This window comes from Scleropages formosus, chromosome 17 (genome assembly GCF_900964775.1).
Source record: "Scleropages formosus chromosome 17, fSclFor1.1, whole genome shotgun sequence".
Lineage (NCBI taxonomy): Eukaryota > Metazoa > Chordata > Actinopteri > Osteoglossiformes > Osteoglossidae > Scleropages > Scleropages formosus.
This window is the reverse complement of record NC_041822.1, coordinates 23,084,680-23,140,103: the sequence shown is the minus strand read 5'-3', so window position 1 is coordinate 23,140,103 and position 55,424 is coordinate 23,084,680. Positions and strand designations below refer to the sequence as shown.

Sequence of the window (55,424 nt, the reverse complement as noted above, 5' to 3'; positions counted from 1 at the left end):
CTCCGCAATGACGGCCGCTCCCGGCTCTCTGCGAAGAGATAGCAGAGCGAGCACCAGACCCTGTCCTCGGGGGCGATGTGCACCCCGCTGCGGGTGCGGAAGGGCCGTGGGGCGCAGGAACCTGGGGAGGTCCGCGAGGGGAGGGGAGGGGGATGAGACAGTGGGCAAATGGGACACACATTCCTCATGGGGGCTCCAAGCACAAATCAACAAGCTCTTTGTGGCTCCTCTTTGGAAAGGGAGCAGCACGCAGGTACACAGGATTAAATATTTCCTTCATATGTCACTTGTATTCATTTCCTGACTGTGTTTGACACCAGGTTAAAGACAAAGTGGACCAGTAAAGTCAGTATAGCATGGTAATTCAGGTGGGGATGGGAAATGCGAGGAGATGGGACCGGAGCAGAACTGCGACGTTACCCAGGACGAAGTAGGCCGTGGCGCTGAGGAAGATGGTGCCGGGGCCCACGTCCTCCAGGGTGCAGGCGTTGGGACACACACAGGGGTGGTCCACCCACATCTCCAGGGGCACATCACCCCCGAGGCTGTGGGACACCGAGACGGAGAGATTTGGGCTGCACTGGAAGTGAACTCTAGCCTGAGTCCGGCTGCTGGAGGGGCCTGGGGGGGATGGGGGTGTTCATTGATTTGTTGATGAATGATCAGCCTGATCAGCCTGCGGCGGCTTTGCCTGTCCTACATACTGTCATCACTACTGCTTTGTCTTCTCTGACTCACACAGGTCGCGACACCCACAGACTGGTCTTATCACCACGTAACCCTTTTTCAGGACAAGTAACTAATATTTCTTCGAAAGACACAAATTAATATATACACTACTACCCATCCTAGATGTAGGACTTGCGGTTTCACCTACCAGGGTAAGAGACGGTCAGGGTCTTTATGTTGCTGTTGTATTTGAACACGTTGTCTTCATGCCTCCCGTAGTTAATATGTCGACTGATATACCTAAAAGTGCGATCTCTGGAAATGAACAGTTCTTTAGAAAAAGTGGCCGAATTAGTGAAATGCAGAGCAGTACATTATGTAGGGAAAAAGTAAAAAGTAAAAACACTGTACATCAACACAGAAAAAGGATGTTAAATAAAGTGCTGAACCAGTAAATATCAGCTGTATAACATACTGTGTACATACTATGTATTTACACCAAACTGCAGTAGCCACAACTACCTGCAATAACCTCCCGAGACCCTGCAAAATAAAGGTATTTGCATATGTTTCTATGATTTCTAAGGAGATTGCCAAGCTCCATCCCCAAACATATCTGACCATTTAAAAGCACAGAAAGTCCTCTGCAGGGTGCATTCGGCTCAAGGCAGGTAAAGTTAAAAAATAAATGTCCTCTAGAGAGGACAACTAGGGAGACAGTATTTTATCCTCAGGTTTCATGACTTATAAGTTTCGTACTCAGAACGATCGACGCACCTTACGGTCATGCAGGCCGCCACATGGATGCAGTCGGTGCTGGGAAAATCGTCAGGTTCGGAGAAAGGGACACACGGGTTGAAGGACAGCAGCGCCTCGGCGTCGTGCCCGTCTCCAGATGGTATGAGCGTTAACCGCTCCAGGTAGCCCTGCGAGTCTCCCAGCGCCGCCAGGCTGATGACCCCCGAACCGTCAGCCAGGATGCACTTGCAGTGGTTCACCTTTATACAGCCTGCCTTGCTCTGCACCTGCAGCGGGGGGCAGAGAAGTGGAGGCCAGAAAGTCCGGCAAAGGTGCGGTTCCACCCACAGCGTGGAACAGAAGGAGGCAAACTGCCCAGAACTTCATTTGAGCTCCAGCTGGTCCTGACGCTACGAAGGCTGTGGTGCTTTTACGAAGACGGCGCACAGTTAACAGCCGCCTGTGACGGCGTGCAGAAACCAGAGCGCTACATTCCCGAGCGCTTAGTCCACTCGGCTCTCCGCCACTCCGGAGCCCAGCGCGTGCACCTAGTACTCACTGACACCTAAACACACCCTTATGGACAAAAAAAGACTCTCCAACTGTTTTATGACAGGGTTGTTATCTCCAGTTTGAATTCAATTACAGCACCAATATTTCACACTTGTTTTGCTCAGAAAAATTCTATAAAGTTACACAAAGCTTTAAATATAAATTTGTATTTATCTGACACCTTTCTTCAAAGCATCTTATCACATTGAAGTATTTACAATTGTTTACCCATTTATACAGCTGGGGCATTTCACAAGGACAGCTGAGGGTAAGTACCTTGCTGAGGGGTACTAAAGCTAGAGGTGGGAACTAAACCTGTGACCTTCAGGTCTCTGAGTAGAAGCTCTACCCACTACACCACCACCTCCTGGGAAGGTGGGAGAGAAGTGTTTGCTGTGGGCCTTCCAGTGGATTACAAGGCAGAGTTGAAGCACATCAAACATTCCCTCACAGATGCTACCGCGGTACAGTATTTACTTTTTACTGTTGACTTTTTTACTATTTACTTAAGTATGACTAATAGGAGCTTGGGAATAAGAGGAGCCACAACTTATGTAAAGTCTCACCAACCTGATCTCCAGACAGATCTTTTGGGATGTTGACCGTGAGCTTTTTTTTCATCACAGCTATGCCGGCAGCAGGTGGCGTAGTGGTCAGAGTGACCGCTTTTGGCTGGGAAAGGGAGCTGGGGAGGAGGGCGATTTTGTCTGCAAAAGTCGTTTGATTGTTGATCTTTATTGATTTTTATAGCTTTTATTAGCTGATATTTAATAGTAATGTTTGATTTTAATAGTCAGTCGTAGTTTTCCAGATTTGTGCTGTGTGTTTTGACTGTTTTTATGCATGAATGGTTAAATATTTATTAAAGTTAATTTTAAGAAATGGAATAGAAAGATTTTTGAAATGCAAAAGCAGAGTCTGGCGGATTTCATACTGCAGGGTTGTTGATAGTGTGATTTTTTTAATGTTTGATGTCTTGTGGTTTTGTATTCTGTCAGATGAAATGGAGACTTTTAGTTTTATATTTCGTTTATGTGCCGTTTTTACTGATGAATTAATGGAGTTGAATGTTTGAGTTTTGGGCGCCTGTTGCCCTTGATGTGTTTTAAATATTTTATTAATGCTTACAGTGTACAGTGTGACAAGTCACTCTGGAGAACACTTTATTCAGCTTAATGACATAATTTTCCGCATTTACTTTTCTGGTGGTGCACAGAAGGAGCGCGCGCTCGGTAAAAAGCGCTTAAAACGCGACCGCGAACTAATTGGTGTGTCGCTGTCGGGCGGCTGCGATTCTCTTTCTGCGCGGCAGGGGGCGACAAAACACCGTCTTTGCTGGTTCCGAACACCTACTTTGTTTGTGTAATTTATTTACATGTATTTATTTTGCAGACACTTTTCTCCAAAGCGACTTCCAATGAACTCTATGTAGTGTTACCAGCCCACACAGCTTATTCACCATGGTGACTTACACTGCTAGATGAGTAGGGATCGAACCCACGTCCTCTCGCACCACCCAGGCGCTGTGAGACGCAGCTCAGTTGTATTTTATCTTACTTTTGTTATTTTGTCATTTTATTTTTTTGTTTTCTCATTTTATTCCGTTATTTTTGTTAACGGTATCCTTTAGGCTTATTATTTTTTCCCTTTTAAACTCATACTTTATTATTTCCGTTGGTTCTGGTTAATAAATGCAATCACTGCAAAAAAAAAAAAGAAATGAAAAAGAAAAAGAAAAACGAATACGATTTTTACTTTGTTTCTAAAACATGCAAACTTCTACAGTTTTTACACGAGAATAAAATCAGATGGAAAGTTCTGGTTTCATCGCGAAGGTTAAGAAAGTATCATTTCGTATTTGTAAACATGCACGATAAATGAGCAATATCACATAATTGTAACCTAACGAGTGTGAAGGAACCTCATATAGAAATATACTCCCCCAATAGTAGCTGTTATTTTATTCTTACATAACTCTTGTGGTTAATATAAAAATTAATCTTGAATTACTGGTGCGCCACTTGAAAGGGTTGTTTCACCTCTTGTTGTGTAAGTATTGATCTTGAGAGAGATTATTATCTTTATATTATATAATTACCTCTCTCATCATAATTATAATTATTACTGAGCAGTGGCTAAATTGTAAAGGGACTATCCATCGATTCATTTTAATTTTAATTAATTTAATGTAGGGGGTGCGGTGGCGCAGTGGGTTGGGCCACAGTCCTGCTGTCTGGTGGGTCTGGGGTTCGAGTCCCGCTTGGGGTGCCTTGCGACGGACTGGCATCCCGTCCTGGGTGTGTCCCCTTCCCCCTCCGGCCTTACGCCCTGTGTTGCCGGGTAGGCTCCGGTTCCCCGTGACCCCGTATGGGACAAGCGGTTCTGAAAATGTGTGTGTGTGTGTGTAATTTAATGTAATTGCCCTGGTGCGGGGTTTGCGTGTTACATCACGAATTTGTTTTTAATATGCATTGAAAGAAGTTTTTTTTCAATTCGATTGATCACTTTTGTAAGTGTTTGTTATGGATTTTACAGGCGGGGTCTGAGTAAAAAAAAGAAAGATTTTTTTCTTTACAAATCCAGTATAATAGGCTCTTCGGGTGACCCACCTAACCCCCCCCCACTCCCCCCCAACCCACCCAGCGCATCACCGTTCTTCCCCACAGATGGGGGGGGGGGGGGGTCTCTGCCTGTGCGCGCGCTGCGGGGTCACCGGGGTCGAATTTGTCCCGTCATCCAGCGAGCGGCCGACAGACTGCGATTCCACTGGCGCTGCGATCCTGCGAGCAGCTCCGCGGACCGGGACTTAGGACCGGACCTGGACCTCTGAGCTGGACCCCCCCCCCCCCTCCCCCCCGACCAGTGTATGTGAGTGACCGAGATGGATGAGCCCGAGGTAGGTCCACACACTCACTGGCACCCATCGCACACGCGCGAGGCGTCAGGACCAGGGCTGGATGGTGTGTGTAGGGGGTGCGAGGACACCCCAGGGGGTCCCTGAGCTGCTTGTCACAGTCACATAGTGGGAGGATAAGGTGGGTAACAATGTAGCAATATTACAGTGTTTCATTGCAGCACCAGTAACACTGTTGCCTTACCTTGTTTTATGACTGCTCGAGTATGCTAATAATAATAATAATAATAATAATAATAATAATAATAATCCAGTTCTCTGGATTTTTCAGCTTTTCATATGTGAAGGTTTTGAGCATACAATAATAATGTGAAATCCAAAGACCTGTATTATTATTATTATTATTATTATTAGTAGTAGTAGTATCAGCAGTAATAATAACACAAATTTTATTTTGCTGATTCTTTTCTCTGAAGAAACTTACAATATTATTTGCCCATTTAGAAAGCTGGGTAATTTAATCTAATGAGTACGTTAGACTTGGGTCCTTTGAATGTAAGGCACAAGATTTAATGACTATGCCGCCTGCTACCCCTTAATCATTGTTATTATTATTATTATTGTTGTTGCTACATAAGCTAAACAGATTTTTAAAGTTTTGTTACATTTTAAATGGTGTTACAAAAGGTCCGCCTCATGGTGTAGTACTTAAAGCTTTTACTTTACATTCTGAAGGTTCCCTCTTCAAATCTCTCTCCTGATTATCCTTCCTTGGGCGAAGGTACTTTCCCAGGACTTACACAGTAAAAATACCTCACTGTGTGAAGAGAGAAATAATTGTAAAGTTGATTATCTAACACTCCAGGTCCCCTAGGACATTAACATCAGATCAATAAAGGATAATAATCATAATAATAATAATGATAATAATAAGAACTAAAGTGAAACTATTTCTTCTCTTGTGTGTGTAGGTGTGTGAACACCTGGTGGTTTTGGCAAAGAGTGAGGAAAAAGAAACGTTCGTAAACCGGTTGCTCCTTTCCCAAATGGCGTTATCTGTCACCGAGGCTCTCGACAGGCTGTCAAAAAGGGGCCATCGACAAACAGAGCTGTGGAGATGGAAAGTTTGGCCCGAGGGGAGCAGCAGGCAGGCGTTTCGCAGCCTATTGTCTGCAGAGTTGGGTTCGGCGCTCCCAACGCACGGGTTTAACCACTCAGCTCTCTGTCTGCTTGTTGTTGAGCCCTTGCAGGCCAGGGAAGGAATGCTTTTTGTGGGCTGATTTGTGCCCCATCATTCTTGCGTGAGCAGCTGGAAGACTCGGGTCACAGCCCTGCGATCGCACGACGTGGTAACAGAGTATTTATTTTGCTTCGTAAAGCATTTACTACATATATGCAGTGTGGACCGTCGCTATCGGAGGGAGGACTAAATCCTCAAACAGTACCGCACGCTGCTTTCTCCATCCATCCCCTGTTCTCCATTCCTCGGTGGCACAGTGAGTAGGGCTGTTGTTTCACAGCACCTGGGTGGTGCGAGAGTACGTGGGTTTAATCCCCGCTCAGCCTGTGTGGAGTTTGCATGTTCTCCCTGTGTTTGTGTGGGCTTCCTCTGGGTGCTCTGGTTTCCTCCCACACTCCAAAGACATGCTGTTCAGGTTCCCCCATAGTGTGTGAGTGACAGAGAGTGTGTGTGTGTTCCACTGATGTATGGATGAGTGACCCATTGTAAGTAGTGTATCTAGCAGTGGAAGTCTTTGGGTGCTCTGGTTTCCTCCCACACTCAAAAGACATGCTGTTCAGGTTCCCCCATAGTGTGTGAGTGACAGAGAGAGTGTGTGTGTTCCACTGATGTATGGATGAATGACCCATTGTAAGCAGTGTATCTAGCAGTGTAAGTCACCATGGTGAATAAGGTGTGTGGGCTGATAACACTAGATAGAGTTCATTGGAAGCTGCTTTGGAGAACAGTGTCTGATAAATAAATGTATCTGTCTGCTCCAATGTGGGTTACACTGACCATACATGTGTTGTAAGCCTCAGTCACCTCAAACTCCACATGCACTAAAACATGGTACTGTAACTTGTTACCCCTCTCCTGTTGTGCATCTAATTAGGTAACTAACTCTATGTGCTTCCTAACCAGACCTTCACCGTCACTATGAACAATTTAATGTCATTTTACTAGTGGTTAGATACCATTTATATGGTTATTCAGGTATCACTGTTTATTTAGTCCAGTGTTGGACACCACTGATTTAACCGGGTGCAATAAACTAGATATATGGGTTTTATTGCAACCACTAGTTGCTACCGCGTAACTTCGATGTCCTAAATGGGTGGTTGCCTAGCTACATAACTATTAAACTATGCAAGACTGAGTGGGCAACCCAGGTTCATGGAATACGACCTAAATGCATATCATAGTGGTCTGATAGTGGTCAGTTTTACATTTGCATGTATTCATTTAGCAGACACTTTTCTCCAAAGCAACGTATATCTCATCGAAAATACAAAGTGTTCATTATATTAGGAGAAAGAGACATAGATGCACACGTGTGATTCTTAAGTCCAGTTAGTTTGCTTCCATCCACCATATGAACCAATGTTCATCACACGAGTAGCTGCATAAAACTTTATCAGAATATCGACGATTCCTGATCACCTTCCTAGCTAATTTTTTTTGAGATGCATATAAACATTTACGTTACATTACAAAAAAACCCTATGAAAAAGGAAATAGAAAAACTTTACCCTGCCTGGGACCTACCCCTAGAGCCAGGCCTGGGGGTAGTGTTCGTAGGTGAGCGCCTGGTGGCCGGGCTTTGACTTTGATTGTTGTGTGTGCTTATGCACCGAACAGCAGTTCAGAGCATTCGGCCTTCTTGGAGAGGGTGGGTTGGGTTCTGGACAGGGCTCCACCTACAGACTCCGTAGTCCTGCTGAGGGACTTTAATGCTCACGTCGGCAATGACTGGGAAATCTGGCGGGGGGTGACTGGGAAGAACGGCCTGCCCGATCTGAACCCGAGTGGTGAAATGTTATTGGACTTCTGTGCTAGTCATGGTTTGTCCATAACGAACACCATGTTCGAGCACAAGGATGCTCATAAGTGTACTTGGTACCAGAGCTCCTTGGGCCAAAGGTCAATGATTGACTTTGTAGTCGTTTCATCTGACTTGAAGCCACATGTTCTGGACACTCGGGTGAAGAGAGGTCCTGAGCTGTCAAGTGATCACCATCTGGTGGTGAGTTGGATCAGATGGCGGGGAAAACTGATGGACAGACCCGGTAGGCCCAGACGTTTAATGAGGGTGTGCTGGGAACGACTGTCGGAGGACCTTGTCTGGAATGATTTCAACTCACATCTCCGGGAGACCTTCTCCCATGTCCTGGAGGAGGTAGGGGACATGGAGTCTGAATGGATCCTGTTCAAAACCTCCATTGTGGAAGCAGCCAGGCACAGCTGTGGCCAAAAGCTTGTTGGTGCCAGCCAGGGCGGCAACCCGAGAACCCGCCGGTGGACACCGGTGGTGAGGGAAGCCGTCAAGCTGAAGAAGGAGGCCTTTAGGGCCTGGTTGGCTCTGGGGACTCCTGACTCAGCAGACAGGTACCGGCAGGTGAAAAAAGCAGCAGCGGCTGCGGTTGCAGAAGCAAAATCCCGGGCATGGGAGGAGTTTGGAGAGGCCATGGGAAACGACTATCGGTCGGCTTCAAAGAGGTTCTGGAGAACCATCCGGCAGCTCAGAAGGGGTCGGAGGAGTTTCGCTCAGGTTGTGTTTAGCAGGAGTGGAGAAACTCTGACCTCTGATGAGGACAATGTTGGGAGGTGGAAGGAGTACTTTTAAGAACTCTTAAACCCAAGTGATATGCCTCCCTTACAGGAGTCAGGGCCAGAGGCTTTCGGGCTGTCAGAGTCCATTTCCCTGGTGGAAGTCACTGAGGTAGTTGGTAAGCTCCACGGTGGCAAAGCACCGGGGGTGGATGAGATCCGCCCGGAACTGCTTAAGGCCTTGGATGTTGCAGGGCTGTCACGGTTGACACGCCCCTGCAATGTTGCATGGACCTTCGGGACAATGCCTTTGGATTGGCAAACTGGGGTGGTGGTCCCTATTTTTAAGAAAGGGGACCGGAGAGCGTGTACCAACTATTGGGGTATCACACTTCTCAGCCTCCCCGGGAAAGTCTATGCTGGGGTGATGGGGAAGAGGCTCCGGCCGATAGTTGAACCTCAGATTGAAGAGGAACAATGCGGATTCCGCCCTGGCCGTGGAACGGTGGACCAGCTTTTTACCCTCTCACAGATAATTGAAGGGGCATGGGAGTTCGCTAATCCGGTCTACATGTGTTTTGTGGACTTGGAGAAAGCCTATGACCTACATTTTGTAGGACATAACCAGGGTCTTAAATTCACAGAAATTTACACACACTGGTCATTAAATTCACAAACCAGGGTCTTATTAATTCACACTCATTATAGCCTAGGGTCCAGTGAAAAGTACAGCCATGATGAATAATTTCTTAAAAAATTACAACTACTGACATTTCTGCAGAAGGAGCAGGGGCTCAGACCTTTTGTAGGATATAACCAGGGTCTTAAATTTGATCCGGGCGGCTTCAATATGAAAAAAACATATTAAGGTTGTATTTTTATGCATTTTTAATGCAAAGGACGATATTTATCCCATTTATAGTGGATATTTTGCTGGAACCATTGCCGATAGCTTCCTTAGTCAAGTGTAACGTAACGTAGCCCCCCCCCCCACTCCACCACCACCCCAGGCAAATGGACACATGGAGATGTTCGGGGAGATGCAGAGATGGTGTTTCCGTGCAGGTGGAGGGCCCAGGGGGGCACCGCGGCCCACACACGCTGAAGCGGCGGCGCTGGGGGGGTCTTCGGCAGCAGTGGAAACTACTGGGACTGTTTGAGATCGACCCTCAGCACGAGTTCTACAGCCTCACCTGCATGATGAGGGAGGGCCTGTCGACCGCCATCCAGAGCACCATCGACCAGCCGCTTCCGGTGAGTGAGCGTAACGTTGCCTTCTCCCTTTCTGGACAGTCACTTATAAATACATTATAACCAAACAAATGTGTTATTATAAATACATAACTGACTCATTAAATATTTCTCAAAACAATTAGCTGAGCTGTCAAAGGATTTTGCAAGTTACTGTTGGTGTGTGATGATTGTATTGGTATGTATAAACATACGCAGAGGGGTGCAGTGACTCAGTGGGTTGGACTGGGTCCTGCTCTCGGGTGGGTCTAGGGTTCGAGTCCCGCTTGGGGTGCCTTGCGATGGACTGGCATCCCGTCCTGGGTGTGTCCCTTCCACCTCCAGCCTTTGGCCTTGTGTTGCCGGGTTAGGCTCTGGCTCCCCACGCCCCCATATGGGACAAGTGGTTTCCCCTGATGATGATGCGTGTGTGTAATGATCTTGGCAGTGAGCATTATCCGTTTATTTCCGAGGACACGTCAGTGGGAAATATATAATGATTCACTGATCTCTGTGAATTTCACCATAAACACACACAATGCTTTGCAAAAGTGTTCACACCCTCTGTATGTTTTCACGTGCTGCCAAAGTACAGCGAAACAGTCATTGTGTAGTTTATGTTTTCATTAAAGTCATATCCTTACGAAGCTAGATAGAAACTTTATCTTTCAGCTAAAGCACTGATCTCAAACACAGCACCAGACCAACACTTTCGTGGAACAGAAAAGGGCGTGAACACTTTTTCAGTCCACAACTGTTGACCGATGAGCTGGTGCAAACTGGTCAAGATGACCGGACAAACATCACTCCAAACCACCGGACACCCTCCTCAAACAGCCCTGAAGGTGTCATAACCAAAAGCAGCTCAATAAAATATCAGGCGGTGGGCTCGGAATATTTATGCCAGCAGCATATTTCAGTTTTTGGCTTTTCAGTCTGGAGAGAAATAATTTTGCCTTTAAATATTTAGTCTGAGCACATGTTTCGCTATAAGAGCAACAGCTGATTCAGCAATATTTGAAAACGTTTGCAGGAGGCTGCATGTGTCCATCTGACTCTGAGTTACTGAATTGGTTTTTTTTCCGACTCACATCATGATGGAGGGGAAGAAAAAAAGACACATCTGCTGCGAGCCCTTGATTTTTTGGAAGCCGACTTGCTGCCGATACCATCATTTTCCAAGCGCGAGCGTTCATACCCAGCTGTGTGTGTTCGTGTGTGTCCGTGAGTCATCACGTGGTGGAGAAGCACGGGGGAGGGGGGGCAGGTTTCATTCACGTCTCCCTGCGTCACTCTGAGCCCATCTGTAATTCAGAGCGGCGCTGGAGACACACTAATTACCCAGTGAGAGGAAGTGTGTTCTGGGTATAAGCTGCACCAAGGGCCTGTGGCTGCACCGAAGGTGGTGCTGATGGTGGGGGGAGGGGGGTGCAAAATAATTGCTGGGAACACGGAGGCTCCTCTTAGAGATGATGCTCATTCCATTGAGTCAGGATGACACCGATATCAATGCCCTCTTTATTATTATACACCATTTACACCAGCTTTTACCCTGTACATCCTCTCGTAATAATTTTACGGGAGTACGGTAAATATTACATTACCCTCCAGTATAAATGTGCATATCATTGCAAGCAGAATATTGCGCAAATGTAACTTTCCAAGTTGCTTTAGTGAAATTGACTATTATTATCATGAGTAAATAATGATAAGTAGTAATGATGAGGTGGATTTAACAAAGTATTTTGTCACTTGACTGAACTGACTGAATTAAAATTCTATAGAAAATTATATAAAATATGTGTGCGATGGACTGGCCCACATATTCCCCCACAGCCTGGGACCCGGACGGGGAGAGGAGAGTGAGCAGAGCTCCGTGTGTCACCGAGTGTCGATGGGAAAGAGAATCGAGAGCTCACCCGCCCCCCCCCCCGACACAAGCCCCAAAACTTTAACGAACTCCCATCTGAGTTATAGTTTCTCTGCTCACTGACTTGCTTGATGTTTGTATTGACCATGCTCTGATGTAGGGGGGGAGGGTGCTCCCTCGTGACCCCTCCGTCCCCCCGCCCCCGCATTGTGAGCCGTGCTGCTGACTCAGCGTGCGGGTCAATGGGCATTCCGTGGGGCCTTGCCAAGCCTGCGTCACACTGGTCCCAGCCCCCACCGCCCAGCAACAGCTGACAGGTCACCTTCACACACACTGTGTCCACCCGCCCCAACTCACACACCGCTCCACATCCAACACTTCACTTTACTAAAGAGGTGAACAAAGAGTCATGTTCACATCTCACTTCCTCACTGCTACCCGCATTCATAGCAGTGGTGTAACACCTTCTCAGGTACCGGGAAGACCAAAGAATATGAGCAATAGTAAAAAACGGAGTTACACACAAATATTGGGTGGGGGGGGCACATTAGTCTTTTTTGAATATTTATAGACACCCTCCCCCTTGTTATCCCTATGATTCAGGGCAGCCTTTTAAATATTCCATTTTCCATCAGTCAGGACTTAAAGAAGAATTGTTGTGTCATTTCTGTGACTTCAGAGAAATGAATAAAATGAATACTGATTGTTAAAGAAACTATGAAAAATGTTTTTAAGCCCAAATACGAATGCAGTAAATAGGAGGGTTACAAAAAATCCTCTGCATTTCTGTTCATTGTATATAATATATGGCGATATTTCAAATGGCCTTTATGTAATTGTGAAAAAAATGAACTGTCTGCAAACAACTGTTTCTCCTAGAATGAGCTGTGTGAAGAAGATTTCAGAATGGACATCACCCAGATACACAAGGTGCAGTCAGTTTAATCACTTCTTTCTTTTCTAATGTCTTTGATTTAAGCAAAAATGTTTTGATTTCAGTGTCAGTTATCCCTAATTCAGTGGATCAAATTTCATTTTGTCTATCGTTATGCATTTTTATAAACAATTTCTCATGAGCTACTTTACAGCAGTTGCTGGGGTCATTCAGGGGTCCAGGGAACTGAAGGACAGGAGCTGTCTTCCTTCCTCGCCTTTGTGCTTTTGCCCCGAAAAATAAAGCCACGAAATCGAATTAAAACGTAATTTTTCTAAGAACTTTGTCAGTGGTTAATACACCGGCTCCTCCTGTCACCAGTTTATGTATTTATTTGTAATTGGATTTTCTTCACACCTACAGTATTTTCTGCAATTTTTGTTCACTGCAGGACAAACATGACCTGTGTTTACAAAACCAGCCAATAGGTGGCAGTAAAGTGCATTTAACTCACTGCCAATGAGGGACGACCTCCAACATAACGTAACCAAAATTTTATTATGTTGATTTTTTTTGCGTTTTCCATTCGGTTCAGTTAGATTAAGTGTATTTCTGGCGTTAGTTTCTATTATATGTCAGTTTGTGGAAAAATATTCCACATTCTTGAAATTAGCATGTTTTGGTGAATTTTGGCATGAGGTCCCAAGCATTGAATTTTCTAGTACCTTCTGGAATCTCATACTTTCTAGAATGTTCTAGTGCCTTCTACAATCTTCCAATGGCTGTGAAGTACCAAACTAAAACTGACACTCTACAAGAACTAGTGGTATTTCTGTAATTCGTACATTTTAAATAATCCTAATCAACGCAAAAATCCACATAACTAAAAACTTTCAAAATTTTTGTTGCGTCATGTATCTCTTGGAGTGTCAGCTTTTATTAAACCCATCATCGATTGTGACTTATTGGAAATAGTGAGTTTGGGGTGATGAACTTCCAATCTCTACTGCGTTTGCAAGCTGAGGAGCCAGTGAATGTTGCTTTATCGGCGTTCGCTGTTACGCTTTACGTTTTGTGCATTATTTTGGACTGATTAAGATGCGAGGGGGTGCGGTGGTGCAGTGGGTTGGACCGCAGTCCTGCTCTCCGGTGGGTCTGGGGTTCGAGTCCCGTTTGGGGTGCCTTGTGACGGACTGGCGTCCCATCCTGGGTGTGTCCCCTTCCCCCTCCGGCCTTACGCCCTGTGTTGCCGGGTTAGGCTCCGGTTCCCCGTGACCCCGTACGGGACAAGCGGTTCTGAAAGTGTGTGTGTGTGTGTGTGTGTGTGTGTGTGTGTGTGTGTGATTAAGATGCTCCTGTATGAAAATCCACGGTAATCATGAGTGATGTCCATGGCTGTGGCCCCTAAGGGCTTCCGGATGCAGACATTCGCGGGACCCGTGTTCGCCTGGCTGCGTCGCTCCCTTGGCATGGAGGAGAAGGAGTACCAGCACTCGCTGGCCTCCCAGGGTGGCTATCTACAATTCATCAGCAACTCCAAGAGCAAGGCCAACTTCTTCCTCACGTGAGTGTGGAACCACCCACCCATCCTGGTACAGAGACCGCTGGGTCGCCGCACACCCTGGCCCCTTTCCTCCCACCGTGTTTCTTCACACCGCATGTTTGCTCTGTTAGTAGTGCTTCACCAACATTGTTTAGGTAGAACTCAAAATGTTGGTCAACCACTGTTGGTCAACAGTCAGTAGATGCATCAGATGGAGCTGAAGACCAAGGAAAGCTCAATTCTGACAGTGATTTTAGTCTTGTGTCCATGTCCTCTGCCTTCCCTCTTGCTCCCTTTCCCGAGGAACGACAAGAGGTTCTTCCTGAAGACGCAGAACAAACGGGAAGTGAGGTTCCTTCTGGCCAACCTGAGGGTCTACACGAAGCACCTGGAGAGCTATCCCCATTCCTTGCTTGTCAAGTTCCTGGGTGAGAGAGTCTGGCAGTGTGACCCCCTTGACCTAACAATTTCAAAACTGCAAGACAAAAGCAAAGTCATAATCTGCCAAAGCGTTGCTGCATCATCTGTATATGTTCACTTTGTAGAAATAATTGCGAAACGTATGACATACGGGACATATGTATGATTTGCTCTGATTTATTTTCTATTCTTTTTTAGGGGTCCACAGGATTAAAATTCCCCATGAAAGGGAGGTAATGGAGGATTTATTGAACAGAAAGGCAAACATCATAGTTACGTTACTTTAAAGAAGGACGACTAATCTGTTGGCGTTTTTTTTCCAGAAATACTTCATTGTAATGCAGAGCGTGTTTTATCCTGACGAGAGGATTAATGCAAGGTAGGGTGTTTGGTCAGTGACCTCACTGTTGACCTTTTGAGGAGTTTGGCTCAATGGTTCCCAGGTCTGAGCCCTTAATTTTTGGGCCTGTTTTCAAGGTATGACATCAAGGGCTGTGAGGTGAGCAGGTGGACCGACCCGGCCCCTGAGAAGAGCCAGCTCATCGTGGTCCTCAAGGACATGAACTTTGAGGGAAAGTTCATCACTCTGGGTAGGAGTTCTTTGACCGCTTGAACATCCGCTATGGCTCCGTTCCGATTAACTGGGTGACTGGGGGAAAAAGCTGTACCATCAAAAGAAGATGCTCAGCTCTCAAAGATGTTTACTACTATGTTGGCGCGTATTAAAAGGATCAGTTGTGATCAATTTTCGTTCTTCAGGGTGCTGACGAAATCCTTCTCAAATGCAACGATGTTAAGACCCGGGCGAAACAATGTGATGATACGTTTCAGCGTTTTGCATAATTCCAGGATGAGGATTCATATGTAACCAAATAAACTGCAGCTCATGATAACAAAGATCTCCACGTTCTTCATGGTCTTCACATGGTCATCCTTCTCCATTTGCTTTCTACAGACCACCAGCGCTCCTGGCTGCTCCGGCAGGTTGAGATCGACACAAGCTTCCTGCGGAGGCTCAACGTGCTGGATTACAGCCTGCTGCTGGCCCATCAGCCCTTACACCATGACGAGCGAGGCCGAACTCACTCCTTCGCTACCCTCATCATGCGTGCCAAGAAGTATGTCTGCGTTTGTCAGCTCGCTCAGAACTGCAGCCTCCCATTCAAATGTGTTTGTAGTTGGCGTTACTAATCAAGAACTTCCTGGTGATGCAGCAGGTGGTGCTGGTGCCCAACAGCTCCAGGCAAAAAAGTAAGGGGTACCGATGTAATATGAATGCTGATGGAGACCAAAGGTGTTCCCTCTCGAGTGCGTAAAGACAGCGGAGGTTGGTGACACCATGAGCTCCCCGATCTCGTTTTCTTGCTGGTCTAGGTCAGTGTACGCAGGCTCTGCCCCCACGGATTCAGACCCGCCCACCTTTCCCGGAACAGCGCTGGAGGATGGCGCCGCCCTGCTGGCAGAAGAGACGAATGCCCTTTCCACAGAAGGAGAAGAACCCATACCCCTAGAGGAGCTCCACAGCCGCCCCCCGGGGGGCACCGTAGACTTGGACCTGCAGGAGTTCAAGGCCCAGAACCGCCGCCTGCTGCCCAACTTCAAGAACCCGCTGCACGTCATTGACGGACCAGAGCTGCGCTACTTTGTGGGCATCATCGACATCTTCACCGTCTATGGCTTCAGGAAGAGGGTGGAGCACGTGTGGAAGAGACTGCGCTACCCAGGAAAGACTTTCTCCACCGTGAGCCCGTCGGCGTACGCCCGGAGGCTCTGCCGGTGGGTGGAGAACCACACCAAGTAGCCAGGGGACACGGCGAGGAGCACGAGAACTTCGTCTCGAGTACCGCGTTGCGACCAGCGCTAAGGGATCAATGTTCAGCCTGCCTGTTTTAGGTCTTTTTATGATCCTATTTTTAGAAAGTAAAGCATTTCACTACGTTTTGAAAACAGGAACAGTATTGCCCACCATTTCACTGTTTTATTATTAACAAACTGTCTGAAGAAAAAAAAAATGTAATACTTTACTTCACATAGCTATTTAATCCCAAAAAAAATTATTATTGCATAGTGATTGAATTTCCAGTATTAAATTAGTTTATATTCATATTTAAACTTCGACAACCGATTCTTGAACTTGTGCAGAAATACAGTTAATGAAGAATAATGAATCATAACCAGTTTTAATGGTTACGTTCACAGTTTCCCTCCTGTATCTGTTGTAATTACGTTATTAATATAACTGGACATGTTACACTTGAAATGTCACATATGGCTATTTTTCAATAATATATTCCCTGTATTGCTGCAAAATAAAGAGGAATTCCTGTTGACCAACCAGATATCGACTTTCCTTCCTTTAGGTTGTATCGCTTTTTCAAAGCTTCTGGAACAGCCTGCACGCACTTCATTTGAAAGCTTATATAACAGTGCTTACAGAATCGGATTTTTAGACACACAATAAAAAAGACTGAGTGTGTTTTTAAAATGATGGGAAAACAAGACTCTACTGCACACCAACTTCCCCGTCTTATTAGGTTAGGGTTATATATTGTAAAAGTATATCATTTATATAAAAGTACTGTATACTTCATATATAATTATTGTAAAATTCAGGACAAAATACGTGGAAATAGGGACTTGACCCCACACCCGTCTAAAGACATGCTGAAGGCAAGGTCACAGTATCGAACCCAAGTGCGGTGTTAGCGATGGGCGAAGGCCGTGTTCTGGGGTTTTCTCATACAGGGTGATGCCTCGTTGCCTTTTAAAAACCACCCTTGGGTTCGATAATTCAATTGGGACTGGATCCAAATCTTCCACAACACCTAGTGGATGAGTGGAAACTGAAAACAGAAAGGGAGACATCTGTACTTGAGCAGTTTTCTTTTTAGGTAATATTAAAGTTGTGATAATTTCCCTCAGATTCATAGTTTTCCAGTCACACCCCCCCCAGTCTAGAACCTTCCGATCTGCCGGCGTGCCCTGCTTTCACACACCTTCTTTTCCTTTTCTGCTGCCACACTTCCCTACCGAGCCCTTTATAATGGATTTCAGTAATAACAGTAGTTTCGTATGCGCATTCTTGCACAGTGGGGTACCGGGGAATGGGACTCAAACTAGCAACCTTCGGTTTAGAAGAGGGCTATATAGGCTACATGGTGACATCATATGTAGTGTGTTGCTTGGTAGAGAGACTGCTGGTGGTTTCTAAGGTAAAAACACTATTTTAAAATGCAGGAGTGTGTGAATCCCTCTAGGGAAACTGCTGATAAAAAGTGTCGGTGAACAGAAAACTTACAACAAATATAGTAGTTTATGGTCAGGGAGACCATAATGGAATAATTATAATTGAAAGAAACCAAACCTTACTGTTCCCTCCAAGGTAAAGCGCGCACGCACACACACACTGGCTGAAGCTGCTTGTCCTGTATGTGGTCGCAACAAGCCGGACCTGGCAACACAGGGCGCAAGGCTGGAGGGGGAGGGGACACATTCAGGACGGGACGCGAGTCCGTCACAAGTGGGACTCGAACCCCAGGCCCACCGCCACTGCACCCCCCCCCGTTCAGTAAAGCGGTACCTTGTTTTAAGAATTACTGTAAGGCTGTGCCAAAATTGCATACATATACCTTACAGAGGGGAAAAAAAAAAAAAAAAAAAAAAAAAAAAAAAAAAAAAAAAATAATATATATATATATATATATATATACACACACACACACACACACACACCCCACTACCTCATACTACTGTATTGATACCTGATAGATAAAGTTAAATACATAAGTTACATTTGTTTTTTTCTCAAAATACACCATATTTGGTCCATATTGTGTCCAAAGATCATTAGTAAAATATCGAAGAAACATCAGTTTCCTTAAATCCCAGTTGAAACACACACACACACTTTCAGAACCACTTGTCCCTTACGGGGTCACGGGGAACCGGAGCCTACCCGGCAACACAGGGCGTAAGACCGGAGGGGGAAGGGGACACACCCCGGACGGGACGCCAGTCCGCCGCAAGGCACCCCAAGTGGGACTTGAACCCCAGACCCACCGGAGAGCAGGACTATGGTCCAACCCACTGCGCCACTGCACCCCCTTCCCAGTTGAAACAATGTGACATAAACTTGTCCAGTGAGATACTTTAATTTACAAGCAGAAAATATCAATATTTAATCTTCAGTCACAGCGTTTCATACCTCCTTGGCCTTACACATCCCACTGCAAGCTAAACAGCAAGTTTAGCTCATTTCATCAATTTTAAAGATACTCTGCACGGGCTACATGACCGCAGGGCCAAACTAGTGCACAGCTGGGAAAGTGGCGGTTAGAGCTGCTGCCTTTGCACCTGAAGGGTATTGGTTCCAATCCCACCCACCCAGCAGCTGACAGCTGTGTAGTAAGTAGTACTACCTTAACAGCTACACTAAAATTACCCAACCAGCTGTAAAAATGGGTGAATAATTCCAAATTGCTCATCATTATGAGTCCCTCTAGAGAAAAGCGTCAGCGAAAAGAAAAATGCAACTAACGTCGGAAACAAAGCTAATATGCTGCTTCTCTCCCATTACCAGGGCCAAACATACAGTAGAGAGGGCGTTCGATACACTCCCCTTTAAATCCAGGTTGATTAATCAAGTTCGAAAGGCCCCCGCATCCTTTACACACAATTAATACATTTCGGAACAACTCCCCTTTAAACGCAGACTGATTAAGCAACATCGAACGCACTACTCCCCTTTAAACCAAGGATGATTAATCGACCTCCGAAAGACGGCGCGGGTTGTGCACTTTACGTAGCCCCGCTGGAAGCGCCCGTGTCACTGACGGTCAGCTGGCGGAGGCGCTCGGCACCCGAAGTACTCGAAGTACTCGAAGCACCCGAGCGACCCGAGCAGCACGCCGATGCCGCGGGGATCCAGCCCGGACTTGCTGCCAGGATGGATTTCAGCGTGAAGAAGCTCGCCTCGGACGCCGGAGTGTTTTTCACCCGCGCCGTGCAGGTAGGTCCGTAGGACGGACGGACGGACGGACAGACAGACGCGGGGGCGGTCGCCGCTCCGGAGCCGCGCAGCAGGACGCGGCGGAGTCGTGACGACGGTGATGACTTCTGTGAATCATGAGTGATGAGTGATGATGAATGGGGGCGGTGCTGCGAGGGCCCCACGTACAGAGTTAGTTCGGTAACCGACTATGTGAGCGAGCGAGTGAGCAGCAGCTCTTAGTCTTTTCTGTTACTCTGTATCCGCACTTCTTCACTGATCGTCTTCTTGTTGTGACAGGAAACATTGTAGCCGCGTCGCGTCCTTCGCTCAGTCGAGTGAGTCTTCGCCGCTATTTTCCAACTTGTTTCTTTATAATCACTCAAACTATATCGTTTATCTTGTCATCCACACACTGACTCAGTGAACTGCAAGCGAGCAAGATGGTGGTGTGTGTGTGTGTGTGTGTGTGTGTGTGTGTGTGTGTGTGTGTGTGGCGTTACTCGAGCTCTGTTGACATACATTCCACTGCACTGGGGAAAAAAAAAACCTCCAAGCTGGTTTTTATTTGCCCTTAAGGCTTTTACAGGAGACGTTAAGCGCTTAATATCATCATCATCATGTATATCAGATATGTCATGATCAGTGGAAAATTTCCGCGCGTGTTTTCCTCGCAAACGTGTCTTATGCGCGTTCATATAATAATATGTTTCTGAAGGTGCGACGGTGACTGAAGTCGGATGGAATTTGATGGATGGAACGATATTTAAAACAGTTCGCGCAAAGACAGACGGCGAAATTCCTTCGTTTTTCAGCGCACATAATCATGATCAGGTTTTTCCTGAAACGCTCGACTGACTGACGGACGATCGCAGCCCTTTCAGGGACTGGAAAACATGTCCATGTGGTTTTCTTGCGTTTCGGTCTTTAAGACATTATTTACATTTATTTATTCAGTAGACACTTTTCTCCAAAGCCACTTCCAATGAACTCTATGTAGTGTTATGAGTCCACACACCTTAGTCATCGCAGTGACTTGCACTGCTAGATACTCCTTCCACTGGGTCACTCATCCATGCGTCAGTGAAACACACACACACTTTGGGTGAACCTGAACAATGTGACTTTGGACTGTGAGAGGCAACCAGAGCACCCGGAGAACATGCAAACTCCACACAGACTGAGCAGGGATCGAACCCACATTCTCTCACGCCACCCAGGTGCCGTGAGACGGCAGCGCTGCTCGCTGTGCCACCGTGCCGGTTCCGTTCCTGGTTCGGAGTCCTTGACCCCTGGTAACCTTGTGTCAGACTCTCCTGAGGTTTTGCAAAGACAGTTTGCGGTGATCTTTGTCTTTCTGACTTTACATGAGCTCAGTCCTATGGACACAGCTTTACCCTGGTTCTGGATGTACTCTGATTTTTGTCACTGTAGTGAAGTGACGTTGCTACAGTTGATGTACACTGTCACAAGGCCCTCCAGCGGCTGACGGAAAACTTGATCTGCTGTTTTACACGAGGACATGCGCAACGAGGACATCGCCATTCAGTGTTGTCTGTTCATGGGGGACACACAGAAATTCTGTATGGCCCTTTATGAAAGGTGCTAATTGACAGACCCTGCTCGCTGCGATTGGACCCGCCCGCAGCACACCTGTCCTTAGGCCATGCGCTCTGTGACTGGCTCTCCATCACCGTGGCCCTAAGAGATAAGATGAAATGACTGAGTTGGTGAGCGAGAAAAATCTGGAGAAGCCCTTTGCCTTCTGTGATGCGATCTGTAACTGGACCCAGGAACTGCCCCGAGGCATCAGATCAACCGCTGCGGTAAAAACTGGGGAAAAGAACTGAACGGGTGGCGATAGCTTGAAAATGGAAACAAAGCGTAATGAAAAGTCGGGATGTTTCCGGAAAGAGCCGGGCAGACGGGTTCAATGTGCCTGACTTGCGTGTGACTTTCCATTGTAGCACCGTGAAAATCGTCATTTAATTAAACTGGACTGCAGTTTCCTATTGATCCTAATTCCCCCCCCCCCCCCCCCCCCCCCCCCCCCCTTTTTTTTTTTTAAAAATTGCACAAAAGGCTTACATGAAAACCAGCAGACTCATGATGCCTTTCGATCACAGTGTGGGTTAAAAACGTGAGAAACGATCGCCAATATGCCTGCACCATTTGATCCAGGACCTCCTTGAGATCCTACTCTACGGCAGCTGTGCCAAACTCCCGAAAATGGAGCGTTTCTCTTTCCCGTGTGGATTTTCGACAAGCCGGATCAATGACGGCGGTGCCTTGTCGCTCCAGTCCAGCTGCCTGAGAATTTTACGCACAATGCACAATGGAGCCGTTTCCACCGGGCAGGCGGGCGGGATAGTGTGGGAGTTCAGTGTCGCACATCCCGTACATGTCAAGCAACTATTTGCGTGTTGTAATTTTTCTTCCCCCCCCAGGATTTCTACATGAATTCAACTCATGAAGTATGGGCACCCTTCATGAAAGCATAAAGCAAGTCATATTTTGGGCTCAACCATGTGGAAAAGCTATATAATTTTGTTTTACCACAGTCATTTTTTTTAAGCAGGAAATGTTTTGAGAACATCCCCCCCCTTCCTTGCTGTAAAGCATGTTTCATAATTATTAACCTCTATCGTTAATACTTGGTGAAGCCCATCTGGAGAGGATAGCAGCGCTCTTCCTGTTGCTGTGAAGGTTGAGGCACGCCTTGCGGAGGGGTCTCGGGCAACACTTCCATGCAAGCTGTTTCCAGATCGTGTGTGTGTGTGTGTGTGTGTGTGTGTGTGAGTGTGAGAGAGTGACCCTCTCTGATTCACACTGCTGGCTTTGGACAGGGTTCAAGTGCGGAAACTGAGACGGCCATTGCAAAACTGTGTTTTGTGTTGTATTTATTATTCTATATTAGTATTAGGCACAGTGGTGCAGCGGGTTTGACCGGGTCCTGCTCTCCGGTGGGTCTGGGGTTTGAGTCCCGCTTGGGGTGCCTTGCGACGGACTGGCGTCCCATCCTGGATGTGTCCCCTCGCCCTCCAGCCTTGCGCTGCCGGGTTTGGCTCCGGTTCACCGTGACCCTGCTTAGAGAGAGAGAGAGAGAGAACACTCTCAAAAAATGTGACAAAGTCCCGTTATACAACATATTCATACACACGGTTTACATCCTTATGGGTCATATAATACAGTATAAGGGGGTTTTAGAGTCACGACAAAGTCGACTTGCGACTGGGTCATTGGAATAGAGCCTCGTCATAAATAAAGGCCCATCTGTGTTTAATATTCTGCTCACGTGTTTTGTTGCGGCAGCTGGAGGCCACTGTAGCCCCCGGTGATGGAGAGGGAAGAGAAGTAATGGAAGGGGGGGCACTGTACACTGCAGTTCTGTGTTCATCTGTGTGCCCTGCTCTCTCAGTAGGGGGCTTTCCTGCTCTGTCCGTCCGTATCCTTGCTGGGTTGGAGCCCTCGGTCTCTCGGCCCGAGGTCATTGTGAAATGACGTCTTTCCCAGGGCTGCAGGTGAGATGTTGCCAAATGGAAAGGAAAACAAACATGTGCTGTCAGTCCAACCCTGTCAGCAAACTTGACCTGTGCCTTTTTTGTAGCTTCTTGTTTTTTTTTTTTAGTTGGTTTCCCAGAAGTTAAATGATGAATAATTTGGCAATGTCGCACTAGTCCCGTGATGCTGCGCTGTTTCTAAGTTGACTCCGACAAAAAGTGGAAGAATTCTTCTTATACATGTTCAGCGGTAAGGGAACTACTCGCAGGTTGAGGACCAGTAGGGTGGGGGATGTACAGTAATACCCAGAAGCTCCCTGGTGTTTGGAGAAGGATCACTTCCCTTCCTGTGCCCGGTCCAGTCTTGGCAGGACATGTGGGAAGAGATTGCTGGCAGACGCTGTTTGTTTTCAGACCTCGGTTGTCATTCCGTTGCCCACATGGTGCTTCTGCAGATGACTTTGTGATGAAACTGGGCCAGGTGGCTGGTGCAGGGTGTCAGAAACCACTCGGGTGCTGTGTTGGGACCTACGGGGAGAAACGGAACCGTTTCTGAACATAGATTTGTCCGGTGAAGGTGAAGCAGTAGGATTTTCCTCGATGGACCTGCGGACACCATGTAGAGCAGAACTAGGAATGGTTAAAGTGAAGTCGGAATCGGTGGAGTTGAGAGGCCTGGGCTTTGATCTCATCGGTTGTCTCCATAATGTTCAAGCTGAGTGCTTTCAGTCCTCGGGTAATAAAATTACCACGCCTCTAACAACATTACTGTGTTTCTGCTGCTCGTGAACCCAAGGGACACTGCTGTTCTTCACAGTGTGCTTGATGGCTTCTTTCTTGTCCTGCCACTTTAGGGGTGGTTTTGAGAGAACCTGACCAGCTTCCAAAATGCTGAGTAAGAGTGACTCTACAAGCAGCCAGTTACGGCAGAGACCTCAACAAGTTCCCCGTAAGACTCGGGTTGGCCCACGTTCACCTCCATCGTGGAGATGAGTCTTAAAGGGCACATATTGTAATCGCTGTCTTAAGTGGACTTTATGACCATATCTATTGTGAGGCTGAGACTGAGACTTCAACACGTCTTCTCCGAGTGACTTGGCTTGTGCACGTCTCCGTTGCACTCGCAACATGGTGGCGCGGTGGGTAACGCGGGTTCGAGTCCAGCATGTGCAATTTGTATCTTCTCCAGATGTTTGCAGTCCTAAGACGCGTAGAAGGACGGAACGTTCAACCACTCCTTTACCATGAAAACCATGCGAGTGGCTGTCCTATGTGGTTGTCATCACCTTGACGACCATTATCCTACCTTTTCTCCGTTGTTGATGAGGCAGAGACTCCAGCTGACTTTTGCCCGCCTCCATCATGCTTTCCATCGATGGAACACCTGCTCTTTAATTACCGGTGTCCTTTTGCACGTGCACTTCAAGGTGTCTGTATCCCTTTCCCGAAAAGCACAGCCTTGCTAGCGCTATTACCCCAAGGAGGCACACTTTCACAGCTACAGTGTGGTACCACAGACACCAACAAGTGCTTGGCAGCACTTCATAAATCATTCTGGACAAAAGTGGCAGTACACATGTACGGAACACATGAAGATCCCCCTGTGGAGCGCAACTCATTACCATGTATGGAACATCATGCACATTCACACCTGGTTACCATTACAGCTTAACGCAGACACCTAGTTTATTTTAGTAAACTCCTAGTTGCCATGACTCCTCTGTTTAAGCATCTGACAGCGAGAAGGGAGCGAGTCGGAGAAGGATCAGACACCAAGACCCTCCAGATTTCCTTCTCAACCTCTCCTCATCCAGCCAGGGAGTTGATAAAGGATAAAGACCATTGAATCCAGACACCTGGGGGTCTGGTTAGTCTCCGAAGCCCACTCAAGGGTACTGTAGCTGGATACATGTGGGATCTCTGGTCACAGGAACAGATCCTTAACCACTACAGTTCAGGCAGCCTGTAGGATCTAAAATACAGAATGCTGGGATGTTGTCATGTTCAGGTTTTCTGCAGGTGGTTATGGAGACTACTTTGAGCATTTAACCATCCCTGTACACCTAGTAACGTGGTTGTTATGAGAAGCTGCGATTATGTTTAGGTGCCAGTTAATTACATGGGTGCTGTGCAGGACCTGCCATCATGTGTTATTTAGGAACTGCAGAGCAGTGATTGAATGTGTGTTGGAGGGGTGGAGCCACGGAAAGTGTACGGTACATATTTATCGGAGGGCGAGTGCTCCGGTGGAGAAGATCGCCGTCAGTTTTGGCGTTTCTTCCTGCAGAACTGTTGCCATCCATCGCTTAATGAAGCGAAAAGAATAAAGGGCCTGTTAATTTTAATTATGAATTTAATTGGGCGTATCATCTTAGACTTGTTTTTCATCATGCATGAATGAATGTGTGTGTGTGTGTGTGTGTGTGTGTGTGGGGAAGGTATAAAGTATGGTAAATTGGAAAAACTGGAAGAGGAGCTCTCTGCAGGTATATTATTTTAATGGATCTTTACAAGTTTCACACTGATCTACATGTCACTGGTCTACTAATTATTGCATTAGATGGATGCTGTTTTTGAGTTGCCATGGTAACCATGGAGCAGTGGTTACCCCCTGGGGTTGGAACCAAGAGGGCCTGGTTTGAAACCTATGCATTCACTCTTGGGGGCAACAGGTGGCATTGTGGTTTGAGCCCTCACTTTGCACTTGGGAAACAAGTTGGGTTCAAATCCCTACTCCTGCTGTGGGAATCATGGTCAAAGTACTTACTCTGAACTGATGGAGTAAAAATGTCCCAGCTGTGCCACAGGGGCAGATATGTGACTTAGTATGCAAACCTATTGCTGGAAGTTGCCGTGGACGAAGAGGATGTTTAAATAATGATTACTAATCATCTTCCGTTTACTTGTTTTTCAGAATGATGTAACTGAGGGCAGGAAGTTCTCTCTCTCTCTCTCTCTCTCTCTCTCTCTCTCTCTCTCTCTCTCTCTCTCTCTCTCTCTCTCTCCAGAAATACGTTGGTGTGACGGATTTTTGTGTGCACTTTTTTGGACTATTCTTCCTGCTGATGCTGTTGACCAACGTTAAAACAACTGCGGCGATCGATGCTGTTTGCCCAGAATTCAGATCGATGATTTTGTCCTGAGATCTGGATGTAACTGTGTAATACAATTATGTAATAATAATTATACGATTATATCTGGAGGCAGTTGGAGCAGAAGCTTGTTTTTGTGACATGCAAATGAAAGTCACATTCTCGATGTCTCTTGTACTGACCCGTGTCACGATGCTGGGCTGATGGACCGTTGCTACATTCTGTGTGTCGTGAATGTGGTTCCCTTTAGCACGTGGAAAGTGCCCTCCCGTGGGTGAGCTGCACAGAAACTTTTTGGGTGCGAAAAAGATCTGCTCCATTGACCCCACATGCTAGACTTTCCTTTAGCTGAATCGTGTACCAAAGGTTGTCGTTTTTCACCTTGACTTGCCGTGAGAGCTCGGTAAGGGCTCATATTTAACCGTGTTGGTTGCATTACATTTACATTTATTTGTTTATCAGACACTTTTTTTCTCCAAAGCAACTTCCAACGAACTCTATGTAGTGTTATGAGCTCACACACCTTATTCACTGTGGTGATTTACACTGCTAGATGCACTACTTACACTGGGTCACTCATCCATACATCAGTGGAACACACACTCTCTCTCTGTCACTCACACACTACGGGGGAACCTGAACAGCATGTCTTTGGAGTGTGGGAGGAAACCAGAGCACCCAGAGGAAACCCATGCAGGCACGGGGAGAGCATGAAAACTCTAAACAGACTGAGTGGGGGTCGAACCCATTTCCTCTCCCACCACCCAGGTGCTGTGAGACAGCAGCGCTACTCGCTGTGCCACCGTGCACAGTGCTGCAACGTGTTCTCTATTCTCCATGTGATGAACGTAGATGTTCTATCTGGAACTGTTGTGAACACAGTATGGCTGCAGCCTTGCGGTAACGAAGACCTGTAGGATTTCCATCTCCTTTGTTTACCCTTCGGACCTGAAACCCGACACGGACGGCTACCGTTGCTGCACGTTTTGACGCAGGTGGATACCGTTGAAATGGGGAAACGGGAGCTCGCTGCACGCATGCCTCAAGGTGTCTGCTTTCTGTGTGTTTCTTGTGCAAAATAACTGCTGTTCTTCACCTTGTTTGGTAAACAGCATCCAAGGACTGACTCTCCTTGAGCTGGTCAGCATTTTCCACCTATAAGGACCATTTTGTATATTTATTTTACGGCGTTACATCCATCACACTAGCTTTGCATCTATGTTCCATTATATAAAAAAAATCCCTTGATTTAATAAATTAATCCATTCCTGAAAAGAGTCCAGATACCAAAATATCAGATTCTGAAAACCTGTTTCATATTATTTTAAAAATAAGGCATTCCCAGCCTGTCTGGGGAAAAAAAACCTCAAAACAATTTACCCAAATATCATTGAAACACTGTAAAATGCTGTAATTGGTAATTAGGAGCTGCTGATTACCTAATTATCAGTCACTTGATGATGAGATTACTGGATATATTTTTAAGTGGTATGTTTAAGAAACAAATTTTCTTATTCTCAATAGATGGCTACAAACTTTCAGTAATTATGGTTAAGTGCAAAAAGCAATTTACAGTACATTTTACAGTTTATTTTAATCAACTGTTCTCACTGAGTAGAGGGGGAAAAAAAAAACAGTTAGGGGTGAATTGTGGAGGAGGGACGAGGCTTGGCAGTCATTCTTGCACTGCCGCTGCACAAAAGTGTGGAAACGAAGTGAACGTCAGACAGGAAAGCAATGGGAAGCAGCTGATGATGTTACTCTAGTGCCAACTACATGACTGCATTGGAGTCAGAAGATCTGAAAGCTGTCTTGATGTCAGTGAGCCTTGCTGTTAGTTATTGTGTTCAGTTGATGTACTGTGACGTTTGACTCCTTCAGGGCATGAGAATTTCAGTAACCTGGAGAAAGTGTTCATGTGGCACATAACAAAATTTAGCCCCACTTTCCGTATCTTGTTTCGTTTGGTCAAAGTTCAATGTTTTACCGTCACTGTAGTTCACGGAGGAGAAGTTGGGACAGGCAGAGAAGACGGAGTTGGATGCCCACTTCGAGAACCTCCTCGCTCGCGCCGACACCACGAAGAACTGGACGGAGAAGATCTTCCGACAGACCGAAGTCCTTCTGCAGCCCAATCCGAGTGAGCACCCTATTTTACCTTCTGTACCACCCGCTCACTTGAGGTTCACCTTCGTAACCCCCTACAATCTTTGGGCCTGGATACAGAATCCCGGTCTCTGCTGGTCCCACTTCATATGCTGTGAGGGTCTTATCCCACCTGCTTTCTGATGGGTAATGTCAGTCATCAGTAATCTTATTCTACAGCAGCTCTACATTCATACCAGTCTTTCCTTTCACTTTCAGTCTTCAATGTCTTGTCGTCTTCAGCAGTGCAAACCGGATTTAATTCCCCCCCCCCCCCCCCCCCCCCCCCCCCCCCGGGTAGGAATCGATCTCATTGCCTGTCAATGAGGTCTTACGTCGTACAGGTCCGCAACCCCTTATCCAGAACCCTTGGGACCAGGTTGTGTTTCAGAATTCAGACTTTAGAAAGATAATACAGCGTTTATACCGTGTCTTACTGTATGTTACGCAACACCTGCAGTGGGTTCTGCCGCAGCAGTCCGTCATGAAACCTATTAATATTTCTGCAGCAAAGCGTATGAATTGAATTATTTACAACACTTTACATTTGTAATTCCTATCAAGTTAGTTCCTGTTAAAAGTGGCTAATAAGTGAAAAAGGGAGTTTGCTATTCATTAATATATACTATACTTTATAGTTATTGTGCTATTCGTTATCATTCTCCATTAGTATTAACATGAGTAATGTGTGAAATTAGTGAAAAATATAATAAAGCCCTATTATACAGTGTAATAATCATGCAGGTTTATTGTTTATGAATCATTATGATTAATGTAATACTGTAAAAAGAGGGCTTTCGACTTACGGCAAAGTCAGTGCAATGGCACCCTCTCATAAGGGGGGGGGCACTGGTATTTTAGTTCTTCTTTAAGCTGTATTTTACCTTTGTTGCAGTGGGTCAGTTGGGCATTAAATCGGTTGCAAACACTTGCTGCTATGAAATTCACAGCCTTGTGCAGCTAAGGAGGACCTTCCTCCAACACTGCAGTGGAAGCGCTACGCTCTGTGGAATACCAGATGCGATTGCAGTACGACGATGGGGGGTACTGATGCGGGAGGGGGTCAGCAGAAAGGAAACGTGTTCCAGGATGGCCATTTGCGATTCGCCTTAATGTGACTGTATCTGCTGATTTACTCTTTGGCTTATTAATTTATTACCTTTTTGTTGATCCTTGTTTTTCTCGTACATGTGACATCAGGAAAAAAGCCCCAGTACAGACAGTCCCCGGGTTACAAACGTTTGACTTGCATACAACCCCTAGTTACAAACCCCCTCCCCGTAAAGCCCATTATATTAAAAATTTGCATTAAATACAATGGTTTGTAATAACGAGCAGGCGCTACTTTGCGACGCACATGACAACATTGTGCGTCTACAGCGGTTTATCAGCTCATGAGCCCAAGGGAGGACAAAGACTTCCTCCTTTTCAGTCAGACCATGTTGCTGTTAAGTGTCTCATGTTACTGTATTTGGCTTTAATTTTTTTGCTTTTACCCTCATTACCATGGCACCAAAGTGTAAATGTGATGCATCAAAGAAAAGGAAAAAGATCATGATTGAAACTAAAATGGAAATTATAAAGTGATTGGAAAAAAATTAAATGCCAACAAACACTGGGGAAGCAACATTTAAATTTTTTTCTATCTACACATACTTATTGTATTATTATTATTATTATTATTATTATTATTATTATTATTATTATTATTATTACTACTGTATTATTGTATTAAAGATGTTTTAGTGTATCCGAAAGTGTTTCTTTAACGTTTTCTATGCATAGAAAGATATACTATATACCAAGACAAACCTTTGACTGATGTTGGACACAAACTGTTCTGATTTATGTGCAAATCCAATTTAACAGACTTAGGAACGAAAGTTGTTTGTAATCTGGGGACTGGCTTTCTCATTTCCTTGGTGTGGACAAAGTAATTTCCCCCTTAACTTGAATCAGTTTAGCTCACTAATTACCTCCTTAACTAATCACAACCGGTTCGGCCCCAGCTGTGTCCAATACAATTTTCAGCCCCTTAGAAAATTGACATTTTATTTCCATGACAATTTTGTTGCGTTCCGGAACGCCCGGACACCCATCTCGAAGTTACTAGAAAGTGCTGCACAATGACACCTGTGATAAATTGTAACCGTTTGACCCTGAGCCCTCGCTCTATCTATGTGGACTTATTTGCTTTTTGTCGGTGTTTTGTCTCTTTGTATGATGATTTGACCCTGGGTTGTGCATAAAGTCAATTAAAACCCCTTAGCAGTGACAATCCAACTGGCAAAGTAAACAGTTGCGGAGGTTCGTAATGCTGCACTCAAAAGACCCGATTTAAAGGTTCTGAATCCCAACGGTCTGCAGACGTTATAAAACCCTTTCTGAAGCTGAATGTGGCTCATTTTATTGCTCGTATTCTAGTTTACACCTTTGACGGTGATGTCAGGTCGAGAATGCGCAAGGGAGCACGTTGGCCGACCGGGGAAAAGGTGCGAGACGGCAGAGGTGCGACTCGGCAACCTTTACCGACAGCCTGTAGCGGCTGCAATCGGCTTCGCTCGGACGGACGTTGGTGTGCGAATAGTAACGAGAGGCCCTTTTGTCTCCTTTGTCCCCGAAAGGCTTTCGTCCGGCACCGCTCCGTTCGAGAATGTAAATCCCCGCGTGTGGACTGACTGTGACCTTTTATTTCCTGTTTCCATAGAGACTGGTGTCCGGTACAGGCCAGCACGGGGTCCCTTTAGAAGCCAGCTGGCAGCAGTTGCCTAGCTGTGTCTGTGTGTCTGTGGCTGTAAGCCAACCTGCTCTTGCCACCAGGTGCCCGGATCGAGGAGTTCCTCTACGAGAAGCTCGACAGGAAGATCCCATCACGCGCCACCAATGGAGAGCTACTGGGACAGTACATGCTCGAGGCGGCCACAGACTTTGGACCCGGAACGCCGTACGGTGAGCGACGGGCGGATTGGAGTCCGTCTCCAAAACGTGTTGGTTTCGGCAGAGGGTGCGGAGTCGGGTCATTCGGTCGTGGAGGAAATCCTCTTTCGGCGAGGTGCAATACTGTGACTTTTGGTAAAGAAACGCAACTGAACGTCTAGGAGCGAATCGCTGATCGGAGGTCTGTAACCCCACCCCCGGTGCCACAAAGCCCTGCCCTCTGGTGACCGTTGTCTCAACTGGCTGAGCAGTTGCCAGATAAACTATTCAACCTTTGGGGGTGGTGGCTCAGCGGGTTTGACCGGGGCCTGCTCTGTGGTGAGTCTGGGGTTCGAGTCCCGCTTGGGGTGCCTTGCGGTGGGCCGGTGGCCCATCCTGGGTGCGTCCCCTCCCCTCCCCTCCCTCCTCAGCCTTGTGCCCTGTGTTGCCGGGCTAGGCTCCGGCTCGCCACGACCCCGCTCGGGACAAGCGGTTGTAGACCTATGTATATGGCAGGGTGAATATTCTTACTGCGTTAATTCTGGGTAAGCACCTTGGATCTAATAACAGGAGTGGAGTTGAAACCCATGACCTTCTGACTACATGCAGATGGCTGTAACTGCTCCGCTGTCTTCTTGGCAAAGAAACCCTTCAGAAGTGCACGCCGCATGTGGAGTGTCGCAGGGAATCCCCTCCCGTCGACCTCTTTCACGTTTATCTTTGATTTGGTTCTTGCTTCCTGTTCCACTTCACTGCATCCACCAAACTGACGTACGCAGTTGAACTTCTTTTTCCCCTCGCAAAGATGAAAATGAAGACCCGTGGCCTTAATTAGAGTAACGTGTGTGGGAGGGTTAGTGTTTCCAACTGCAAATGAGGGACATTCGGGGAAGGAATGTACAGTGTTTTGCTGCGCTGTACTCGGCGATACTCGGTCATCCGTCAGCGATGCTCCGGAAATACAGTAACTGATGAGGGCGCTTCCTCGTTCGCTGCTGTGATCACTTGACGCTGTTGTCTGACCCTTCGCCTCATTCCTGCTCCCAGAGTCATGTGCAGCTGTGCTGCTTGGACAGCTGTCGAATTCATCTCCCCCCTCAACTTTCTACACATTTCAAGGGTTTTTTAAACTGAAATTCCCATTTATCTGTGTGTGTGTGTGTGTGTGTGTGTGTGTGTGTGTGTGTGTGTGTGTGTGTCTTTATTGGACAATTTCAAGTTCTTATTTCCTGCTCCATTGCGGTGGAATGAGCTCCCTCTGTCCCTCAGGGCTACTGAATCCCTTTCCAATATCAAGCGAGAGCCTCCCCCCTGCCTGCCTTTCATCAAAATCCCTCCCTTTACATCCACTTCCTTTTTCGCAAAGCCAGAACCTTGTCCTCACCCTCTTGATCACTGTAATGTTTAGAAGGTTTTTAAAGTAATTCTATTAAGTTTTATACTGCATTTTTTAGCTATATAATGCATTACTTTTAAATTCATTCATTAGGCAGATGCTTTTCTCCTGTGATGCACAATAATTCATTCTAATTAAATGACATTTATGTCTGTGACGAATACGCTACAATCACTTGGCCACCTTTACAGCAGATCAGTGCAACACACACATATACAAACGACAATTTTGAGTCACCACTTCACCTGAAACACATGACCTTGGACTGTGGGAAGAAACCAGAGCACCTGCAAGAAATACATGTTTGAGGGATGGTGTTGCGTCTAGATGATGTCCTGACCGGCTCCCTTTCATTCATCCCCCGCGCTCTCACTTTCTCCTCCAGCCTTGGTTTTTGACCCGCTCGTGTCCATCATGTCTGCTTCCCACAGGAAGTACCCTGATAAAGGTGGGCGAATGCCAGAGACGACTGGGCGGGGCCGAGCGCGAGTTCATGCAGACGGCTTCGGTCGCCTTCCTCGGTCCGCTGCGCAACTTCCTGGAAGGCGACTGGAGGACCATCTCTGTGAGTTGTGTAGACCCCTGGCCTTGGGATCGAACTCCTGTGTCTCCCCTGCTTTCCATCCAATTTGCACACTCCTCTGTCCCGGAACAGAAAGAGCGCCGCCTGCTGGAGAACCGCCGGCTGGATCTGGATGCCTGCAAGACTCGCTTGAAAAAGGCAAAGGCAGCAGAAGCCAAAGCTGCGGTGAGCCAGAGTCGTCGTCCTCCTCTTCCTCTCCCGAATGGTACTTTGAGTCCTGATACCTGCCTCCTTGAAGCACCATGTGTCCCATTTGGCTGTGATGGGGCTGTATTAGAGGGCTGCTATGGATTCTGGGAGATCACGATAAGAAGGAAGGTGAGATTGAGAAAAGCTGTACGATTTAAAATATGAGAAATTATTTTTGATTCCTTGGTTTGGGTTCGGAGTAGATGCTTTCCGTCTAGGAGAGATGATTGACTGATGGGGAAGGGCATCATGAGTGGAGCATCCTGTGGAGTCGCAGGTATTGGTTTAACCGGTTGCCTCAGAGGGTATGAGAGAGTAGAAGTGTGGTGAAATGAAACGACGGACAGTTTACCCTGTTAATGGTCAGTGTCCAGCATAGACGACCTATTCACCGCAGCCCCCCACTTCCCCAAAGGAGGTTCACTAACACGTTTCTCTGTTGTGACTTGCGCAGTGTGAGGGAGAAGTGAGTATTGGCACGTCTGTTTCCTTTCTTGTGTTCACATTTTCATTCTGCTTTATTATTTTCAGTGCTTGCCTTTGATTGGTTATGAAATCATACTCTACTCATTCTGCGCCTCTTCTCTGGCAAGTGCCCCTCTGGTAAGAAGCAAGGAGTGGGGGGAGAAAATATTTAACAACAAATGTTTTGGGGCTTGAATTTGTAAGTTTATTGTTGCCATTGAAGATGATCATTGGAGAACATCTTGGAATTCCAGGGAACCTGGAGAAACCCTCAGGCTCCCATGGGTTCCAAAGGGGCTCTTACATAGGTGGTTGGCACCCAAAGACATGATGTCGTCATGTCTTTCCTGCATCCATTTATGATGTTTGACTCCTCCCTCTCACCTCCCCAGAGGAGCCCATGTGGGGTTTGCAGATGTTTCCTGTAGTTGATGCTTCGAGCATCAGAATCTGTGACGTGTCTCACGTTTGCTCCGTTGCAACGTGGTTCCGTCAAGGTGATGTTCCAACGTGCTGCATCCCACACCGAGGAGCAACCGTTCGCTCTTCGGCGTTCTCGCTCATTTTTCTCCTTCTGTGTGAGGTTTTAAGGTCAGGTTTGGTCCCTTCCTCTGCTAATCTAGAGGGAGCAGCAGTACCAGATGGAGGCACGACAGGAGCTGATGGCGGTGGGTTCGAGCAGCTGGTACCCACAGGTGCTCGTCTACTCTCAGTGGAGGTGCAGGACCGCAGACCACCTTGCGGGGGTCGCTCCCCTTTGTGTGAAGCACAGTTCAACCTGACCTTAATACCCTCAATGCAAACGACTGTGTGAAGACCCACAAATGCAGTGATTGTATCTTCATTTCGGTGTGTGATTTACCCAGCTTACCTCAAAGCAGTGACGATAGAGCCCTCATGTCACAGAGCACTGAAGTATTGATTTATTTCAGATGGACATGAGGGGGTAGATGATCAGCTGCCGTGTAAAACAAGAGCAGGTCAGAATAGGCTTGGGGGGATGGGGTCGAGCGAAACGGGTTAGTGTTAGTGCTTCGGCCCCTGCCTCGATGCCCGTTGTGCTGCTTTGAGGAAGCCCACAGTATGCTGGGTGATTATTTATGCATGCATCCTCCTCCGAGTGGTTTTCTTTGCCTGCCTGGTGAGAGTGGAGCTGTCTTGAGATGGAACATCTCCAGATGTCAGGGAGTGCCCACACAACCATGCCTTCAGTACATCCCACCATGTTGGGATCCACACCGGACCTGAGCCCTGAGCTGTTGCTTTTGTCATCTGTATGGGATGCCTGTCAGTGTGTAAGCTTATAAAATGCAAATAAAGAAGAGTCCTGCTATGATTATTGACTCCACGTGAGAAAAGGGACAAACTGAAAGCCAACGTCTGGTAATGGTGAGGGATGGATGCACAAGTTCTTCATGGTAGTTTCAGATGTGACATGAGAGGAGGAGTCCTTCTCCAGCCACCCAATCAGCAAGTCTGTGTGTTGCTGGATATCTCAGTTCTGGCTGTGATTGGTCAAAATCCTGAGCGTGGCCAATCAGTGGTGTTTATCTCAACTCTGGCTGTGATTGGCCACATTCAGGATTTTGACCAACCAGTGCCCTAAACACTAGTTTACCATGACTCTGTGCTCTTAGTGAAATTTTACCCCGTGGAGTGTTTATTCTACAGAAAAGACCTGCTTTATACAGCGGGACTGAAATTTTTCACAGATTTGGTCAGGTTGGAGGCTGGTGACATTGTGTTGCCATTTCTTGGCTTCTCGGACACTGTGAAGCACATGACCTCTTGATGTGATTTACTCACTCAGCGTTGCTTACAGCCAGCACTCCCATTCACCGAGTAAATGAGTTGAATAAAACTCCCATGATGCATCACTCCCTCATTGACCTGTTGACAACAGTATATGTGGGGAAAAAGTCACAAGGTGCTGGCTGCCCAATTTTTCCCCCCCTTTCCGAGTTACTGTTGTGTTGCGTGTCCCATTGTTATTTGACCCTTTTCTCTGTGGATGTGCTCTGATGCCTTTTTTTGTAATTAAACTCTGTTCTTCCCCCTCTGTAGGCTACGCCTGATTTTCAGGAGACTAGACCCCGTAATTATGTTCTGTCTGCCAGCGCTGCCGCGGTAAGGAGCCCATGTCGTACGCCCAAACGGCAACGATTTTTCTTTCTCTCGCTCTGTCTACCCCCCAGCTTTCCCGCGGTAATCCAATCACACAACGCTTACAGAGCTGGACTTCTTCGAGTTCGCACCTTTAATCTTTGAAACCCTTCCACCAAATGCTGCTAGCAGGCCGAGTTATCTATGAAGGTCACCGATGGCGTTTTGTTTGGGGTTTTGGGCAGAATCATTTCCTTAAAACTGGGTGATATAACAAGCATGAAAGTGCCCCCCCGGGGCACCTTGTTGCATTGCTTTTTCCTCTATGATGATCACATCACCCCACCCTTCAACCTCTGCCTAAAAGAAGCAGCAGCAGCAGCTTTGTCCCCATCACTCAGTGAAGTGGAATTTGGGTGGGAAAGTTCACTGGAATTCCTTCCACTTTATCCCCTCTGCTTATTTATATTACGAATGTTAACATAAGGTCACTTCAGTAGCCAGCTGCTTTCTCACATGCAAAGAATTTCACATGTTGACACGTTGGAAACTCCTTCACAAACATTTAATACAGAGCTTTAAAGAACAAGAGGTCTTAGTTTGGGCCAAGTCACAGCCGATGATCGTCTCCGCTGGGGGGCTCGTACTGATGCAGTTTCAGCATCATTAGCATCAAGCCCTCACCGTCAGAAAATGGGAATGACGGAGGAAACCAGGTCTGTTTTCTTCACCGCTGGTTCCAGGAATAGCAGCAAGCTTGCTGAGCTGTTCCTTGTGATACTTTGCTGGTACTGGAGATTCCACTAAAGAATGTTGTTCATCAGTCTCTACACAGTACAGGCAGTCCCCGAGTTACGAACGTCCGACTTGCGTACAACCCGTAGTTACGAACCACTCCCTATAAAGCCTCCTATATTAAAAATTCGAGTTACGTACAATGTTTTGTAATAACAATCGGCGCTACTTTGCGACGCACATCAAAACATTGCGCCTCTACAGCGGTTCGTTGGCTCGTGATCCCGAGGTAGGACAGACTTCGTTCTTTTCAGTTGGACCACATTGCTGTTAAGTGTCTCGTGTTGCTGTATTTGGCTTTTTTTTAAAAATTTTTTTAAAAACTTCCTAACCATGGCACCAAAGTGTAAATGTGATGCATCTAAGCAAAGGAAAACGATCACAACTGAAACTAAAGTGAAAACAGTAAAGCGATTGGGGGGAAAAAGGTGAAAAGCCAGCGAACACTGGAAAAGCGTTTGGCTACAGTCGCTCAACTATTGGGACAATTTTAAAGGACAAAGCAAAAATAATGGAGCATGTAAAAGGCTCTGTCCCGAATGCAATATACAATTATCCGACTTGCGTACAAATTCAATTTAAAGACCGTCTTAGGAACGGAAGTCGTTCGTAATCCGGGGACTGCCTGTAAAGGGCTCGTATTCAATAAAGCGGCACCGTTAAATTGTGCACGATGGTATGAACTGGCCTCTGCTGAGTAGGTTGCTTTCGGTGATGGTGCAAGGAATCGGCCGTGCGTTGATCTGTTAGCCCACCCAGGAACGGGGTCATGCTGCTGTTGAGCTGACCCCTGGGGGACCATGAGGTTATCTCTATCTTTATTTTTCCACCAGCTGCCCTTCCCTTCCTCTCCTTTCCTCTCCTTCTCCTCAACCAGAGTGTTTCACAAGTTCACTGCTCTGGACTCTTTTCTGTCCACTTTGCTTGTCTTTTTGCGGGTGTTTGTTTCAGTGTATTTTTGTCCCCTTTTTTGTTATTTAAAAGTTTGACTTTTGCAGAAGTGTCTTGGGTTTCCTCACAATCCGCAATGGCCTCCTTTGTAGATACTATAAGTTTATTCATCCCCTTGGTGGTTCCTGTGGCACAGTAAAGCCTGGCTATGCCTAGTCCACAAGAATTGTAACTGCACCTGGTAGCATTTGCTTAATGGAAAAACAAGCACCGAGTGCAGCCCATCAGCCAATAAAGGACCATGTCCCCACCTGGTGAGCCATGGATCCGGGTACCAAATGTGGCAGGACATGCCAGATTGAGGGAATTACCAGGCAGTTGTACAGTGGTAGGATTTGGGAGAGGTTTTAGTCCTCTTTTCTATGCAGGAATAAAGTAAAGAACAACATTTTAACAACCAAAGACTGAGCAGTGCAGAACTCAAGAGAGCAATACCAAAGTCCAAAGATACCAAGTTTGCCACCAGATCTCTCAGAACAAGTTATTCAAGCTGTTTTAGTTGGGGGGGGTTATGGTGGTGTTTGTTGGCTGCACCTAGTGCTTGTCATTCTTTTGATTGACTACCATGTACAGCTGCCAGTCTTGTGGATCAGGCATGGCTGAGCTTTAACCTTCAGTCTGCTTATAAAAGAATCAGTACCTGCCAAGATCAGCAGTTGGCATCACCTCCATTCCCCTGTGTTCCAGCGGATTTGGGTCCCAGCGATTTGCATGGTTAAGAGTTTCACTTTGAAACAAGCCTGTTATGTTGGCGAGTGTGTGTAATCTGATGAATTGTTAAATTGGTTGTGCTTAGCCGGCCCTGGGAGTGACTCTGTAGGAGAAGAAATGGGTGGTGGCTGCTGAGCTGTGTCATCTCTGACTCTGTTACTGTCTTTATGTGTGAATATGTCTTTCTCCTTATTTTCTTATCATGCGGCTTTTCAGCTCTGGAGTGAGGAGGTGGACAAAGTGAGTATTTCCAAGTCGCTGGCATCACGTTTTCCTCTCTGCTCCATGCTGGGATGACTGTTCTACTGCTTTCGTTGCATATTTCGATTTGTCTTCTGACCACAAAAAATAATGAACTCTGATTTTTGCATGACCACAGTAGGTTGTCAACATAGAATAAGCTTCGCTGCGGCTTTTTCGGTCTGACACCCTCTGCCTTTGCATGGCTAGTGTGAGCTGGGTTTCTTCTTCTGGGAATTTCTGAGAAGTAGTGATTAGATGTAAACTGTGCTTCTGACCATCAGTGTGTGGGGTTTTTTTTTTTTTTTTTTTTTTTTTTTTTTTTTTTTAAATTAAAAACCCATTTTTTTTGGACTCAGTGCTGCCCCTTCTGGTGTAGGGGAGGATGACACAAGTGTTTTTCCCCTCCTGGTACCCCACAATAAAGCAAGTTCAATTTCTAATTTAGTTCCTGTTTTTTGGTTAAAATAGAAATGACATTTTTGACAAACTGCAATGTACACTGGTTTCTTATCTTTGAAATGCAGCTGTTTCTGCAAGTCTGTTCATAACTTGTTTCGTTTAATTCCTCAGTTTTGCCCCTGGGTCAGCATAAATAAAAGCTAAATAATACATGGTCATTTTATTTATTTGATTGGCTAGATTCTGTTATAGCAGAAGGTTTAAAATTTAGCTTGTAATTTTAAGCTACATTAAAATTTAATATAAATAACTGAGCTGCTCCTTGGCTTTATCACCAATACTCAGGAACAGCATAAACCAGCTGAAAACATTGTGGAAATGAGTTAAAGAGCTTGTTTTGCTACAGGCAGACATTTTTAGAAAAAAAATATTAATTTTTAGGGGGGGAAAAACCCACCTTCCCAAATTATATCTTCAAAAACTTGTATCAAGAAGAATTTATGTATAAGTCAAGAATTTATATGCTGTTGCTCAGTATTTCATTACACTTTTTCAGGCAAAGGCAGCATTGAGTGTCCCACGTATTTTCATGCGCTGATGGAGGATCTAGAGCACAAGTGATTAAAGTTCCAACCTTCTGCTGTGAGATGCATGTGTCATACGCAAGAGTGTCAGTTGAGGAACATGTTGTTCTCCTAAAGCACAAACTGTTCCTATCAGCTGTCATCATCCCTGTAGGATTTGTTCTTTTCACTGTAGAAACAATATGCCAATCATCAGGCTTTTTCTTCTTTCCTGAAACTTGTATATATGTTTTATTTAATAAAAGAAAAAACAGTTGGTTACAATGTGGGTGTCCAACACGTGTCCAGGTGTGGACTCCACCCCCGTTTCTCGCTTGACCCCTACAGGCGGAGCAGGAGCTGCGTGTGGCCCAGACCGAGTTTGACCGCCAGGGAGAGGTTACACGGCTGCTGCTGGAGGGAATCGGCAGCACACACGTGAGTCACGTCTGCCTGCGTGTTAGTGTGCTGACGCACCCGCTATCGGCTCTGCAGTGTTGACAGTAGTGTGCGTTTCCCCCTGCGTTATGACAATATTTTCAATTGTTCTCTTATGTGAAGCCGGTCTTGAGAGCAAAATGTTCCTGGAGAAAATCCCATTGGGGCAGCTGTTGCACCCTAAAGAAAGGTCCATAAACTACAAGTGGTAAAGGTCCTTGAGTTACAACATAGACAACTTACAACCACCTGGAACTTATGACTTCTGTCCCTTTTTAACCTTATTTTCGAGTCCCAGCGTTTGACCTTAATGTCTAATGACTGTTAAATTTTGGAAAACTTTTTGATTCCTTCCAAGTTATTTATTATAGGTCTTATTTAAGAAAAGAGTTCTGCTAGTGGACAGTACATCTTGAAATGTAGTAAAAATAGTGCAGCATGCAAATGTAATACTGTCTTATTGTTCTCAAATTATGTTTATTATAATAATATTTTAACATGATTAGTGTGGGGAAAATTAGTGGAGAAAAAATAAAAAGCTCTATTATATGTTGTAACATTCATGTTATTTATGTATCTTTATGGTCTGTATAAGAGAGATTAAAATACTTATGAAGTCGACTTAGGATGAGGTTATCGAAATGGAGTCATGTCCCAAGTTGAGGGTCACCTCTAGTTCCACTGTAAAACTGTGCTCTGTGCAGCTGGCATTAGTTATGATTTAAATAAGAGGAGCAGAAACAATAAAAGGTGTTCAGTGGACTTTGACAAGCTTGCGGTGCATCTTCTTGTCTACCTGTACAGGTGAACCACCTGCGCTGCCTTCATGAGTTTGTGGAAGCCCAGGCCGTCTACTATGCCCAGTGCCACCAGTACATGGAGGACTTGCAGAAGGAGCTGGGAAGGTGAGGTGCCGGGGTTGGAGCTCTGCTTCTGATGGTCACGTTCAGTGGTGTAAATTCCAAACTACTGGCACGTGGATGCTGCGGTCTTTTAGTTGAGGGCACCAGGTTAGAGCTGTCCCCTTGCCATCAGAGGACCTGGGTTCAAATCGCTGCTCCAGCTGTAGTATTTCTGCAACGGCACAGTAAAAATTCCTCTCCTCTTTCAATGGATTGATAGGTCTGTACACTAAGATATTTGCAGTGAGCTAACGGTGTAATTCTGTTTGGAGGAAAGCATCTGATACATAATGGTCAGTGATAGTTTTACGCTGGTGGTGGTGTTCTACATGTTGACAATCTGATGTTCATAATTTTCCCTCCTCCCTCCTGTGCTCTCAGTTCTAATGGAGATGGGTAAGTACAGCTGTCTGCTGTTTGTGGCTTCAAAATTGTGTGCGATGAAACCGCAGTGTGTATTGATCAATGACACTCATCTATCCTGTCTGGTCTCTTCCCTTACCTCTCTTGTCCCCCAGATTCCAAAATATCTTTGCCGTTAACACCTCCTTTGGGTCCCCCTCGGCCGGCTCCCCAGGTGCCGACGCGCTGAGGGTGGAGGAGGTAAAACCACCACCAGCCGGGACGCGTAAAGCCAAGGTGCTGTACGACTACGACGCCGCGGACACCAGCGAGCTGTCCCTACTGGCCGATGAGGTACGGGCTGCGTGTGCTTCTGTGCGAGTTGGAGCAGGTGATGCCGAATATCAGTCTTGTAGATCTCCCTCTCCACGTCACGTTACTTAGATCAGGTCAAGCGATCACCCTGCCTTGTCCTATAATTCATTATAAAGCGCTGCTTCAAGGTACACAAAGTCCTTGTGTCCCTTAGTTTTACCACAAAAGTTATTTAATGAGAATCAATGTTTCTCATGTGACACAATAGGTGTGTAACGACCAATTCCATATGTTGCTTTAGAGGAAATCGTGTGTGTGTGTAGTAGAAACACCCAAGTAGTGCAGGTGTGAAAAGATGTGAAGCCCAAGTTGTACTGATTACACTTGGTAGGTAAGTAGTCAGGGGTGTAAATCATAAACGTATAAAATGAATAAATTTATACAAGAATAATGACCGTCCATAGAGGGGTTGCATACGTTCAAGCAGCACTATATATTAATGAAGATTGGTTTTGCGGCAAGAGCATCTGACGTTGGCCTCATGGGTTCCTCTGTTAAGGTGGCTTTCCGATTTTTCCGTTGAGCTATTGGTATATTTTTCTCAAGTTCATCTGAATTACAAATGTGAAACGCTTGACAAAATTTTAAATATTTTAAAGCATTTAACCTGAAGCTCAAGGCAAGTCTAGGAGCACTGGGTGGCGTACTGGTTAGAGGTGCTACCCTTTGTACTCGGAGGTTCCAGATTGGAATCCCACCTCCCTCTGTAATGCCTTTGATCGTGGTACTTTTACCTGAATTGCTCCAGTAAAAAAAAAAATTTCCTGCTGTAAAATTGGGGAAAAAATGTTTGTAAGGAGCCTCAGAGAAAATCATCAGCTAAAGAAGTGTTTAAATTGAATGTGTGTTTTGAGGTGCAACTCTTATATGCTGCTGTGTGCTTGTCTCTCCAGCTCATCACTGTGTACACTGTGCCGGGCATGGACCCCGACTGGCTCGTCGGGGAGAAGGGCAACCAGAAGGGCAAAGTGCCCGTCACGTACCTGGAGCTGCTGAGCTAACGAGGAGGCGCGGATTTTGTGTGTGTGTGTGTGTGTGTGTGTGTGTGTGTGTGTGTGTGTCCGTCCCGTCCCACCCCGGACTGACAGTCACACATGAGCACTAGCAATACATGGACTCAGGCACACAAACACTCGCGCACTCATACACTCACAGACAGACTGACAAAAGGCAAAGACCCCGAAAAACTGACAGTAGTTGCAAAAACGAACACCAATTATGACCAGGACACTCAAGGTGTTTACGTGGTCAAATGCTCTTTGGGTTTTCTGAGTTTTTATTATTATTGATGATGATTTTTTTTTTTTTTTTTTTTTCTTCTTTATTTAAATTCTTGATTTTTATCCCAGGATCAAGGTGTAACTCGAGGGCCCGTCAAGACCTGCCGATCTTGTCCAGGTCGGGATCACAGCTTCGTCTGCTTTGTCCGATATAGCGACGCTAACGTTCCCTTCTCGGCTTAGTGGCGGTGCCCATCAGCGCCACCTACATTCTAGGCTTCCAGTGCAGTCGCATGCCTCCAAATGTGCAGTGTGTGCTCGGCGCGCTCGATTAGCGTCGTCCGTCAGCCTCTCCTCACGCGTATTCTAATGACCTGCCGACTGGCGTCAGTTTGTTGCCTTAATTTACCAGGAGAGCTTTCTGGAACTAACCACCACCGAGCAGAGAGGATTTTTTTTTTTTTTTTTTTTTGGTGCGGACCTCCATTTTGGCTTTGGGCCACTTTGACGGCAAGAAGCCCTTAACCGTGTGGTCAAAGCCTGGTTCAGCTGAGCTTCTGCTGCTTTCCCTTCATTGTGTTTATCAATATTAACATACTCTGCAGACACTTTAAAATAAGTGCTTCTTGATCACACTGAGTATATTGTATATCGTAAAATATTAAAGCATCAAAATGGGTCTCCACACATGTAAGGAGTTTTTAATGGGTGGAGCTGCATAGTAAGTGATACACCTCAGGTTGAATATGGGTAAAAGAATGTAAAAGTTCATCTTTGGGGGAATTTTAAAATCCCAAACTTTTTTAAAAAATTTCTTTAAGGTGATTTTTAACATTCCAGGGCTGCACACAGTACTACTGAGTGGTAACGGCACATCCCACTGCTTACCGTGCATTGTGTTCTTGTTTCTTAACACAATTTTTGCCTAATAATCGGCAGTCACCGAAAAACCAGTGTTTCACTAGCAAAACGGATTCGACTTGCTCTATGTGGTGTGATTTTTATTTTTTTTTATTTTTATTTTTTTTTTGTGTTTGTGTCGTCTTAAACATGCGAAAGGTTATTCCCAACTGTAACAGACCATGTTGTGGGTGGGGTCTATCCAGGGATGTGCTGGTAACTATGGCTATGGACTGTGAAGGAAGCTGAGGCAGCAGGACGGATGCTTCATCCCTCTCCTGTCTACAGAGCAACTGGGGATTTTCTGAAGACTGACTGAATATCCAACTTGACCAAAACTTAAAAAAAGGGGGGGGGGGGAAGGTTGCCCGTTCTTTACTGTGAGTTATTTAAAGATCTTTTGCTATAAGAGATGAAGGCCTATGGTACAGTATCTGCAGGAGTTTGTGACTTGATGAATCCCAAAACTGGAGTGAAATTTTTTTTTTTTAAATTTATTCAATCTGCAGTTGATGTGTACCCTTTGAGTCTTTGTCCCTTGGGTTCCCATTACAGCAGCTGTGTCCCTGTCCTATGTATCCTTCTCTTGGGCCTCCTGCATTCTGCTTGGTCTTTCCATTCCCTTTCCTTCTTGGTTTTTACTGTATTTATTGCCTGTTGCAACACAATGTGTAATGCATTGATGAAAGTAGAACATAATAAAACATAACTACTAGATGAGTATTTAATCTGTCTTCTCTGATGGGGTGGGTTTAGTGGGGCTAGATGCTACCTTGGTGCAAGAGACCACTAAGCAGGCAGAGGTGGAGGAGGGTGGCTGTCCGGTTGCGGTGTAGTGAGTGATGAGGTGTTGTCAGCGGAGATTTGTTGTTTTGTGAACTCTAACCAGAGTGTTGAATCTGGTGCAGATGGCTGTAGGAAGCTAGTGGAGAGAGACGAGGAGAGGGGGAATACATGGGAACAGTTTGGCAGGTCAAACACCTCGTACGGCAGCGTTCTGCATCGGCTGGAGAGGTTCGATGGCAGAGTTTGCGAGATAAGAGTGGATCCTGCTAATGTATCTGCAAAATTAGGTTGTGGGTTCAATAGGTTGAAAGAATGACAGACTTGGATGAAACATTGCTGCTAGGATTGGGACGAGAAGACTGACCAGCTTGGAGGTGAAGGATCCGTTTTGGAGTTGTAGGTGGTGAACAGACATTCAAGCACAGATGTCCGAGAAGCAGGTGGGGATGCTTGAGGAAGCATCTGTAACTCTTGTGGGGGGAAAATAGAGGAAGAACTATGTATGGGTATGGGAAGTGAGCTCAGTGTTGAAGGAAGTGGATTAGATAGAATTTTACTTTCAACATTGCTTGACCACTCATCACACTTGAGTCAGAAAGAGAAATGGTTACCACATGATCTAGTACTGGCAGAGAGATCAAGGGTTGTGCCCAACTTCCTCCTTTTGGAAGTAGGTAGTGGCCCCTGGACATTTTATATATGTTTTTTCCTTCAAGGGATTTCAAGAGTAGCTCTTTGAGATGTGCACAACATGCATCTCCAGGCGGAAGCAGTGTGGAGATGGTTAAAAAAAGCTGTTAGCATTGGACTCAATGACACCTGGAGGTGGGGTGGGGAGTGGGACTGACATGGATGCTGGGTTTCAGTATGCAGAGGTGCAGCCTGCCTGACAAGCTGCTGGGGTTTAAACAGTAGAAGCTACAAAGATGAATGGAAACCAGGGACACATGAAGGTGTTATGAGAAACCACAGTCCTGGTTAATTTTAATATAGACAAAAAAAAAGGCATGATCTCCTATCCATCTGTTCATTATCAATAACCAATAGTCTTGTGCTGGGCTATGGTTTGAGGCAGGGGACTCACCCTGGATAGGATGCCATGCTCATTTACTCACACACAGATTAAGGGTAGTTTGGAGTCACCAATCCACCTGAAATGTCATTGGACTGGGAGGAAACCCACATGCAGAACATCTAAACTCCACATAGACTTGAGCTGGGTAGGAATCCTTGTTTGAAGCCATATCCCAAGAGGTGTGAGGAACCAGTGCTCCCTAGTGCCACCATGCCATCCTGGTTCAGGCGTTTGCCAATTTGAATCCAACTCCAGCTGTGGTACACTTTACACAGTGCTCTTCCTGAGATGCTCCAGTAAGAATGCCCTGCTGCTCAAATGAGTAAATAATCATGCTAGTAGTAATTGACTTGGCTAAAGATAAGACGAATAAGACTATTTCAGCCATACGGCCATGAGTCCTCACATGGCTGCTTACAGTACTGATAATCTGGGGGAAAATGGGGTGAGGTTGCATAGTACATGGGTGTGAAGATGCTTAAAAATGTCAAAGTCGGTGTCACTTTTTAACAGGTCTCTTCGAGTTCACCAAGTTTACCGCACTAGGAAGTGAAGAGCTGCCTCATACGTGCTTCAGATGGGTGGGGAACTGTGAAGTGAAAAGTGGAGTGAACTTCCTGACTTCTGGCAATACCTGATAATCAATACAATTACATTTATTTATCAGACACTTTTCTCCAAAGCAACTTCCAATGAACTCTATGTAGCATTATCAGCCCACACACCGTATTCACCGCGGTGATTTACACTGCTAGATACACTACTTGCAATGGGTCAGTCATCCATGCATCAGTGGATGAGTATAGAATTATTGTATTAAATTAATAAAATTTCAATAATTAGGTGTCCCTGCTCACCACAAAACTGCATGCACTTGCCATATCTTTGCTGAATTGCTACATCATAGATAAAGTGACTATTAATTCTATATATGCACCTACTCGTAATGTATTTTGACAAAAATGGTGGTATTAGATAAACTTGAAACTGTGAAAAAGTGTTTGCCCTCACATACTTTTTTTCCCAGTCTTTTTGGCACTCACTGTTTTCAGGTCTTCAGCCAAACTCTAACATTATGTATAGGGTATGTGAGTGAGCAAATAATACATTTAAAGAAATGATTTAATGAACAAAGTTGTCCAACATTAACTGCCACTGTGTGAAAATATAATTTTCACCTTTAGCTGCAAAGACTGCAACCAAATCCTTCCTTTTTTTCATTATCAGCCCTTTATATCGTTGTTGAGGAATTTCAGCCCACTCTCGCTTGCAGAATTGCTTTAATTCAGGAACACTGGTAGGTTTTGGAGAATGAACTTCTCATTTGAGTTCCTGTCACAGTACCTCTGTTGGGTTTAGGTCTGCAATTTGACTAGGCCATTCGAAAACTTTAATTTTGATTTTCTCAACCATTCCGAGGTTCACTTGCTTTTGTGTTTTGGCTCATCGTCCTGTTTCATGACCCAACTATGCTTCAGCTTCATCTCTCAAACAGATGACTTCTCTGAGCTTCCCTGAGTCTGCTTGCGAGAACTTTCTCAGTTTGATTGAGAACAGTCAGTGTTCCCAGGTATTCATATGTGATCCTATCGACTTCCATGGGTGCCAGGTGTGAAAGGATGGCTTCTGTTACTGTGTGAACCCCTAGGAGTATATTATTCATATTATCTTGACAGCATTCCACTGTTGGTATGGAAAGGGCAGCGCTTCCTTAATAATTAACAAGTCTGAGCATGAGATGGACCGGTAAAAAATGTGCTGTTGGTAGGGTATCCTGTGGGAGGATAGTACCATTGAGAGGGGGAGGTCTTGTGCAGTCTTTGAGGGCCTTGGAGAGGGCATGCAACGTAACGTTGACTTATTTCATCGGGATGGCTTCCGTGCAACTGTGAATTGGTTAACTGTATTGAGTTGACATTTAACTTTTTAGAAAAACATTTTAAATTCCTCAATACAGTTCGTTATTCATTAACAGGTATAGCATTCCTGTTACTGTGGCACATTGAGAATAAATTTTTTGCTGTAGTTTGAAGCAGTTGAAGAAATACCAAAATATAACCGCTTCTGACTCAGAACCCACTAAATAAAAATGCCTGCATACTCTAAAATACAATAATGACCTCCAAGAAGTAACATACCACAAATTTGTACCTAATAAAATGGTGTAAAAAAGTGTTTGTTTCCAGTCTTTATTAATGTTTCTATTTTAGCAGCTTTCTGTTGCTTCCGGTGGTAGATAATGAAATACTCAATCATAGGTGTGAGTAAGTAAGTCAGACTCAATGCCTGGTTGCATCACCTTTAGTTGTAAAAACTGCAACTACATACTTTCTGTATCTATTGATCAGGACAATGTGTCTCTAAGGAAGAGTTTTGGCACATTCCTTCATGCAGAGCTGCTTTAGTTCAGCAGCTTTTGAAGGTTGTTGAGCACAAATAGCTCTTTTAGGGCCTTGCTGCAACACTTAAATCGGGTTCCGATCAGGACTCTGATATGGCTATTGCGTAACTTTACTTTTTCAGACATTCCAATCCTAGCCTGATTGTATATTTTGGATCGTTTTACTGTGTGACTCAACTTCACTTCAGCTTCAACCCATTGGCTGACATCTTGACATTTTCCTTAAGAATTTACTGATACAAATTTCTGGAATTTGTAGTCCCTTCAATGATAGCAAATTGCCAAGGTCCCATGGAAGCAAGACATCCCCAAAGCATTCCACTGCTACCACCATATTTAACTGTTGATAGGTGTTTCTTACTCCGAAATGCTGTATTTGGTTTTTGCCAGACTTGATGCCCATGTTGTCCAAAATGTTCTGCTTTTCATTCATCAGCCCAAAGAACATTCTTCCAGAAGTCTTGAGAGACATCTATGAATGCACCCTTGGTAACTGAGGACAAGGCTTCATTTTTTTTGTAACGAGCAGCAGTTTCCACCTTGCCACTCTCCAGCGTATCCCATTTTTGCAAAACGCCTTTCTTGTTACGGAGTCATAAACACTGACTTGAGCTGAGCCAAGAGGCCTGGAGATAATGTTCTTCTAGAGATCTTTATGAACTCATTAGTTTTTTCGGTCTTGAACAGATTTTGGCAGGACAGCTGCTCCTGATCTGATTTATTGCTGTTTGAAACATTTCTTGATGGAGATTTATAAATGGCTATTTAACCCTAAGGGGGGCGCGGTGGCGCAGTGGGTTGGACCAGGTCCTGCTCTCCAGTGAGTCTGGGGTTTGAGTCCTGCTTGGGGTGCCTTGCGACGGACTGGCGTCCCGTCCTGGGTGTGTCCCCTCCCCCTCCGGCCTTACGCCCTGTGTTGCCGGGTAGGCTCCGGCTCCCCGCGACCCCGTATGGGACAAGCGGTTCAGAAAATGTGTGTGTGTGTGTGTGTATGTAACCCTATCCATGGTGTTTGGCTGCGGCAACTTTTCTCTGAAAATCTTCAGAAGTTCCTTTTAAACGTGACATGATGTGCCTCTCTGAATCTCTATTTTGCTAGCTGCACTTTAACTGGGCCATTGAGTTGAAGCTGATTCATAGTGACTACTCACATGGTTTCCAAGTCAAGGGAGGAAATGGAAGTCATTTGTCATTCTCTTCTGCTCTGCATCTCTGTGGGATACAAACATAGGGAAAACACACACACACTCCACACACCCTGACCTGGATTTGAACCCTACTCAAATCGAGCAGCTCAGGAACTGCAAGGCACTAACATTACCTGCAGTGCCCCTCAGTTCCTGGTAAAGGTTTAAGTAGTTGAAAATTGCATTGGACATGGCTGGCCAAATAGGAGGAGGATTCCTGGTAAATTGATTAGTCCCCAATTTATGATGGGGTTACGTTCCAATCCCATCGTAAGTCGAAAACACATTTAATACACCTAGCCTACCAAACATCATCGCTTCTTATCCTTTAAGATGGTCGAGATCGTCGATTGCGAAAGTTCACGTGTGATGGCCGTTACGGGTTTGCCGTCTTCATGCTGGGTAATTATCTTGAGTTTCTCCTCAAGAGTAATTGCCCTCCTCTTCTTTTTCCCCAAGTATCAGGAGACACAGATGGGTGTTTCTGTGACATTATGGATGCACAAAACACAATGTAGATACAGGGGGGTATCTGTATAGCGACCGCATGGCACACTGGAAGATGCGGATCACTGAAATTATTGCACGGCATATCACTTGCCTGGGAAAAAAATTAAAATTCTAATTTCAAAGTTTGGTTTCTACTGAATGCCTATTGCCAGCTCACCGTCGTAAAGTCGAAAAATCACGAGTCGAACCATCGCAAGTTGAGGAGCATCTGTGCGATGATTTTGCATCATGAGCTACAGCTACAACATCTTTTAAAATGGGATTATGACCTCTTGTAAAGAAAACACATGGGGAATGTCAATGACCACCAGAGGGAGGTAGCAGGGCACTGACCTTCGCACTCACTCCTCTGCCATTGCTGACGGCACTGCAGCCAAGTCCGATACCTGAATCGGTGAGACGTGGCAACACCCAGCGAACTTAATAAGAAAAGAAACTGATGAGAGAAGAGCCAGCATGTGAACTCTGCCAGGCAAATAGTGCAACACAAAAGACATTCGCTCCGGAAATGCTAACGGGGGAATGACGACTGACCGTATCTGCACTTTCTTTCTAGAAAAGATTTGTGGTTTCTGTGTGGTAAATGTCCCAGAGTGTGGTAAATATCTCTTAGTGACCATTAACACAGGGCTTATTGTCTGACTGCAGCTGCAATTTACAAGCACACAAGGAAACAAAGAGATCAAGTAAATACTGATGGATGGTTATAGTAATCTGTTACATCATATCATTCAAATAAACAAATCTTGCAAGCTAGTTTGTTTACAGGAGACTAGAGTATTAAATGTTTCATGAAACACACTAATTGCTTTTCTCCATTGCTCAGTAACAATTCCTTTTCTAGAAATGAACCCTCCAAATCTTACAGTATGTTTATATTAAGTACTTATCAATTTTCATCACAAAACAAACATGTAAAGTCTGAAATTCTTGTTCACCATGTGGTTTTACAGTAAAAAATTAAAAACCTTTTTAATTAATGTATGAAGGCATGCATGCATGGATTTTTCTAAGATAATAGCAACAATATTCTTCTTCTTCTTCTACTTCTTCTTATTATTATTATTATTATGCCTCTAAATAGTGAACTAACTACGTGTGGGGATACCTCTGATCGCTGATCTGAGTTACATATAATAAAGTCCTGATCTACCATTTGCCCAGAAGGTGACTCAAACCTAAGAAAAAAGTAATTTAAGTCATCTGCTCTTTGGTGTCCTTGCTAATTATGACCCTTTTTTGGGGGGGGTCCATATTAGTTACTACTTTCATAGCATCCCAAAATTTTTTGGAGTCCCCTGAATTAAAATTTTGTTCTATAATATCTCTGTGTTTTTTCCTTGTCCCCTTCAACAAAGCATTTAATTCCTTTTGGACTAATTTTAATTCCATTTTATCTTGATTGATGAAAGCCAACTTCTTCCTAAAGCCAACTTCTTCCTGTGAGCTGGTGGGTGGTGGTTTGAGCCTGAGTTCCACTTGATGGACAGCTCTCTCTCCATTGCCTGTCCCCAGCTTGGGACATCACTAACAACCAGCTGCTGCTACATGAGGACAGTCAGCATGGTGTTGTTGGCAGCTGGTCTGGTTCTAGGCTTCCATGGCACAGGCCAGGGTTTGGGCCTCCACTACTGGTTTTTTTACTGCGTTTTTGTCCTCTTAGTACCCGGTTTGTTTTTTATTGCTTCTGGTTATAGCTTAAATGGGCCCTGTCCCCATTTTTTGGTTGAGTCTTTGTAAATAAAGCCATTTGTCTGTGTGAAATAGCTCTCCTTGACTTCTGTCCTGCTGTCCTGCCCATATGACCGCCTCCACTTCGCAGCGGGCCGTGACACATTTAATCTTACAACACCCATTTAAGAATGTACACTCATTTCCCTTCAGATGGAATGACTTTGTTCAATGAGAAATTAATTCCCTTTGAAATACCTTTAGTTCTTATGGACAACAACTGGTTCCCTGATGGAAAACACCAAGGATTAGCAAAAATGCCAAGATAAAAGGTGTTTTTATGCATGAAAAGTTCTTTTGGCTTTTGTACATTCAAGGTGTTGACTTGACCTCCAAATTCCCCAGATCTCAACCGATCCAGCATCTGTGGGATGTGCTGGAAAAACATGTCCGTTCCACAGAGGCCCCACCTCGCAACTTACAGGACTTAAAGGATCTGCTGCTGACATCTTGGTGCCAGATACCACAGGACACTTTGAGAGGTCTTGTGGAGTCCATGCCTCAACGAGTCAGAGCTGTTTTGGCAGCACAAGGGGGACCTACACAACATTAGGCAGGTGGCTGATTGGTGTACATTTTAATGCTCTATGAGGGTAAGTGAAAAGTATCAAAACTATATCTAGAGAAATGAATGTAGAAAGAATACTTAACTTGAGCATCATTTTTCGACACTGTATCATAGGTTCGTCACATATAGTCCAATGTTGGAGAAGCTTCCATATACCCAGAGGAGAAAAATGATTTTGGCTGAGGGACAAGCAAGGCATGGGCTGCTTTTTTCACTGCCTGGCTCGTGTCGAATAAAAGACCTGTTAAAGTGTCTTTGAGTGTGCCTTGCACTGTAGGGGTTAGCCCAAAGAAGTGAGGTTTAGACTCTATGGAGAAGGCTCTAAAACTTCCAACTTCTGAAACTTCTTCATGCTTTCCGAAGAGTTTAAACAGTTTGGACCACCGGGTGCGGGCGGGCCTTGTCAAGCAACATTACACCTTGTGACAACAAGCCTCAGTGTTTTCTGTAAATTGCTTGCTTTGGCTTCTTCCCGCAACATCTTCCAGTAACAAACACTGTTTATTGTCAAACCCGTCAGTCATGATTATCACTGTTAGGCCCTGTGAACCCTCGAAAATTGCGAGTATCACTTTCCCTTCTGTTGGTTGCATCTTGAATTTATTCTTGGCTTGAAACCGGCCGTGCTTCCATTCCATGCTTTGCAATATTACATTTATATTACGTTAGATTTATTCATTTATCAGACACTTTTCTCCAAAACGATGTACATCTCATAGAAAATACAATTCTAAGAGACGAGGCAGGAGACAGGAGATGCAGTTGCCCATTGCAGTGGGCTTTTATTTGCCCTTAGACAGAGGAGAAGGAAGGAGACGGGAAAGGGGGACCAGGGAACAGGTAAGGAGAGGCTTCGTGCTGGTCAGGGGGACTGGGAGAGTCGTCTCAGGGATCGGGTTCGGGTTCGGGTTCACCTCTGTCTCGTTTTCCTCCTCGGTCTCATCTGCCTACTGCTGGGCACCGTGGAAGAAATAGAGAGTGAAATCAGCCCCAGCTGTGGCTGCTTTGCCCCGTCTCCGCCCCCTCCGTGGGCCGCCTCGGCGTGCTGCGCCAATGTGTTCATTAAATTAGCAGAAAGAGACACTTAGATGCAGACATGTGATTCTTAAGTACAGTTAAGTTTGTTTCCATCATATGAACGAATGTTCATCACACGAGTAGCTGCATAAAACTTTATCAGAATATTGATGATTCCTGATCACTTTCATATTTATTTATTTATTTATTTTTAACTTATTTTTTTGAGATGCACATTAACATTTACTTTACATTTACGTTACGTTACATTAGGCTGATATAACGATATACTCTCTGTTTTATGTGATTCGTATTTTCATGTTTTCTCTCTAATGATGATGTGTCTGAAAAAGACATCACCTTTGTTATGACAAGAATTCTGTCATCGTTCCAGATGACGTTTTTCTCTTCTTTGGTTAGCTGTCTCTGAACGTATTGTTTGCGAATCTTATGCAAACCAAGGCTGTAATGGATGATTTCATGAGCAGAACTGTGACTCAGTTGCCAATCAGCCACTCCTTTGTTGAAGGTCACACACCTGCTTCCTAGATCCGGCACGTTTGACACTGTCAATATCAATAACCCCGTGTCAATGCAGGGTTATAGAAGTCTGAAGCTTATCCAGGAGGCATAAGGTGTGAGACAGTGTTTAACCTGTATGGAGACATTTTCATAATTTCTTTCATGAACGTTTATGATATAAAGAAATAAAGATCACAAGATCACTGACTATGTATTTCACTCTGCAAAGTACAGAGACCCTGTGCCAGTACAGATGATATGTAGCGTCACTCACTAGTACAAGTGGTTCCAGATTCATGATGGTTCGACCTTATGATTTTTTTCGACTTTACGATGGTGAGCTGGCGGTAGACATTCGTCCACATTGCTCGCTTGGCGGTTCTGCTCACGAAAGGTAAAGTTCTGGCTCCGTTGTGGTGGAATGACCTTCCCCTCTCACTCGGAACTGCAGAAACTCTGTCTACCTTCAAGAAGGGTCTGAAAACTCACCTTTTCCGGACTCACTTGGCCCAAGATCTCTCCAGCTCATATATAGTGTAAATGTTCATGCTCCGTAACTTTATGATCATCCCCAGATAAGCCTTTATACATCCTGTATTTTATGTGAATGTATGTGTACCTTATATTAAAAAAAAAAAAAAATTCTAGGAAGGTTATCAGGATTCATCTATCCTGCGTTTTATGCACCTACTCGAGTGATGAACATCGGTGCATGAAGTGGAAAGTAACAAACTAGGTTTACTTAATCACATGTCTGCAGCCACGTCGCTTTCTCCTAACCTAATGCACAAACTGTATTCTCTCTGAGACGTACGTCGCTTCGCAGAAAAGCGTCTGCTAAATGAATAAATGTAAATGTAATAAAATAATGAACAGAACATTGTCTTCTCAGTTTTGTCAGTCTCCTGCGATTGACTCTAACAGAACATGGTACCAGTATGATATTGTCCATAACTGCTATGTATACCTCTACTCCAGGGCCCAAACGTGCTTTTTTCCCTTTAAAGGAGCAATGTAGCCGATTTGAAACAGGAAGATGCTCGTCTTCCAGCGTGACAGCAAACACTGCAAGTCGGTGTCGTGTTGCAGGGGCGTGTGGATTCTTACCCGAACACAATTCTCCCCCAGTGAGAATGACCACCTGACAGGTATAAGGTGACCTGACATCACAAGGAAAAACTAAACACAATTTTTTACAAGAGTGTAAAAATAGCCACTGTGAGAACAATGCTGTCTAATAAAAGGTGATGGGACAGGAGCGTCACTAGAGATGGGATGTTGTTTTTTCCGTTGTGTGTTTGACCTCATTAAGGGTAAATTTGCTGAACAAGAAGATTCTTAGCAATTTTTCCATGCACCGCTGTGCATGTTTTCTAAGCTGAGCGTTAAATTGCATTCATCACAATGACACGTGTACGTGTTTGCGGAAAGCGGGGGGGGCGACTGTTTGCTTAGACTGCTTCCAAATGTTTGCCGTGCGTGAAGGTATAAGTTTCCATCTCTTCATCCGCATGTTCTCTTACGCAAGCTCATGCTGACGCCACTACTACTGTGTATTCAGAAAAATCATTTCAAATACTGCAGGGCCTGCTGACGATTTTAAAAACGACATTTTGTACAGCTTTGAATTTTCTCCAGCCGAACGCTCTCGTTTTGTGATCTCATAACTGTGCGTGAGTCACTTGGCGGTGTTGAATTCCGGAAAGATAAAATAATTAGCGCTATCAACTTTTTTTTTTTTTAGTAAGTGTTTTGCAGGCCATTGAAAGGTCATTTGTGGATCGGTGTCTCTGGGTACTGCCCAGGAAACTGACGTCTATGCATATTCACAGATAAAAAAATGGGTGGGGATACTAGGAGATCATACTTGCATATAATGGTAAGTGCACTTTC

The 55,424-nt window shown here is 45.3% G+C and overlaps 2 protein-coding genes across 6 annotated transcripts; both read left to right on the top strand.

Moving 5' to 3' along the window:
* Positions 1-9,711: 9,711 nt before the first annotated feature.
* On the top strand, positions 9,712-16,479 carry LOC108921866 (phosphatidylinositol 4-phosphate 5-kinase-like protein 1). The gene is made up of 9 exons (XM_029259618.1): positions 9,712-9,836; positions 12,562-12,612; positions 13,966-14,120; positions 14,403-14,527; positions 14,718-14,752; positions 14,843-14,898; positions 14,997-15,109; positions 15,475-15,637; positions 15,894-16,479. Exons 1-9 carry the CDS (start codon positions 9,780-9,782, stop codon positions 16,318-16,320), a joined length of 1,182 nt encoding a protein of 393 aa, XP_029115451.1. The 5' UTR covers positions 9,712-9,779; the 3' UTR covers positions 16,321-16,479.
* Positions 16,480-19,243: 2,764 nt separating this feature from the next.
* Positions 19,244-44,449, top strand: sh3glb2a (SH3-domain GRB2-like endophilin B2a). 5 transcript variants are annotated; one of them, XM_018731677.2, is made up of 13 exons: positions 19,244-19,527; positions 28,097-28,238; positions 31,064-31,192; positions 32,987-33,120; positions 33,211-33,303; positions 33,859-33,930; positions 35,857-35,919; positions 38,569-38,592; positions 39,906-39,995; positions 40,800-40,900; positions 41,279-41,293; positions 41,416-41,593; positions 42,508-44,449. In XM_018731677.2, the coding sequence occupies exons 1-13, from the start codon at positions 19,276-19,278 to the stop codon at positions 42,613-42,615; spliced, it is 1,401 nt and encodes a 466-aa protein (XP_018587193.1). In that variant the 5' UTR covers positions 19,244-19,275; the 3' UTR covers positions 42,616-44,449. The 5 variants fall into 5 exon arrangements, with proteins under 5 accessions (XP_018587193.1, XP_018587195.1, XP_018587194.1 ...); XM_018731681.2 differs by lacking the exon at positions 19,244-19,527 and adding an exon at positions 19,712-19,844; XM_018731679.2 differs by lacking the exon at positions 33,859-33,930.
* The last annotated feature ends 10,975 nt before the right edge of the window (positions 44,450-55,424 follow it).

Bases quoted from the DNA above. Each gene is read 5' to 3' on its own strand.
- LOC108921866 (XM_029259618.1), top strand. From the start codon at position 9,780: ATGATGAGGGAGGGCCTGTCGACCGCCATCCAGAGCACCATCGACCAG. The intron at 9,837-12,561 runs GTGAGTGAGCGT...TGTTTCTCCTAG, and splicing joins CCATCGACCAGCCGCTTCCG to AATGAGCTGTGTGAAGAAGA. The intron at 14,899-14,996 runs GTAGGGTGTTTG...CCTGTTTTCAAG, and splicing joins GACGAGAGGATTAATGCAAG to GTATGACATCAAGGGCTGTG.
- sh3glb2a (XM_018731677.2), top strand. From the start codon at position 19,276: ATGATTAATCGACCTCCGAAAGACGGCGCGGGTTGTGCACTTTACGTA. The intron at 31,193-32,986 runs GTGAGCGACGGG...TGCTTCCCACAG, and splicing joins TGGACCCGGAACGCCGTACG to GAAGTACCCTGATAAAGGTG. The intron at 33,304-33,858 runs GTGAGCCAGAGT...TATTATTTTCAG, and splicing joins CAGCAGAAGCCAAAGCTGCG to TGCTTGCCTTTGATTGGTTA.